The sequence below is a fragment of the Sciurus vulgaris genome (assembly GCF_902686455.1).
Source record: "Sciurus vulgaris genome assembly, chromosome: X".
NCBI lineage: Eukaryota > Metazoa > Chordata > Mammalia > Rodentia > Sciuridae > Sciurus > Sciurus vulgaris.
In genome coordinates this window covers 5,254,738-5,326,826 of record NC_136471.1, presented here as the reverse complement: position 1 = coordinate 5,326,826, position 72,089 = coordinate 5,254,738, and the positions used below count along the sequence as shown (strand labels likewise).

At 43.9% G+C, this 72,089-nt stretch overlaps 1 protein-coding gene across 2 annotated transcripts; it reads right to left on the bottom strand.

Moving 5' to 3' along the window:
- Positions 1-16,712: 16,712 nt before the first annotated feature.
- TMEM185A (transmembrane protein 185A) lies at positions 16,713-54,224 on the bottom strand. 2 transcript variants are annotated; one of them, XM_079124316.1, is made up of 7 exons: positions 54,063-54,222; positions 29,901-30,077; positions 27,734-27,941; positions 23,531-23,614; positions 19,811-19,987; positions 19,121-19,244; positions 16,713-17,894 (listed from the first exon to the last, which is right to left on the bottom strand). In XM_079124316.1, the coding sequence occupies exons 1-7, from the start codon at positions 54,098-54,100 to the stop codon at positions 17,650-17,652; spliced, it is 1,053 nt and encodes a 350-aa protein (XP_078980442.1). In that variant the 5' UTR covers positions 54,101-54,222; the 3' UTR covers positions 16,713-17,649. The 2 variants fall into 2 exon arrangements, with proteins under 2 accessions (XP_078980442.1, XP_078980443.1); XM_079124317.1 differs by lacking the exon at positions 23,531-23,614 and having other exon boundaries at positions 54,063-54,224.
- Between the last annotated feature and the right edge of the window lie 17,865 nt (positions 54,225-72,089).

Genomic DNA, 72,089 nt, shown 5'->3' with positions numbered 1-72,089 from the left:
TCTCATTTTGTCTTCTGCTTTCTTTCTTTCTTTTCTCTCTTTTGCAACTGGGCAAACTCTCTTAATACTGAGCTATACCCACAACCAAAACCTTGACCCCAACACAGCCGGCGCCCTGTCTGAGACACAAACCTGGAGCATGGGCATCAAAACAATGTCCTTAACCTCTATCTATCCCCCCAAAGCAGAACTCGGTGAATGTCAGGATGGGCCAAATACCTGGGGCCTCTTATGGCAGACAGCGGGGGTGGGTGGTGGTTCTCTGGAGCCTCCCGGTACTCCTCACTTTGGATCCAGCCAGAGCCTGCACTGCCATTCTCTGTGTACCCGTATCTGCCCCTTAAGGCCAAGGCTGCAGATACAGGGTCCTGCAAAGCCGCCAGCAGGATGGTGGCCACAGAGGCAGCCTAATGTTTTGGAGACTTTCCTTCTGGGGAATGACCTCAGTTGACCCTCAATGCTCGCCTCGACCTGAACATATCTCAAGCCATGTCCACTCCTTGCTGACCTCAGGCAAAGGCTAACTATCAGTGTTCCCTTTGGCAGGAAGAGTCCTCCTGAGCATTCCTACCGGCTGGGATACAGAACGGATCACAGAGGAGGCCTAGGAGATCCTAGGACCCTCCATCTGGTGTACTCCCTCCTGGGTCAAACCTGCATTCTCACCTGGACCTTCAAGAGACCATGGGCTCTGCAGGCGCACAGGGTGCATCCATGTAGAACTCAGGCAACAGCTGTAATGCCCCGTGTCCCCTGTGGCAGGTTTCACCTGGAATTCTGCCCCCTGAGGGTCAGAGCTGGGTGCAGAGGCAGCTTTCGTGTTTCGGGGAACCTCCTTCTGGGATGGAGCCTCCTGAACCCACCCTCGGCTCTCCCTTTGTCCACATACAGTGCCCTTGACCAATCTGCTCTTTGGACCTCAGACATCAGCTCTAATTCCCAGGATTCCCTTCAGTGGAAGGGATTTGCTCTGGATCTCAGCCCCCCTGGTAACAGTGCTGGCATAAGAAGATTCAGTAGCCCAGGAAGATTCAGTAGCCCTTTATCTACAGAGGGACCTCCACAGGGCTCTCTCAGCTGTCATCGAGAACTCCAATAGACGTGAGGCCCTATGCACCCTTATGGCCTACATAGAGCAGCTCCACCACTGAGTGCGATTCCCAGGGTCCCCTGCAGCAAAAGGGATTTACCCCAGCCTTCTTCCCCCACACTAGGGAGGAGCAGGGCTGGGCACAGAAGGACACTGGCCCTGTAGGGCTCCCTGCACCTGCAGTGGGGCCTTCTCGGTCAATTCTAGCACCCCAGAAGCAAAGCCGACCACATAGGTAGTTTGGGGACCTTCTATTTAGGGTGAGGCCTCATCAGTCCACCACTCCAATGACCTGTACCATGTGGCTCAAGCAAGTGCTGCAATTCCCAGGGTCCCCTGTGGCAGAAGACATTGATTTACATTTCCACCTTCCCCACCCACCCAGGGAGAAGGGCTTGCCATAGAGGCAGGCTGCATGGATTGGGGACCCTCCTCCTTGGATGCAGACTCAGTCCACCCACAGCTCTCACCTGGACACTGACACAGAGCAGGATCTGTCTGCTCTGATGACCTGTATCACGCAGCTCTGGCATCCGTGTAACTCCTAGGGTCCCTTGTGGCGGAATGGGTCCCATGCCCACCCCCAGAAGCTGACATGAACATACAGGGAGCCTAGGCGGTTTGGGGATCTTCTATTTCGGGAGTGTTCTCCACAGGCCACCACTCGGGTTAAGTGTACCACGTGGCTCAAGCAACAGCTGTTACTCTCAAGAGTCCCCTGCAGCAGAAGGCCCTGAAATTCTGTCCCTGCAACCGGGTACTGATGCAGCCTGAATTGTTCGGGGACCATCCTCCTGGGGTGGGGTCTCCACAGAACACCCTCAGTTCTCACCTTGACAAGCAGCACATCCCAGGCCCTGTCCTCCCCAATTAACTGAGTCGCATGGCTCTGACATCGGGTGGAACTCTCAGGTCACCCAGCGGTGGAACGGGTACCCTGGAATTCTACCCCCACCTCAATATGCAGACCTGGCTACTAAAGGAGCCTACATGTTTAGGAAACTTCTATTTAAGCAGGGGTTTTCTCAGTCATTTGCTCCAGTGACCTGTACCACGTGGCCAAAGGGTCTGCTGAAACTACGAAGGTCCCTTGTGGTGGAATGTGCCGCTCTGAAATTCTCCTCCGTATGGAGAAAGGCTGGACACAGAGGCAGGCTGGACGGTCCGGGGCCTCTCCTCCCAGGAAAAACCCTCCTCAGTGCACTCTGAATGCTCACCTGGACACCCACCTTGCCCTGGCCCTGTCTGCTCACTCAGCCAAAGTCTATAACTCCCAGCATCCCCTGTGGCAGCTGGGGGCACCCTGGAATTCTGCCTCCATACACCTTATAGGCTGGCCGCAGAGGTAGTGGGGGTGGGTTAGGACCCTCCCCCAGGATGACCCTCCTCAGTCCACCCTCAGGGCTCACCTTGACACCCACAGTGCCCTGCCCTATCTGCTCACACAGCCAACGGCTCTAACTCCCAGCTTCCCCTGCGGCAACGGGGGCACCCTGGAATTCTGCACCCCTACCCCTTAAAGATTGGCCACAGAGGTATTGTGGGTGGTTTAGGACCCTCCTGTAGGATGGTCACCCCTCAGTCCACCCCAGGTGCTCACCTTGACACCCACAGTGCCCTGTCCCTGTCTGCTCACTCAGCCAACGGCTCTAACTCCCAGCATCCCCGGCAGCATGAAGGGTCCCTGGAATTCTGTCCCCCCACACTGTGAAGGGCTGGGCACAAGATAATGTGGGTGGTTTAGGACCCTCCCCCACCCTGAGTGGGGCCTCCTCAGTCCATCCTCAGTGCTCACCTGGACACCCCCAGTGCCCTGGCCGGAACTCACTCAGCCAATGGCTTTATCTCCTAGCAACCCCTGCCGCGGAAGGGACACCCTGGAATTCTGAAACCCACTCCGCATGAAGGGTTGGCCTCAGTGGTAGTGGGGGTGGTTTATGACCCTGTTCCCCCATGATGGGCCCTCCTCAGCCACCCTCAGTGCTCACCTGGACACCCACAGAGCCCTGGCCCTGTCTGCTCACTAAGCCAGTGACTCTAACTCCCAGCATCCCCTGCGGCGGACAGAATTATGACCCCCCACCCCGTGAACGGCTGGCCACAGAGATAGTGGGGGTGGTTTAGGATCGTCCCCCAGGGTGGCCCTCCTCCGTCCACCCCAGGTCCTCACCTTGACACCCACAGTGCCCTGGTCCTACCTGCTCACTAAGCCAGTGACTCTAACTCCCAGCATCCTCTGCGGCGGACGGGGGCACCCTCCAATTCTGCCCCCACCACATGAAGGGCTAAGATAGTGGGGGTGGTTTAGGACCCTCCCCAGGGGTGGGGCCTCCTCCGTCCACCCCAGGTCCTCACCTTGACACCCACAGGGCCCTGGTCCTACCTGCTCACTCAGCCAACGGCTCTAACTCCCAGCATCCCCTGCGATGGAAACTGCTCACTGGAATTCTGCTCCCCCAACCGCTAAGGGCTGATTATAGAGGAAGTGGGGGAGGTTTAGGACCCTCCCGCACGGGCACCCTCTTTAGTCCACCCTAGGTGCTCACCTTGACACCTACAGGCCCTGTCCCTGTCCGCTGACTCAGCCAACGGCTCTAACTCCCAGCATCCCCTGCGATGGAAACTGCTCACTGGAATTCTGCTCCCCCAACCGCTAAGGGCTGATTATAGAGGAAGTGGGGGAGGTTTAGGACCCTCCCGCACGGGCACCCTCTTTAGTCCACCCTAGGTGCTCACCTTGACACCTACAGGCCCTGTCCCTGTCCGCTGACTCAGCCAACGGCTCTAACTCCCAGCATCCCCTGCGATGGAAACTGCTCACTGGAATTCTGCTCCCCCAACCGCTAAGGGCTGATTATAGAGGAAGTGGGGGAGGTTTAGGACCCTCCCGCACGGGCACCCTCTTTAGTCCACCCTAGGTGCTCACCTTGACACCTACAGGCCCTGTCCCTGTCCGCTGACTCAGCCAACGGCTCTAACTCCCAGCATCCCCTGCAGTGGAATCTGCTCACTGGAATTCTGCTCCCCCAACCGCTAAGGGCTGATTATAGAGGAAGTGGGGGTGGTTTAGGACCCTCCCCCACGGTGACCCTCCTCAGTCCACCCTCAGTGCCCACCTTCACGTCCACAGGCCCTGGCCCTTCTGTTCACTCAGCCAAGTGCCCTAAATCCCAGCATCCCCTGCGGCAGACGGGGCACCCTTGAAATCTGTCTCCCCACCACATGAAGGGCTGGCCACGTAGGTTCCGTGGGTGCTTTAAAACCCTCCCCCAGGGTGGTCACCCCTCAGTCCACCCTTAGTGCTCACCTTGACACCCACAGTGCTCTGGTCCTACCTGCTCACTCAGCCAACGGCTCTAACTCCCAGCATCCCCTGCAGCACATGGGGAACCCTGGAATTCTACCGCCAAGACCCTTAACAGCTGGCTACATAGGTGGTGGGGGTGGTTTAGGACCCTCCCCTAGTATGAGGCCTCCTCCGTCCACCCCAGGTGCTCACCTTGACACCCACAGGCCCTGTCCCTGTCCGCTGACTCAGCCAACGGCTCTAACTCCCAGCATCCCCTGCAGTGGAATCTGCTCCTGGAATTCTGCTCCCCCAACCGCTACGGGCTGACTATAGAGGAAGTGGGGGTGGTTTAGGACCCTCCCCCAGGATGGTCACTCCTCAGTCCACCCCAGGTCCTCACCTTGACACCCACAGTGCCCTGGTCCTACCTGCTCACTCAGCCAATGGCTCTAACTCCTGGCATCCCCTGTGGCAAAAGGGGGCACCCTCCAATTTTGTCCCCCGACCCTGTGACAGAAGGGGGCACCAATGAATTCTGTCCCTGCACCCAGCCCAGTGCTGGCTACAGACGTAGTGGGGGTGGTTTAGGACCCTCCCCTGGGCTGACCCTCCTCTGTCCACCCCAGGTGCTCACCTTGACACCCACAGTGCCCTGTCCCTCTCTGTTCACTCAGTCAACCTCTCTAACTCCCAGCATCCCCTGTGGCGAAAGGTGCACCCTGGAATTCTGCACCCCCACCACCCCGTGCAGGGCTGAACACAGAGGTAGTTAGTGGTGGTGGTTTAGGACACTTCCACTGGTTGGGTCCCCTCCGTCCACCCTCAGCGCTCCCCTTGACTCTGATGACTCCTGGACCTCAGCTGCTCCCTGCTGAACTAACCCTTCAGGTGTAACTCCCAGGGTACTCTGCTGCAGAACGTGTTACCATGCAATTCTTCCCATGCCCAGGGGAGACAGACACGCCACAGGGGCAGCCTGGATGTTTTCTGGACCTTCCTCCTGGAGTGGGCCATCTCAGTCTACCCTCAGCTCTCACCTTGACCACCAACATTCCCGAGGCCTTGTCCACTTCTGTAAATTGAGTGGTGTGGCTCTAGTAACTGATGGAAGTCCCAGGGTTCCCTGCAGCATTAGGAGTGCCATCGAATTCCAGCAGCCCAGAAGCAGACTTGACCACAAAGAGAGCCTAGCTGGATTGGGGACCTTCTATGTAGGGAGGAGCGTCCTCAGTCCACCACATGGCTCAGGAATCAGCTGTAGCTCCCACAGTCCGCTGTGGAGGAAGGCATCGCCCTTGAATTCTGCCTCCTGGATAGCAGGACTGGGCAGACAGGCAGCCTGCAGGGTTTGGGGACTGTCCTTCAAGGTGTGGCCTCCACAGTCCACCCCGTCTCTCACCTTGACTTCTTCTGTCATGCCATGCCCCTCTTCTGCCTCTGTGCCAGAGTCCTCACTTCTGGTCCTCACTTCCATCTGAGCCCCATGATGGAACTCAATTAGGACCACCTGACTGGGGCCTAACTGGGTGAACACCAGGGGTACAACCTGATTCTCTGGGGCCCACCTTCCTCCTCAGGCTCCTTACTGGGTTCCTGGAAGAGCATGGCACCCCTCTGCAGCCCACTGACAATCCCCTGTGGTGACAGTGATGGTTGTGTGTCAGACTGACAGCTCGGCCTGCCCGGGTCTCCCAGGTCTGAGAGTAGGGGTGGAGCCTCTGTTCCCTGTCTGCAATGGCCTGGTCCTAGAGAGCCTCTCCTTCCTAGGGGGTCTCTCCTTCAGCCGCCATGCATGCCAGAAACCTGACTTCCCAGAGATTCACTAGTACCATAATTGTAATTGTAAGCAGCAGCAAGTGATTTGGCCTACGCTAGCATTTTCTGAGTTGCTAGGGACTGAATCCTGGGTCTCACACATGCTAGGTAAGTTCTCTACCACTGAACTACATGACCCAGTTCTGTGTTTATTTTTTTCTTTCTCTTTTTTTATTTTTACAGACTGCATTTTGATTCATTGTAAAAAATGTGGCACAACTTTTCATTTCTATGGTTCTACACAATGTAGATTCACCCCATTTGTGTACTCATACATGTACATAGAGTAATAAAGTCTGTCTCAGTCCACTACCTTTCCTTCTCCCACCCTCTCTTGCCCTATTTCGCTCCACACAATCCATAGTTCCTCCATTCTTAACACCCCACCCGCCGCCACCTCTCCCCGTTTGTATCATCATCCACTTATCAGAGAAAACATTCGTCTTTGGTTTTGGGGGATGGGCTTATTTCACTGAGCATGACATTCTCCAACTCCATCCATTTACCAGCAAATGCCATAATTTAATCTTCTTTGTGTCTCTGTAGTATTCCCTTGCATATATATATACCACAGATTCTTTATCCATTCATCAATTGAAGGACATGTAGGTTGGTTCCACAGTCCAGCTATTGTGAATTGAACCGCTGTGAACATTGATGTGGCTGCATCACTGTAGTATGCTGATTTTAAGTCCTTTGCGTATAAACCGAGCAGTGGGAGAGCTGGGTCAAATGGTGGTTCCATTCCATGTTTCCTGAGGAATCTCCATACTGCTTTCCAGAGTGGCTTCACCAATTTGCAACGCAACCAGCAATGTAAGAGTGTGCCTTTTCTCCCACATTCACGCCAACACTTATTATTGCTTGTGTTCTTAATAATCACCATTGTAATTAGAGTGAGATGAAATCTTAGGGTGGTTTTGATTTGCATTTCTCTAATTACTAGAGATGATGAGCACTTTTTCATATATTTGTTGATTACCTGTATATCTTCTGTGAAGTGTCTGCCCAGTTCCTTAGCCCATTTATTGATTGGGTTCTTTGTATTTTGTGTGTAAAGTTTTTTGAGATTTTATAAATCCTGGAGATCAGTGCTCTATCTGAAATGTGTGTGGAAAAGATTTTCTCTCACTCTGTAGGCTCTCTGTTCACATTATTGATTGTTTCCTCTGCTGAGAAAATGGTTTTTAGTTTGAATCCATCCCATTTATTGATTCTTGCTTTGATTTCTTGCTCTCTGGGAGTCTTGTTAAGGAAGTCTGGTCCTAAGCCAACATGATGAAGATTTGGGCCCAAATTTTTCTTTTTGGTGCAGGGTCTCAGGTCTAATTCCAAGATCCTTGATCCATTTTGAGTTGAGTTTTGTGCTGGGTGAGAGATAGGGGTGTAATTTCATTTTACTGCATATGGATTTCCAGTTTCCCCAGCACCATCTGTTGAAGAGGCTATCTTTCCTCCGTTGTATGTTTTCGGCACCTATGTCTAGTATGAGATAACTGTACTTAAGGGGTTTGTCTCTGTGTCTTCTCTTCTGTACCATTGGTCTACCTGTTTATTTTGGTGCCAATACCGTGGTGTTTTTGTTACTATTACCCTATAGTAGAGTTCAAGTTCTGGCATTGTAATACCTCCTGCATCACGTTCCCGCTCCAGATTGTTTTGTCTATTTTGTGGTAATTCTTTCTTACGGATAGTCTCATAAAATTGCCCCGGCTGGCCTGGAACTTTTAGCTGGGATTATGGGGTTGTATCCCTGGCTCCTGCTACATCTTCATTATTTTGAAGTTATATATCAATTCATAGTTCATGCAGCTAGTTTTCGTTTTTACTCTGTCAGTTAGAATCCAAGAATATATATGGCATCACTTCCAAATACATGAGGATCTTATAAATACTTCATGCATATATGTAGATCATCATTATATTTATGTATTGATACCTAAACATGTATACAGGTACATATGTCTATGCATTATCTATGTATAAGATATACCTTTTACGTGTACACATATATACATATTTATGCATGTATGTGGGCTATATATAACTACTTGTGTCTTTGATTAAAGAATATTCGTTATAGCATGGTGTGTGACTCACATCTGTAATCCCAGCAACTTGGGAGGTTGAGGCTGGAGGATCCCAATTTATAGGCCTGTCTCAGCAACTGAGGCCTCAAGCAAATTAGTGAAACCCTGTCTCAAACTTAAAAATAGTAAAAAGGGCTAGGGGCATGATTCAGTTGTTAAGCACCCTTGGGTTTAATCTGCAGTACCCCGCCCAAAAAAAAAAAAAAAAAAAAACCCAGGAGTTCTCTTTATATAAATGATTGGCTCATTATTCTACTTCTAGTGGATTATTTCTATCCTGTTAATACAATAAATGTTTTGAAATGCCACAAGTTTTCATCACCTTTTTATAGGCTGTGACCAAAAGACCTGACAAGAACAATTAGAGGAGGAATAGTTTGTTTTGGGACTCATGGTTCCAGAGGTCTCACCCTATAGGTGGTTGACTCCATTCCTTGGGGCTCGAGGTGAGGCAGACCATCCCGGTCAAAGTGTGTGGTGGAGGAAAGCAGGTCAGACATGATGATCAGGAAGCACAGAGAGTTCTCCTCACCATGACAAAATATAAGCCCCAAAGACACATCCCCAGTGACTTGCCTCTTAGACAACCCCCTACCTGCCTACAGTTATCACTCAGTTTATTCCTCTCAGGGATTAATTCACTGAGTGAGTTAAGGCTCTCTTCACCCATTCATTTCACCTCTGAACCTTCTTGCATCGTCTCACTCTTGAGCTTTTGTGGGGCAGGTCACATCTAAACCATAGCACCGGTCCTCCTCCACTAAGGAGGTTTCCGGTGGTTATTAGCAGATACTCTCTCAGTTCTCCTGCTGTCCCTGGGCTCTCTGCATCTGTGGTGTGATGTGCTGCCTCAGATTTTGCAGGGAGCTTGCAGCAGTAGCTTTGAAACCCCCATCCTGTCATGTGCCACCTCTGTAGGTCACAGGGCCTCTGCATCCTCCCTGCTGGAAGCCCAACTCCAAACACAAACCCACATTCTTCAGTCTCCTCAGGGCTGTTGCATGTTTATTTCTTAAATGTTCTTTAATATCTATCCAACTATCAATCTGTCTCCCCCCTGCACATACACTTTTCCAGGGTTGAGTTTGGAAGCACGAGGCAGTAAGGGGTCCACACTAGATTGTCATTTGGGCAACTCCAGGTAAGGCACAACACTGTAAAGAATTTAAGGAAAACTGGGACGTTTCCTTTATTCCATAGCCCTCCATGAGTATGGCGGATGGCCCTATTAAATTCAGACTCCTTTTTGTTTATGTTTTGATGAGTGCATTATAGTTCCTCTCAGAGTGGGGTTCCTTCTGACAGATTCCTACACGCTGCAGACCTCACCTTCTCTCCTTCGTTCCCCAGTGCTTCTGCTTCCCTCCCATCCCTCCAGGGTCCCCTTCCTCTGCTAGTCTGGGAGTGTAAGCCAGCAGAGGGGAAGACTGCACAGAGCCTTCCTCCCGCGTGTAGAAGGAGGTGCCTCTGTCACCACCATGCAGGTCAGGAGGAAGGGGGCATCCCTGGTAGTTAGGAAGCTGGTGGGTAGGGTGGGCGAGAAGCTGGGGGACCTGGCAGGTGGCAGGCAGGAGCCTCAGCCACTGACAACAGCAGGCCCTGCCTGGAGTGCTCCGGTCTCTGGGCCCAACTGCAGTTAGGAAATGGAAAGGCCGCAGCCCAAGAAGCGCGCCCCTGCTGAGTCGTCTGAGGAGCCCAGTTTCCTTTCCTGTACGTCCCTTTCCAGCGGATGCCATGAGGTGGACGCACGGGAAGGCGAGGGCGAGTGAGTGTCCATGTTCGCAGTCCCAGTTCCTCCCACCTGTTCACCTGGGAGGGTGGTGGAGGTGGGGAGTGGGGGCAGAGGGCCTGCACGCAGAGGTTCCTGTGAGCCTAGGAACAGTCTCACTCAGGTCCGAGGTGCCCTTCTGACAGCCTCTCTCTGGGATGGTCTGGTCCTGAGCCGCCCTTGCAGGACCTCAGGGGCATCAGGGAAGCCAGGGAGGCTTGAGCAGCTGTGGTGCTCGAGGACAGCAGCTCAGAACTGGAGGCCTGCAGGGTGGACGGCCAGGCTTTGTACGGCCCGTCCTGGTGATCTCTGGCTGGCACTGTGTGGCCTGCCCTTCCCTGGCCTAAATTCCCAGCCTCAATTCTGCGAACCTGGGACCAGTCTGCACCTTATCCTCAGCCCAGAGAACCTGGCTGTGTTGGGGGCAGAGGGGTGTGTCTGGAAACGTTCCAGGCTTGGCCTGCCTCAGCCCAGCCTGCCAGTCAGTTGATAGAGATTTGGTCTTCTGCAGGGCCTTTGCTCAGGAAATGAGGTCTGCAGCAGCCAGACTAGTGTTCCTCCCTGTACAGGGAACTCCCTCACGATCTCAGTTTGGAACCTCAGTTACAGCTACAGGTGAAGCAGGTTGGGTCAAAATGATCCACATTATTTTTTTTTAATGTACGATTGGTTTTGATTTTCAAATATAGAAATAGGAACATAAGAGTTTAAGAGAAGAGGCAATAGACCTAAAGTTAAGAAATGTAGTTCGGAACCAAGAAACTGAGATGACTGTGGTACCTGTGACCTACCTGCATCAGGAGAGCTGTTGAGCCTTTCACAGCTTCCACGGCTGGAGCCTCGTACCATCAAGGGCCTAAGTACTGCTCTGAAACAGTTCCCATGAGTGGCTCTGATTCCATCCTCAGGGTTGTCTGCACTAAGGCTGCCCCCCATTCCATCCTCACCTTTACCTCTGGAGTCTACCTTGAACATGGAGTCTTCATGAACAGTGTCTTGAGGAAGGATGGGGAAAGGAGCAGAGAGGGGAGCGGGCATGGGTTATGTTCTTGGGAGGGCAGGTCTCCCTCCCATGGAAGGCATGCCTGATATTTGGGGCTGGCTCACTGTCTTACGGAGTCTATCCCAGGCCTTGGAAGGGATCTAGCAGCAGCCCTGGCTTCTTTCTACCTCGTAGTTGGCAGGAGCGCATGCCCAGCCAGGACAACCACAAATTCCTCCAGACTGTTTTTAAGGACAAGGGCCAGGATAAGGCATCTTGCAGACTGGCATGTTTCTGTAGAGAGCTGTCCCTGAGCAAGGAGCCCGTGGGTTTTAGGAAAGAGGCTTTCAATTGCCAGCCTCTCCACGACATCAAGATCAGTGGACATGTGACATGTAGGTGGAGATGGGCAAAGGGTACCTTGGTAAAGGGGAGGAGTTCACAGGGAGTGCATCCTAGACAGGTGACAGGCAGCCATGTGCCCATGAGTGCCAGGTGATGAGGGAGCGGCTGGAGGTGGGATCTACCTAGAGACCACCAGGCTTGGGGTTACAAAGTCTGGTCTTATCTGTTCCCATGCTTCCTTTCTCTTAGCCACTCTTCCCACCTCTCACTGGCCTCTCCTGCCTGCTGTGGAGTTCAAAGGAAATGTCAAGGAAACCACTGGGTCCTGGGGTGTTGGCATGCTGGCTCTTCCCACGTGAGTTCACTGCATTTTGATGTCTGAACCCATGTTTGTCTATGCTGAGAATGTGTGTGCTCTTTTCCTATAATCGTTAAGAGAAATCACACTTGGAATAGACTCACTGAGCACCGCATGGGTTTGAAGTTTGAAAGCCCCCGGGTGAATGACAGTTTCCTCCCAAGTGGGTCCCAAGATGTCTGTGCCAAAAGACAGGGTGGGGGAAAGGACAGAAAAGAAAGAAAAGTCACCAGATCCAACAGCTGACATAAAAGCCCAACATCAATCCTGTAGGCCAGACACAATTGGGCACCCTCTAATGGAAACCTGCAGGATCCCTGGAGTCTCTCACCTCCACCTGTAATGATAAGGGTGCGGTTCAGACCAACTCAAAAGGAGACTTGACCTCCTCTCAAATCTTTGATGAAGAACCCATCATACAAAGCAAAACACCACCAAGGGAATGATGTCTGCATAGCTGGGAACCAAGTATCATTGTGAACGTTGGGCCACTGATTTCATGTTTTTATGCTTGCCAAATATTTAAAGTGTGAAAGTCATCAAAATCAAAATGGAGTTGCCTGGGTCCACCTACTTTGGTTCCATAGTTTAGCTATCATGACTTGAGTGGCCATAAACTTAGATGTGGCTGAGTCACTGTAGTATGCTGATGTTAAGCCCTTTGGGTTTAAACCGAGGAGTGGGATAGCTGGGTCAAACGGTGGGTCCATTCCAAGTTTTCTGAGGAATCTCCATACTGCTTTCCAGAGTGGTGGCACCAATTTGCAACCCCACCAGCAATGTATGAGTGTACCTGTTCCCCACATCCTCACCAACACCACCCATTGTTGCTTGTATTCTTGATAATAGCCATTCTGACTGGGGTGAGAAGGAATCTATGAGTAGTTTTGATTTGCAATTATCTGATTGCTAGAGATGTCAAACATCTTTTCATATATTTGTTGATCGAATATATTTCTGTTCAGTTCCTTAGCCCATGTATTGATTGGGTTATTTGGGGGGGGGTTGGTGTTTTTTGAGTTCTTTATATATCCTTGAGATTTGTGCTCTATCTGAGGTGCATGTGGTAAAGATTTTCTCCCATCCTGTAGGCTCTCTCTTCACATTACTGACCATTTCCTGTTTCAGAGGAAGCTTTTTAGTTTGAATCCATCTAATTTAATGATTCTTGATTTTAATTCTTGCTCGTTAGGAGTCTTGTTAAGGAAGTCAGGTCCTAAGTTGACATGATGAAGATTTGGGCCTACTTTTTCTTTTATATGGCACAGGGTCTCCGTTCCAGGGCCTAAATCTTTGATCCACTTTGAGTTGATTTTGTGCAGTATGGGAGACAGACGTTTATTTTCATGGCTTTCCAGTTTTCTCAGCACCATTTCTTGAAGAGGCTATCCTTTCTCCTATGTATGTTTTTGGCACGTTTGTCTAGTATAATAAGACCACTTCAATGAAAACAACAGAACACAAGAGAAAGAAATTGAAGAAAAACTTAGAAGATGGAAAGTTCTCCCATGTTCTTGGTTAGTCAGAATTTATATTGTCAGAATGGCCATATTACCACAAGTGCTATACAGATCTAATGCAATTCCTGTAAGAATCCCAATGACATTCTGCATAGAACTAGAAAAAGCAATCATGAAATTCCTTTGGAACAAGAGGCCCCGAATAGCCAAAGGAAACCTTAGCAAGAAGAGTGAAGCAGGATGCATCACAATACCCAACCTTAAACTATACTACAGAGCTATAGAAACAAAAACGGCATGGTATTGGCACCCAAATAGACATGTAGACCAAAGGTACACAATAGAAGAGAAAAAGACAAACCCACATAAATACTTGCCAAGTATTTAGAGTGTGAAAGTTTTCAAAATCAAAACTGTGTCCTTTCCAACAAGGTGGGGGGGGGGGAATGCAGGATGGGTTCTTTCCATGATGGCCAAAGAGTAACTATTGCAAAAGACTCTCCCAGAACATAGGGCTGGCTCAGGGGTGACCACAACCTCCTACAAAAGGCACTTTTTGTGCAAGGACATCTGCGCAACCACAGGACAACTTTCCCCTTGCTACTGGTCACTGTGGAAAGACATTGTCATCTCTGGTTACCATGCCTAATCCTCTTTGTCAATGAGAACGTCCATTGTCTGATCTCACTCTTGGAATACACAGTTTATTTTGGTCCATGAATTCCTACCGTGGCTCGGCTCTTCCCAAGGACATGCTATCCCCAAATTGCACTTGCTGTTGCTTCTACCCTATCCTCTCTGGTTTTCTCCTCACTGCACACAGGGTATTTTTCATGAGTGGAAACAGGCTGTCCGGGGAACTTAACTGAAACTGTAACCCATTTGTGTCTTGTCTTGGTCCCTGCAGTACTCCAGGGAGCGCTGTGATTCCAAAGTCTTTACTATGACAGCCAAAGACAGCCCAGGGTGTCGCATGACTGCAAACAAAGACATGACAGAGACCAGGGCACATGTGTGCACACAGAAAACTCGTGGGTTTCTGGAGGATTTTTTATTGCTTTTTATTGACCAGCATGGGGCTGGGGAGATAGCTCAGTCGGTAGAGTGCTTGCCTTGCAAACACAAAGCCCTGGGTTCAATCCCTAGCACCGCAAAAAAAAAAAAAAAAAAAAAAAAAAAAGATATTGACCAGCATGTGTTCTGCTTGCTTTCAGCTCTGTTGGTCCACCAAGTGGGGTACATCACACACCTTCTGGTGCCTGGCATGTATTCTTAGACACAGCAGTAGCTGGGACAGCAGTGTAGTGAAGTAGAGGGATAAGGGCACAGGGACCACTGGGGCATCAGGCCCAGTGGCCATGACAGGGACTTAAGGACAAAGCACACTTCTGGGTCTGGTCCGAACCCTGGCCTCTCAGATGATGTTCTTCAAACCTAGTCATACTTGGTGACGGTTTGTCCTTGGTCCAATCTGATCATAATGCCACCCCATAACATCAAATGGGTCTTGGGTTCCATGGGGTGGCATCACATCCTGCCTGGCCAGTGATCTCCTAAATGGCCCAGCCAGACCAACAACCATGTCAACACTCTGGTCCACACAGAGGCACCTCCACAAGAGAGATTGCAGCAGTGCCTGTTAGTGTTCAAGGAATCCTACCAAACCTTAGGGATGAGCCATGGAAGGCCCCCATTTCCTCAAGCTCCTAGGGCCAGCAGAGTCCAGAAATCTACTAAACAAGTTGGGGGCTGCTTTCCATAAGCTCTGTCCGCAGGTTCCTTGAGGGGCTTGATGTTTGTAACGCACAGCCAATTCTAGGGTGGCATCCATTCTTCTGGCAGCAGCCCCGCCATCTTTTGACACCCATAGCCATGGAGACCCTGTTAACACAGCCATGCCACATGTTGGTCAGGAGGAGACAAATGGCAGGCAGGTCACTGCATCAGCAAGTGGATGGCTTGTCAGTGTCACAGTCCACAGAGGAGTAGGTGTCCTGCTGCCCGCCTCTCCTTAGCCTGTACCTGTACCCAACCACACAGACCTTGTGGGTCTTTGCAGTCATAGTGGGCTGGGTCATCTGCCCTTTGTCCTTGACACACAGGCTTCATTACCCCTGACCAAGACACACATCCATATGGACAAGTATTGGTTTGTGTCCAGCATTACATCTCTGCAGTCATTTCTGTGCAGTGTAGTGTCAGGGAGTCCAGAGGAAGATGTCCCACCTGAAGCAACCTCTAAATCACATTGGCCACGCATGCAAGGCTGCCTCCCACAGATTGCCCCCACTCCATTGTGGGCATGGTGATCCATGGTCTTCCAGAGATTTCCATGAACTGATTAGGCTCCTACACCTGAGACCTTCTGACTGCAGGGCCTGAGGCACACGGCACAGTGGGTAAGGCCCTGGGATGTGCAAGCAGACAGCCGGTGTCAGCATGTCTGCCCAGCCATTTCCTGGATGCGTGCCTGGCTGCATTAATCAATCTCTCTGAGCCTCCATTTCCTCCTTGCGAGAAGACTAATGGCACCTGACTCCCAGGGTCGAGGATTCAAGGGGCACCTGGGAGTTGAGTCACAGCCCCTGATGTTAATTCAGAAGGCATTTCTTTCACAGCGAGTCTGAAATCCAATGTGCTCAAGGAAGGATCCACACAGAGGCACCTCCACAGGTGACCTACGTTGCCTGTATGAAATCCTTCAGGCAGCAACAACTGTGGCTTTCCTTGTCCGGAAGGCCACCCAAGTTCAGTTGCCACTGAACTGGAGGAGCAGCTGGGGCAAGACAGAAACACAGTGCTCCTGGGAGGTAAGGAACTGTCTGCTACTGATGTGAACAAAGTGAGGACTCCAGGGCCACTTCAAAGGCAATTCCACTTGTCCACTGACTGCCAGCCCAGGGACCACGTGTAAAATCTCCTGAGATCTAACAATGGCAGCGTGGCATCACCCAGCCAACTGCAGAATCTCAATGACTCCCCCTTTCCCTCTGTACAACCTGGGCTCTGTCCCTTGTGGACAGACTCCTTGTGAAGCACGTCACCACACCCCTGCCAGCTTCGACTGCCCTTGCCACTGGTTGAGCAAAATTCCAGCTCCCCGGCCATCTACAAAACACGATGTACACAGTGCACATGTAAAACGAGGAACCAACCGGTTTATTGAACAACTACAGGGAGCAAAAATAGTGGACGTAGCTACATTTATTTACACACTGAGCAGGAAAGGTACACCATTCCACCCTCCTTTCCCCTGAAACAAAGCAGCCTGTCTGCAGGCCAGTGCCAGCGGCAGAGCTGGGGACATGGTGAACTTCAACTAGGCCTGCTTGAGGTCATTTAGCAGTTGCCCACGTGAAGACCAGCACTGGCCTCCTGAGTGGGCTCGTCAACAGTCCCCTTCACACACCTTCATCAGTGACCTACTTGACTCTGGACAGAAGGTTCCTCTGCTGGCAGGATCGGATGTGTTCCAGGCCGTAGCAGCAGACGGAGAAACTGTGCTCACAGTGACAGCTCCTCAAACAGTGCTTTCCAGGTTCTTCCAGCCCTTTATCCCCAACGTGAGGAAGCACACAGACCATTTCCTGCTTGCCACCGCTGTGCTGGCAGGAGCGGGACTATGCACGTGACAGAATTCCAGGTGTAAGTGGTGATGTCCCGTGAAGGCCTGACACCACTCCGGGGTGGGGAGAACTGTCACCGACTTCTACTTCTGCAGCAGAACACGTCCGTCTTGGGCACAAGCTTGTAAAAAAATACTTTAACAGGGTATGCTGTACAGAACTAGGATTTGACACTGTATATTACAATGCTAAAATATTCGTATAAATACTATACAGGCATGGAGTCACTCCATTGGGAAAGGCTCACTGAGGAAGCCATGGAAACCGCTGTCAGCATGCCCAAAGGGAAACCCCTCCACAGCAGGGACAGGGCTAAGCATGGCTGGGCTGCGTAGAAACACCAGGTACTCTCAGACCCAGTTACAGTCCCCACTGGCTACCTGCAGCAGGACAGCTCAGAGCTGTCCAGGGAGGAGACCCTGTCGTAAACCACTCCCAACAACACTTTCCACGGGAATTTCAGCACTCTGAAAAACTGCCCTGCGGAAAGTTCCTCCCCGCTGCCCGTGGGTCTCTGGAGCCGCCATTCCCAGGTGGTACTGTGGGGATGAGAAGGTGCCCAAGGCACCTGCTCTCAAGGAATTGGGTTCTTCTTTCTCCCCCACAACCCTTGGCATCATATCCACGGACACCCCCAGTCCCCTGCGCCTCTGAATCCCATCGTGGTGAGTGGCTGATTGGCACTGAATGCAAACTAGGCATGAGATGGACGTCCCTGGAGGCCCAGCTCCACTCCGGGTCTTGGGGAAGGAGGGTGAAGGAGAGGCGGAGGGAGGGAGAGAGCGTGCATCCCAGTCCACTCACGCTCTGGCCCTGCCAGTGCCCTTTAGTCTGGCATTTCGATGTTTAACTTGGGAGGGGGGAGGACGTATTTTCCAGGGCTCTGGGTAATAACCACCCTGGCCTTCTTGCGAAACATAGGGGCAATTTTGGGGGGCTCTGGAGCTGGGGTTTCCTCCGCTTCATCGTTGTCTTCATGGTGGAGATCGTATGAAATGTTTCCGTATTCTCTGAGAAATGGGAAGACTTCAAGCAGAAACTGGCAGAAATCTTTGCGAATACCGAACCACCCTGAAAAAGAAGAATTTTCCTTTTCAAATGCGAGGCTCCCTGGATTTCCATGTTGTTTTCTTCACTCAACAGGAAGCTTTACTCTCACTACATGAAGCTTCCCCAGATTCCTCAGAGAAGATGGCTGGCTGGGTTCTGCAGGACCAGGTTGGGAAAGAAATAAGCCCTCCAGCTCCAAGCTTCTTCCAAGTGGGGATCTAGATTCTTGACAAGGATATCCCCAGGGCGCTGTTAGGATGTGATTCTCCAGCCCGGGGTCAGCCTTCCTGATTCACAAGCGGTCGGGTGGGCTGAGGCAGGGTTGGGCTGGAGCGCCACATGAGCTGGCCCTCCAGGGATTCGGCTGGTTCCTGGATCACTGAGTTTCTCAGAAACCTGGGGTGCTGCGGCCATGCTGCCTTCCTCTGAGCTTCCCCACCTAGGGTAAACTCGTGGATGATGGGCAGTGTCATCTAAGCATAGTATTTGTTTCACCCTCTGGAATCTAGACGGAGGCTGGCACCCGTCGGTCCAGGCCAGATTGCAGCCTGAGCTCATGGGACCTCCACAAAGTGACCTTGAGGTTAGCTCCTCCTCTCTGCATCTCAGGAGATTGGGCTCAGTGCTGGCTCTCTAGGGACATGAGCGGCAAGCACGGCTTGGGCTGCACGTGGCAGTGCCCCAGGCTTCTGCAAGGGCAGTCCTCTGGGTTCCATGCACTTGTGCTCACTGCCACGTGAGGAAGGACCCTCTGCAAAGATGATTTTGAATCCATCTGCAAGAGCAGAGTGCTCTGGCCTGGTGCAACTGACAGAATCTGTGATGTCAAGACTGACATTGGGGAGGGGAGGGGCAAAAAGAGATCTGGGATGATTGTCCGGGTTCTGTGGGGAGACACAGACTTTACATCCATCCTCCCAGGCCCTGGTGTGGGGATCTTGAGCCCCATATTGCAGAGGAGGGAACAGGAGCTTGGAGAGCCAGCCTCCCTGTTGGTCCTGCCTCTAATCGAGGCATGCGTGGCCTGGAGGAGAGTTGCGGTCCAAGCCCATACGAAGCAAGGTGACAGCTGGCCCTTGCCTTGAGTGGTCCCTGACCTTTTTCAGCGCTAATGACCCCATGACGACTCCTGAATCAGAGCCCACAAACTCATCCTTTGATGGAGCAGAGCCCCTCCCCATCCTCTCTCTCTCTCAAACACACACACACACACCCCTTGCAGTGCTTCTTAGGCACTGAGTACCTACAGTGGTTTCCGCCCTTCTGTCCGAATGTAGTTGCCATCAGTGTGATCAAAGACAGCCACAGGGGCACAAATATTGGAATGCAAGAGAAAGCATTGTGGCCGTCCAGTTTATGAACCAGCAGGATCTAGAGAAAGAGACATAGTCAGGGTCCTGCCAATGTGTCACGTGGAAGGGGACAAACTCTGAAGCTGTCTCCCTAGGCGGCTCCTCCCTTATTAGGTGTCAGAAGAGGGAAAGTCACATAGCAAGGGCAGAACAGCATGCATCCTGTGGGGAGGAACCAGGTGCCCGCTGGCCTCCCTCTTCAGGACCAAACAGAAGTCCATCCACTTGGAAAACTGCGACCACCAGGGGTTTCACAGGAAACTCCTGTTGTTGGTGGCAAGGAGCCAACTGTGTCCACTGTAGAATTCTCTACAGGGCCCCAAACCAAAGTGACGGCATCCACCTCTCCCTTTGCAAAAGCCAAAGGTGCACTCCTACACACGCATGGTGGCTGGAGAGGTGCACTGCTCTCGGCCCCATGCCTAGGAGAAAGAGGATGTGCCCGTGTCCCTGCCCTTCTCTGCAGGCCTTCTCCACAGGGCGCACCGTGATGTCAAGGGCTGGCAGGCTCTCTTTCCAGGTAGGCAGGATGTTGTCGTGGGGAAGGGTGGGCGCAGGGCTGGAGACATTTCCCCAGATGCTTACCTCGAAAGTAAGGAGAGGCACGACAATGGTCATCCAGCTCAGTGCCATGGTTATGTGCGTCCTGCGCTGTTCTGCAATCACATCCATGGAGCGCAGGAACAAGACAGACCACACGATGTAATAGAGGACCACCAGGCACAGGAAGGACATGAGGATCCACAGGGGGACACACACCACCTGTGGGGAGGAGCAGACAGGAGGTGTCATGAGAGCCTCTGCCCCCTCCTCCCGTGGGTGCCACTGTCATCGCCTTGCTGAGTCTCTCGGTTAAGACAGTGCAAGCCTGACTGAGGACAGTCCTTGCCCAGCACTGCCGTGAGGACAGCACGGGAAAGAAACCTGCAGCACGTTCCCACGGGGCCTGCCGTGGGCAACGCCGGTCACCGGCACCTCTTCCTCGGGGGAAGGTGTTGCTTCTGGGCCCTGGCCTCTGAGTTTCCTAAGGTCCTCACTCAGTCCCCACTCCCTCACTCAGGACTCAAGCGCTCAGTCTGCCAGGCCCTGGGTCACACTCACCCCCACTCCTCCCTCCTCACACATGCACTGGGCCCCACCTGACTGCCCGTGCTGGCATCACAGGTGCCGCAGGGAACAGGGCTGCTTGGGCCCTTTGTGCACACCAAATACCCGCAACCTGCTGGAAGAACTTGTCAACACATTTGGGACCCCGTCCCTGAGCAACCTTCCTGCCTGAGCTTCTAGAGATCCTCTGCCCCTCCAAGTTAGCAACCTTGGCAGATTCACACTGGAGGAGTGTGTCCCACTCCTCCAACCTTGCCACCATGGCAGGCCTGCTCTGTGTCCACAGGTATTGGTCCCAGCACAATGACATGGCCTCACCCACACTCCCGGGAGCCCTGGGGGCATCGCCTGGCCACCCTCCCATCCTGACCCCTCAGACTTCTTTTCCCTGTCCCTTTTCTTTACTTAGCGGTCATACAGGAAGACTGATTGGTTTGGGGTGTAGACTAAATGAGTTCTAATGAACATAGGTAGGTATAGCTGTAGGTAGCACATATAATTGTATTGTCACCCAATAAAACTTCCTCATACTCATTCATTGTTACCTTTTCACCTCATCATAACCCCTATTAGTGATTTGTTTTTTGTCACTGTAATTTTGTTTTTTTTTACAAGAATGTTATACACATGGGATTGTACAGCAAGTATTTAAGACTAGTGTCTTTCAATCAGAATGTCTTTGAAATTCATCAAACCTGTTCATATAGCCATAGGTTGTGTTCTTTCATTATTAATGACATTCCATTGTATGGATGACACTACTCATTGAAGTTGCTTTCTTACTCTTGGGTATCACAATCGTTGCCACTACGAAACTTTACATCTGTATTTTTGGTGGTTTTATGTTTCTATTTTTCTAGTGTAAATACTTAGAAGTGAACTGTTAGGTCATATGGTAAGTACACGTTTTACTATATAAAAATTGCCGAACTATTTTTCAGAGTGTGCAAATGGTTCTGCTTTCCTGCGATAACATAGGAATATGCCAGTTTCTCTGCAGTCTTTCCAGCTCTTTCTATTGCCAGTTTTTTGTTTTGTTTTCTTTTTGTTTGTTTTTTTAGTTTTAACCATACTGATAAATGTGTGGAAGGGCCTTACCATGGTTTTATTTTCCCTTTCCGTGAAAGATAATGAGCATTTTCCTTATGCTTAGTCATCATCTGTATATCTTCTTTGTGAATTTTCTGTTCCATTCACAAGTTTGTCAATTTTTAAATCAGGTATTTGTTTGCTTGTTTTTGAGTTTTTTTTTAGTAATCTTGGTATGTTTTGGATACAAGTCAAACTTGTGATAGTTAAAAAATATTTTCTCCCAATCTATGATTTGTCTTTTATTTCATTTTCATTTTAGGAAGTCTAAATTTCTTTTTCTTTCTTTTCATTTGTGCAATTTCTATGAACCCTTCACAACTGTGGGTCCTAAAACTTTTGTCCTATCTTTTTTTCTAGTAGTTCTATAGCTGTACATTTTAATTTTAGATCTATCATTTTAGTTGATAGGTGATTTTTTTTCTTCTTCCTGATCAGCTTGGAGTTATTGGTTCCAAGTTTTGCTACAAGCTATATGTAGTCTGTCTTTCTCCTTCTAAAGCACAACTGTGATGACTTAATTTATTGGATTTCCTTTCATGGGTGACATAATAGGGATCTTATCATCCTCATTTGTTTTCTCTTCCTCATTATGGGAAATATGTAATCAGACTGCTTCATCCACTAGAATCTATACAGGATTGAGGGTGGAAAATCCCTTTGTTCATTTGTGCAAATATATTCAAATTTCCAAATCTATTTTTTCCTAATTGAACCTGATACTAAGAGCTTTGTCTTGTCTGGAAGCAGGTTTCAATCAAATTACCATTCTCCAGATGTATCACCCTGAAGATGTAGGATGGAGGCTAAGCAGCATTTTTCATTGTTTTATCAAAGACTTTGGAGAAAGCCATAAATCTCATATTTTCTTACATTTTGGAGTCCATGCGTCCTTATTTTCTTCCCTGCACCTATATGAAAACTTTTATTTTTTTAGCTATAGTTTTTATTTAGTATTGTATGCAAAAATGTGTATCAAGCAGCAGGAAAAGTAGAAGCATGTCCCAGAAGCCATGTAATACTTCTGCCTTTGCTCCTAATCTTCTTTCTATGTGCTCACTAGTTGAGATAACACTGCATTCTCTAATTTTAGCTTCTAATTTACCTATGTATCCTTCCCTCCATCCACACATCCACACCTTCATTCACAATCAGTTTTAACCTGACACCCATTAACTGAAACCACAGTTTAGAAGCTTGGGTTATGATCCCACCCCTAGCAATAGTGTAAATTGGTACAGGATTTTTTTTTTTTTTTGGGTGCTGGGGATCGAACCCAGGGCCTTGTGTTACAAGGCAAGCACTCTACTGACTGACCTATCTCCCTAGCCCCAGGATTTTTTTTTTAACAAAGCAAGTTGGCAGCATAGTATTTGTATTTAAGAATCTTAAAATGCTCCAACCTTATAGCCCTGTAATACTGTTTCTGGAGAAATTCCTAAGAAAACAGTAAACGTATCAAGACAAGGATTTTTATGCATCAAAATATATACTTCAGATGATATGGGGATACAAAATTCTGATGTTCATAGCATAGTAAGATAACTATGGTTAAAAAAAGTTGAATATTTTAACCTGTTAGCAGAGAGTATTTTGACAGTTCCCAACATAAAGAAATGATGACTAAGGTAACAGATATGCTAAATACTCTGATCTGATCATTACACATTATAAACACTATTGGAATGTCACACTGTACCCTGAAATATGCACATTATGTGGCAATTAAAACTTTTAAAAACTTAAATACCTATATATGTATATACATATATGTAAATATATTGCCAGTGTAGCATGTGTTAAAATTGCAAACACTGGCAACAACAGAATCATTTATAAATGAGTGTCAGTCTGATAAATGCAATTGCAGAATGCATCAACTGAATTTATACAAAAGAGCAGGATACAAAACTTAGCATGCAGTATAATTTTATTTGTATAAAACAAGGGAATATAAAATACTAACCATAGGATTCCCAGTGATGGTATTATAGGTGATTTTTAGTTTATAATAACCTATACTTGTCTGTCTTCTCCAAGTTTCCTACAATGAACATGAATTACTTTTATAATTAAAAAGTTTATTTAAGGATTTAAAAAGTTACATACAAGCCAGGGCCAGTGGATGATCTTGTCCAGTCTTAAGGCAATGAATATAAACTGGAGAATGTTGACAGAACACAGGATTTCTAACTAAAAATGAAGAGAAGAATCGGTTAAACTACAAATTGCATTCAATACTACAGTTTTTTGGTTAATGCACTAAAAGGCAATGCAAACTGTAATACAGTAAAACTTTATTGCATTACATTGGAAACTCCTGATTTTCCATACCAAAAGAGCACAGCAATTCTATATATCAAGAAGAAATGTGCCCCTTGCTCTTAACTCATCCCTCTTAGTGGCTGCGCTGGCCTTTTTTGTGAGTAAAGGCCTGAGGATTGCTGGCCCAATGATGACCTTGTTTCTAAGTGTACTGAGAAAGAAAGGCAATCAGCAGTGGACTCCCCATGCTTCCTTCCTGCCCCTACCTACAGTCATCTCTATTTGTAACCACACTTGTACTTCCTTTTTCCTCATACCCAGGACTCAGCCTTATATTCCACACCTCTGTTTTCAGCTCTTTGAGGACCCTGTCATATCAATCCATTAATTATAGATTTTTTACTGAATCATTAATCTATGTGCTTTGATTCTTTCCAACAAGAAACAAGTTAACTATTTCCCACTAAAAGAGAAAGCAACCCCAACTCCAAATAATCCCACCCCTCCTATGATTCAGTACCCCTGTTATCTTTAATTCCTTTTATCAATAGAGCCCAGCTTTGTGAGAGAGAAATGGTTATGTGAGTCCCTACCGCCTCACCCACCATCCTAAGTCCCCTCAATGTGATCTGGCTTCTGTCCACATGACCACCCCACCAGAAAACTGCCTTCACCCATCACCAATACCAGGAGACATCCTCCTGGTGTCTCTGCATATATACTATGGCTGACTACTCCTTTCTTCTTGTACCCCTCTTTCAGAACTACAAGGATCTCATTACATAGTCTTGGCAACCTCTAAGTCCTTTGACACTTCTTTCTTAGGCTCTTTCTGATGCTACCCAGAACCTAAAACTCAGTCTTATCATTCACTACATTCTGGGCAATGAAAAGTTTCAGTCACACCCCAGCTTATATTACCGTCTAGCGGTCAGTTCTCAAATCTATCTCCACACTGGCCTTCCTGCTGTGCATCAGACCCAGCAGCAACAGATAACCACTTGGCTTTCCTAGGGGCATTATGAATGAAGCTGGTCTCCAACTGAGCTTGTTACCTCCAGCACTTTGAATCCCATCCCTCTCCATTCCTGTAAGGCACCATAGCATCCTGATTACCCAAAGCGCAAACCTGGGAAGTGCCGTCTGTTTTTCCCCACACGCTCATATTTAGTCACCAGCACCTGTCTATTGTCCTATCCAAACTTCTCTTGAATTCCCCCACCCACTCTTTATCCTGGTCAGCACTACCTCACCCAGGCCTCCAATGTCAACCCCCCAAAGCACTTTCACAGTCCCAGCTGGGATGGCCCTCTTCACAAAGGCCTCTGGGTGGCTCTTCTTTCTGGTGACAGTCCTTGTCTTTGTCTAAAGAATGAAAATCTATGACCTGGTCCAGAGAGTACCCAAATTTCACAGTCCATAGGACATTTGGTGACTCAGTAATTCATAGACTCAGTCAAAAGAAAGAACTAATACTTCCATTGAATTAGGGAATTAGGAATAAATTTAATATTTCCATACTGAGTCATTTGAGAAAAAAATAAATCACCTAAGTCAAAAGAAATGTAATATCTTATTTTATTATTTTAAAAAAGCACACAAAACTCATGCCTCCTGGGATTTTGTGCCTGCCAGGTGGTACAGAATTTCCCAAATCTTAGAGTTAGATATGTCACTTTCATTTTCATTACCCATTATTTTCCTGCAGTTTCCTACAGTTCTAGCTTCTAATCACAGAAACTGCCCAAAACTCAGCTCCTTAAAGAGAGTATTCGAAAGGAATGGGTGTGACCTAATTATACAACTAAACAATACTGAGCTAGTGGTTTGTATGGTATCCCAACAGATGTCAAAAATCAGTGTTTCCCTCAGAGGGTCTATTATCATTGAGTTCACTAAGGTGCCTGGAGCATGCTTTGAGTGATGGGAGTGTGGCCCCTGCTTAGCCCCACCCCTGTGTGAAGGCTCCCTTTCCCCCAGATTCCACACTTCCAATTTTCTGCTCTAGCCGCATTTGAGCTACTCTGGGATCCAAGAGGGAGGACAGAATGAGGTGAAGCTAAATAAGTCTGGAGTTGATGGACAAAGATGAGGTCTGAAATAGGAATTTAGGTGGTAATAGCTTCCTAAGGGTTAGCAGAAGCAGGCATGTCAAGAAGATCATTCCAATTAAGTGTGAATAGTGAGAAGAGAGAAATGCCCATGATCAGAATGTTAAGAAATAGCAACTCATAAGGAGTAGGGGGAGGAAGAAGAACTCAGCAAAGGAATCCAAGTTCCAGGCAGCCAGAGGGTCCAAGGACCAGACGCCAGAGAAGTGCCAGTTAAGAAACTCGGCAGTGTCAGAAGCTCTAGGACCAAAAAGATAAGGACTTCCAGGTGCCCTCTGGATTTAGTCTTGGGCACTCATGCCAGATCCCAGGTAACAGAGGGCTGAGCAGAGATCAGAAGTAAGGAACACCACAGTATGGGCAGAATAGCATATTCTGAGAAGCTCTTCTCTGAACAGAAGGACAAAGCATGAGAGCGGAGCCCACGCCTTAGAGGGGCTCACTCTAGCTGCTTTCTTTTCTCTTTCAGATGAGAGAATGCAGAGCTGGTGCAAATGTGGTAAGATCCAGAGCAAATACTGAAGGGATATGTCTACAAAGAGGGAAGGTGGAGAACTGAGTGGTCTGTCAGAGGGAAGAGGCTGTGAATGGCCCTGGTAAGTGAAGCACATGCAGATTTTTCCAGGCTGCACAGGCACCATGAGGGCCTGCTCAATGCTGCTCAACTTCACTTTAATTACTGCTCCCCGACAAGCCTCATTAGAAACTTGTTTTCTAATTGTACCCCTCCTGAAATTTTAATACCACAGATATTTTGTAGGTAATGTACCACATGCATGCCTGTACTTTATTAATACAAAGAGTAAGATCTTCTCCATCTTTAACCTCAAACCAATCTTCACCCTTTGGGAGCCTGAATGCTATGGCCCTGTTGATGAATGGTCAGGCTCAAACATATGGGCACATTAGCTGATAGATCATGGGATCTGAGGTGGTAAGATTTTTAGCTTTATGCATCAACTTGGCTGGGCTATAGTACCCAGTTATTTTATTTTTGGTACCAGGGACTGAACCCAGGGGTGCTTAACCCCTGAGCCACATCCCCAGGCCTTTTTAATATTTTATTTAGAGACAGGGTTTTGCTAAATTGATTAGGATCTTGCCAAGTTGCTGAGACTGTTTTGAATTTGCAATCCTCCTGCCTCAATCTCCCAAGCTGCTGGGATTATAGGTGTGTACCCAGTTATTGAATCCAACATTAAAGTAGGTGTTGCTGTACAGGTATTGATTTCACATATAGGTGATTGCCCCCAGTAACATAGGTGGGCGTCATCCAAACAGTTAAATGTTTTAAGTGCAACAATGAGGTTTTCCAGAGAGAAAGAAATTCTGCCTCAGGACTGCAGTGTCATCCCCTACCAAGTCTCCAGACTCTGCCTGCTCTACACATTTCAGACTTGCAAACCCCACAACTGTGTGTACCAGTTCCTTAAAATTTATCTCTCTCTTTTTTTTTCTTTTTTTGGTACTAGGGACTGAATCCAGCGTTGCTTTACCATGGAGCTAAATCCCAGTCCTTTTTCTTAATGTTTTGAGACAGGGTTTTGCTAAGTTGCTGAGAGTCTTGCTTAGTTGCTTTGAACATGTAATCCTCCTGCCTTAGCCTCCTGAGTTGCTGGGAATATGGGCCTGCACCACTACATCCAGCTAAAAATCTATTGTTTTATATCTATATCTAACTTATCAGTTCTCTTTCTCTGTAGAAGCCTTGCTGATTCAAGTGGACTGGAAAACAGGAAGTTGGGAGAAGGCTGATGGCCATGGCAGAGGACAGCTACTCTTTGGAATCAAGAAAGGGAAACAATTATTTCCATTGTCCTCTGTTGCCATATATGTCATGATCTAGAGTTAAATATCAATCTCTTCCTAACAAAGGGCAAGATGCTGATACTCAGATGCCTGTTTTGAAAGCATTCTTAAATGTATTAAATCTTACCTCTAGTGACCGATCATGTCGAAAGCCCCAGACACAAGCTGCAACAGACACTGGGGAAACAAAGAACAGTGGCATGAACACCAGAAGCCAGAAATGGCTTCCTCTCTCGATCCTGTCACAGACCAGAACTTCAAACATCAATAGGAGCAAGTGGATGCCCACGGCAATCAACATGGCTTTAAACTCCACACAAGTTTCTCCTTCTGCTCTAAAAAGGGAGAGAAGAAGACAAAGACAAAAGACCTTCAGTTCAGAATCTCCATTATAAGCAAGCAGTTTTGGCAAATACCAACTTATATTGACATTTTGAACTTTACTTATAAATTTGTCAAAAAGAAAATGAAAATAAAGTAGAAAGCTAAGTTGAATCAAGTCGTTAGGATATTCTCCAAAGTAATAGCCAGTCATTTCTTAGACAACATATTTAAACATTTTTGTTCATGACTTTTAAAATTCAACTACGAGAATTATTTCCAAGATTATTCATACTGATTGCTTGTACTGTTAGAAGATGACAAACATCTCTTCAGTCTATGGTTTTCATCTGTCATTGAATTAAAAACCATATAAATCACATTTCATGCAATACTATGAAAATAAATCTAGCTTTATGAACAAGTGTGGTTTATAGTCAACAAGATATGATAATAGTTAGGTGCTACTTTAAAATGCAAATTTAAAGTATAAATGCCTTTTGATTTTCCTTTCTCTTCCATTAGGATATGTTAAAACCCGCACATGAAAAACTGTTCTCAAAATCCGTTCAATTAGTTACTTAAATTCAAGCACAAACTTAATAGATTAACAGTTAGAAAATGGTAAGGCCCACAAATCAGGAAATGTTTTATAATGCATTTAAAAGACCTAAACTGTTTAGTCAAAATACACATGAACATTTCTGATATACATGTCTTGTCAGTGGTAAACACACCTGAGTTTAGAACCCAGAGAAAATGAGGTCAAAGGTCATTCCCTTAGACCCAATAGAATTCCACTGGTTAATATTAACACTGGAATGACCATGTCTATATATTCCATACATTTAACCAAACACACAATTCTTTTCCTTGCTCAAAAAGTCTTAAAACAACAGATAAAAGTTCAAATAACTTCTAAATATCAACTGGTGAAAGCTAAAATATTAATCACCTTTTAATTATTTCAGGAATAAATATTAAATACCTAAAACTATCTCATAAAAAGGAAAAAATGTGCAGTCACATAGGTAATCAATCCTTTTTTAAAAGATATAAGGACTTTAAAATAGCTACACATCAATGGCCCTAACCTGCCAAGGCTCTTTGTGTAGCTATTTTAAAGTTCCTAGATATATAGGAGACCATATGAGACACCATCTAAATCTTCTTGTTATAGTTCATAACCAAGAATTATTGAAGGGGCCCCAATTTCTATACTCCTCGACCAGAAGCAGTAGCCTGTACCTCCTTCTCCCCTCCTGACTTCCCTACTGGGCATTGCTTCACTCCCCAAATAGCCCCTACACTCCAGTGGCCCCTCTTTTTTTTAAGTAGTTCCAGTCTCCATTCAAGAGAAGAAAAATACTCCCACAGAATAAAGCAACACCGAGCTGTACTCTGTTCCAGTGACCCCAAAATCTCTGCCTTCCTTCTCAACATGACTCTTAACTTTCCTCATTCCCCAGCTCCCATCTGAAGGACTCATGATCTTTCAACCAAGCCACCCCAGTGCTAAGAGAGTAGGACAAGGGAAGGCATAGTTCCAAAAGTTAACTCAAGAAATTCAGATCCCTGATGATCAAGGCTAGAACTATGTTTAGTCTTCTATGGCATAAAAGTTCTGTATTTGGGGTGTCTTTTGTATTATTTAGGCATTTGTGGGCTGGCGTGGCACTTGGCCACCTAAAGGAACACTGCTTTTGTAAGAAAATATATACAAAACACTGAATAAAAAAAAAAAAAAAAAAAAAAAAACACTGAAGGGATCTCAGTTTGCCTGTACTACAGTTCTCATAAAACCCAAAATAGCTAGAAAAGGCAATGGTTCTTATTTTATCAAAAGTGAGGAAAACAGACCAAATAAAAAATTTAAAAAATGTTATTTCTTTCACAATAAGAAAAAAAGTGAGAAAAACCAAGATATCACTTCGTCAGGATAGAGACCAATGAGATTTGTAAAGCAGTATTACCGATACTGAGGATTTCGTGCCCAGACTCCAGTTCCAACTGAGGCTCCAACAATTACCATCAACTTCCACAGCCATATTGGTGCAAAGACAGCCCAGTAACTCCACTGAATGATGCCATCCAGGCGAAGGGCCAGCAGCACAGAGAACAGCAGTAGACAGGCATAGATGAGGAATTTACTAGGAGAAAAAGTAAAACGATTAAAGAGGATTCACTTTCACAAATGGGTGATACTGAAATGGGAAAGACTAATAGCAACACTTTCAGTACATAAAATGTCATGAACTCAACAATTGTTTATTGAAAAGTTTCAGGTAGCAAATATATTGTGTTGGGGATAAGAGAAACATAAAGAAGACTAATATAAGTCCCCTGTCTTCTAGGGCTTCCTGGTAGGAGGAAGTCCACACAGAAACACGTAATTAAAACACAGAATGACCTTTGCTGAACTGATGCCACAGGCAGACTGTGAAAACAGTTGAGAAGAGGAAATACAAGTTCTGTCTGAGCCTCTGAGAAACACAGAAGTGTTGACTATGGAGCTGTTTCTGGAAGACGCTTGGAAAGCTGCCATGCAGAAAAGTAAGATGAGGAAGAATTCTAGGCAGAAGGAACTATTTTCACCAAGACATGGAGACTGTAAAAGGTTGACATGTTCAGAATACGGCCAAATTCTAGCACTATTTTTTAGTTTATTTGTAAAAAAGGCAGCCATCTGCCATGTTCATATGGCATACACACTTTTGGCAAATGTAGTATATTTCCCAGGGCTGAACGAACACACACACACGCACACACACACACACACACACACACACACACACACAGAGTCACTCACATCTCACATGAAAAGGAATTGCTATAAAGGAGGTTCTGAAATATTAATTAGAAATTGCATTGTTGAAGATTTCTATTCCTAGCCTAGATGTAATAGCAAGAATAGGATTTACCACCCCATGTTAAAAAAGAAACTGAACAAAATAAATAAAATCCCAGTTTTCAGACACTGGGTGACAGGCAGTAAAGAACAAGGAAGGAGGAAGAAAGGAGGGAGAGTAGGAAACAAACAGAATAAACACTAGTATTCTCCAGTTTATGGACTGGAGGCAAATTCTAGGCTCAAGCTAGAAGGTACTGAAAATCTAACCCTGATAATAGCTACATTAAATATAAATGATCTAAATACCAATTTAAAGACAAAGATTATTATATTGGATAAATAAGCAATAAAACTATATGCTATTTAAAAGAATTCCACTTTGTAAAGTCAGATAGATTGAAAGCAAAAGGACTGGAAAAGTTGTACAGAAAAATACTGACCAAAAACAAGCTAGAGTGATTATGATAGTATCTGTTTTAATCTTCTACTGCTGCCAAAATAAATTACCACAAACTTAGCCTCTTAAAACAATGTGAATTTATTGTCTTACTGACCTGTATGGCAGAAAGCCAAGTGGGTGTGCTCATTTTCTCTGCTTAAGAGTCTCACAACAGAGGCCAAAATGAAGACTTTTGTTGGTGGAGCTCTTAATAGAAGACTCTGAGCAGACTCTGCTTCCAAGCTCATTTCAGGTTGTTTGAAGAATTGAGCTTCTTGTTATTGTAGGACTGATATCCCTGTTCATTTACTGTCAGTTAGGGGTCACCATTACATACTATAGGCCTCTACATCTCAAAGCCAGCAACAGCTTATTGAATCTTTCTATTACTTGGAATTTTTTGAATTCTCCTACAATATCTCTCCTGCTTCCTGGAAAAGAAAGTTCTCTACTTTTAAGAGTTCATGTGATTAGACTGGGTCCACCTAGATAAACTGGGCTAATTTCCCTATTATAACTGTGGTAAGCAAAATCTAAAGATGTTTTAAAAGATTCCTGTTTTCTGGTTATTAACTCAAATACTAACCTAAGTTCTACTGTGAATGAACTCTGCAGATGGAATTAGGGATCTTAATCAGCTAACCTTAAAATAGGGAGATTATCCCAGATTATCCAGCGGGGGCCAGAATAATCACAGGAGTCCTCTGAAGAAGAACAGGAAGGGAGAAGTGTATGTCAGAGATATGTAGCAAAAGTAGAAATCAGAGAGATTCCAGATTAGGATTCAACCTGCCATTGCTAGCTTTGAAGATGGAAGGAAAGGAACCATGGACTAAAGAATTGGCAAGCAGCCTCCAGAAGTTGAGATTCTTGGCTGACAGCAAGCAGGAAAGGGGGAATCTCAGTCCTACAATTCCATGGAACTAAATTTTCATAACAGCCCAAATGACCTTGGAAGTGGATTAATCCCCAGAGCCTCCAGAAAGGAATGCAGCCTTGCTAACACTATGATTTCAACTTTGTGAGGCTCTAAGCAGAAAAGTTTGTGTAGTTTTAAACCACTACATCTGTGGCAATTTGTCACAATACAATAAAAACTGATACTATAAGCTTAAATACATTTGCAAATTCCCTTTTGCCACATGACATAACATGTTCACAGGTTCCAGAGTTTAGGGCATAGATATCTTTGCTGGGAATCATTCTGCCTACCACAATATAAGAAAGTATATTTCTGAACAAGGAATATTATCAGGGACAAATATAGGCAGTTCGTAATGGCAAAGTGGTTACATTTTCAAGAGGATCTAACAATAATATGCATTTATGTATCAAATAACAAAACGTCAAAATACATATTGAAAATACAAGCAAACAAAAGGAAAATAGAAAAATCTTCAGTTATAAATGGAAAATCATACTTTTCTATCAGTACTGATAGAACATACAGATAAAAATTACAAAAGATATACAGGATTATAACAACACTGAACCAACTTGACCTGATATTGATAAGAGTTCCTGCTAAAAGCAAAATACAAATTCCTTTCAAGTCCACGTGAAACATTCAGCAAAGGAGATTAAATTTTCGGACATAAAACATAACTCACCAAATTTAGAAGCACTGAAATTGCATTTAAAGAGTGTTGAAATACAATGAAATTAAACTAGAAATCAATGACAGAAAGGTATCTGGAAAATTCTCAAAATACTTTAAAATTAAACACCACACTTCTAAATAATCCATAGGCAAAATTAAAAAGAAAAATTGGAATGCATTTTGGACTAAATGAAAGGGAAAACCAAATATACCAAATTTGTTGGAGCTGGGGATATAGCTCAGTTGGTAGAGTGCTTGCCTTGCATGCACAAGGCCCTGGGTTCAATCCCCAACACCACACAAAATATATCTCAAATTTGTGAAATACAGCTAAAGTAGTACTTAAGGGAAACTGTATCACAAAATGCTTGTATTAGAAAAGAAGTTCTCTAAATTAGTATGTCATTATAGAAATCAGTATGGCAATTTTTTAAAAAATTAAAAACACAGCTAACCTGTAATCCACAATCCCACTCTTAAGTGTATATACAAGGGAAATTAACTCAGTATGTCACTTGCAATAAACATCTCCTATATTTATTGTAGCACTACTGACATTAGCCAAGATAGAGAATCAACCTAAGTGCCCATCAAAGTATGAATGGATAAAGATAATGTGGTACCTATACACAATGTAATACTAATCTGTCATAAAGAGAATACATTCCTGTTGTTTGCAGCAATACACATGGAACTGGAGATCACCATATTAAATGACATAAGCCAGGCACAGAGAGACAAGTATTATATGATCTCACTCATATGTAGAATGTAAAAAATTGATCTCATAGAAGTTGAGAGTGAAATGGTGGTTACTAGAGATTGGGGAGAGTAAGGGAAAGGGAGGAATTGGGAGAGGTTTTGATCAATGGACACTTAAGTTTACAGTTAGAAAAGAGCAAGAAGGTCTGGTGTGTTATTGCACACTATCGTGAAGATAGATAACCATTGTACCCTCCTTTTTATTGGTGGTGGTACTGAGGATTGATTCCAGGAGTGCTTTACCACTGAGTTATATCCCTAGGTCTTTTTTATATTTTATTTTGAGACAGGATATCAATAAGTTGTGAAAGCTGGCCTCAAACTTATGATCCTACTGTCTTAGCCTCTTGAGTCACTGGGATTATGTGTGTGCCACTGCATCCAGTATGGCACCCCTTTTAATAAATGTATAATCTTTAAGTTGTTATGTATCATTTAAAAATAAATTAAATTTAAATAAAACAAATTAAGTTTTAAAAAAGAAGTTCTTAAGTCAATGATCTAAGATTCTGCCTTCAGGAACTAGGAATAGAAACAACATTTTATAAATAAACCGGAGAGAAATAATAAATATAAGCACATAAATCAATGAAATACACAAGCAGTACATGAGAAAAAGTCAATGAAACTAAAAGCTCTTTCTTTGAAAAAAATAATAAAATTTGGTAAATCTGTAGCCAGAGTGATCAGGAAAAAAATGAGTAGACACAAATTATCAATATCAAAGATGAAAGCAGGTATATCACTAAAAAGTCCTATAAACATTAAAGGGATAAGAATTAAGGGATATTATGAACTACTTTATTTCAGTAAATTTCTAGAAAGAAAGGTAGTGTCAAGGCAGTTAAATAGAGAAAGGTATGTAGTTCAATAAACAGTGCTGGAACAATTGGATAGATGAAAAAAATGCACCTTGATTTTTAACTTGTTTTAGTGATCTGTTTTCACTGCTGTTACCAAAAGACCAAACAAGAACAATTTTAGAGAAGGAAAAGTTTATTTTGAGTCTCACAGTTTCTAAGGTCTCAATCCATAGAAGTCCGGTTCCATTGCTTGGAGCTCAAAAGGAGGCAGAATATTGTCGTGGAAGAGTGTGGCAAAGGAAAGTGGCTTGGGACTTCACATAAGGAAGCAGAGAGAGACTAAGCTGAGCTCACAAAATATATATCTAAAGGCACACCCCCAATGACCTACCTCCTCAGTCACACCCTACCTACCTACAGTTACAACTCAATTCCATCAGGGGATCAATTCACTAATTGGGTTAAGGCTCTCATAACCCAATCATTCCACCTCTAAATCTTCTTGCAATTTCTCACACATGAGCTTTTGGGGGACAGCTCACATTTAAGCCATAACAACCTCAGAGCACATACAAACATTTATGTGCAATGGACCACAGACTTAAATGTAATACCCCAAATTATTAAACACCTAAAACACATAGGAAAATAAATATTTGCAACCTATGGTTAGGCAAATATTTCTCTGATGGGACAAAATTGAATTTCTTCAAAATTAAAAACTCTTACTCTCCAAAAGACAAAATTAAACAAACAACAAGCTAAGTCACAAAATGAGAGAATATACTCTCAAAACATATATCTGACAAAGTGTCTGTATCCACTTTATAAAAAGACTTTTACAAGTAAAAGTTAAGATAACATACTGATTAAAAATGAACAAAAACACACTATCACAGAATATATATGAAAGGCAAATAAGCACTTGAAAATATGACCAGTATTTTCAGTCATTAAAAATGCAAATGGTAACCACAATGAGATAAAATTACACTTATTAAGAAGGGCTAACATTAATATGATTGATGACTGCTGGCGAAGGATATGGAACAGCCCAGGGCCCAGGAATCCCACATCTAGGTATTTATCCAAGAATAAGGGAAGATGAAGACACAAAGGCTTGTATTCAAATATTCACAGCAGGTTTATACTTAACAGCCACTGAAATCAAAACAAATGTCTATGTGAGTGGTTAGCCAATCCTCGTACATCTTTTCAATGGAATAGTAACCAGAAGTAAAAAGAAACAAACTATGGATGCATCATCATGAATGAACCTCAAACTGCATTATGCTGAATAAAATATTTCACAGTGAAAACAACACACTGTGCAACTCTGTTTATTTGACATTCTGGAAAAGGCAAAAATACTAGACATAGTTAACACATCAGTGTCGTTACCAGTGGTTGTGTAGGGGGAAAGGTTGTCTACAAAGGGACATGAAGGAATTTTCTGCAGTCACGAGACTGTTCTATATCCATCTTTAGGTAGCAGTTAGACAAGTGTATCGATCTGTCAAATTCACAGGACTGTACAATAGAGTAAATTTCACCGCATGTAAATATGCCCCAATAAACATGACATATCTAATGATCTGTCTACCCATATACACATACATACATACCTTCAGTAGCTAACACTTATTGAATGTTTAATGGAAATGCCAGGCACTAGTCTGTTCTTCATGCATTACCTCACTTAAGCCTCACAGCAACCCCATGAAATAGGCATTTAGACTATTCTCATTTTAAAGATGGAGGCTCAGTTTTTAAAAACTTGTCTGAGAGCTCACAGAGTTAGGATTCAAACTAAGATCTATTTGACTTCAATATCTTTTTAATTGAGCACTAGAATATACTGATTTTATACTGATAATTAAATATGCTCAGAAGACCATCTGAACAGTTCACAGTTACCTTCACTGGGGAGAATTGCATGCTTTTGCTTGGAACATTTGATTTTTTTGCATGGAGCATATGTTATTTGTGTACTATAAAGAATGACATAAGGAACTTCAATTGAAACAGACAGGAAGGTAGTAAGGAGATGGGACCTACAAAATTTCACTCAGAAGCAAATCTCCAAGACTGCTGGAAGACCACTAGATTTAAAGTGGTTGCTAACTACAATATGTATAGTCTACCTGTGTCATAGTATTCTCATCTGGAAAATTAGGGTAGCAAATTGTGCCTCAATGTATTAAACATAAGATAAAGATTATGAAAGTGTTTTCTGTAAAGAACAGAATTGGTGGGTTCTAAAATGTTTAGTATTAGGACTCCTTTATACTCCTAAATATTACTGGGACCCCAAAGAGCTTTATTGATATGGGTTATATCTACTGCTATTCATCAGATCTTAAAATGGCTACTTTAAAATATTATTTAAAAGTAACAAGAGTGGGCACATTACATATAAAAATGAATAACATATATTTATGGGAAAAAACATTCTCCAAACCAACAAAAACTTACTGAGAGGAGTAGCATTATTTCTAGTTTTGCAAAATTTTAAATTTCTAGTGTCACATAAGATATGTAACTTTACATCCATTCTGTTGCAATATGTTATTGTGGCTCAAGCATATGAAGAAAATCTAGCCTCTTGGAGATACAGTTAGAACAGTATTTTAATGACTCAGATAATGGTGGATATTCTTTAATAGGGCACCACAACTCATGTAGTAGTTTCTTAAAGTTTAAAAACAATGTGAAGTCTGAAATTCTGTCAATGGTCTTTTTTTACTCTACTGCAGGAAAATCTACTCGTCTGTCATATTTTGAATGACTCTTTTATTCCTGTGTGATTGTATATTACATGTAGGTCAACTGGAAAATATTGGTTCACTGATGAAAATCTTTCAAATGGTCACACATTTCACTGCACAATAGCAAAAAAAAAAAAAAAAAGTTCACATTTGTTATTATCATCAACTACTTCATCAAGTGTTTTAAGTCCTGGAAGGGTGTCAAGCTCATGGTGACGAATAAAAGTTTTTGAAAAATCTGATTTTCCCAAGAATGCTCAAATTTTAACATTTGCAAAAATATTGTGAGTTGCTTTCCTTGAAGTGGTAGGTTCACTTCTGGCATTTTTGAGAGAATATCTGCTAAATACCCAAATACACATAATCATAGGCTCTGTTTTTGTCCTTCCAAATAAAAATGGTGTTCCATGAAAAGAGCAGCTTGCAACTCATGCAAAGTGGTTTTCCTTGAGTCAATTGTTGGATGTTAGTCTACAGCAGAAAGTCTTTATGGATTCTCCCCATTTCATCACATGGAATGTTCAACTAGATGTATACTCAGGGGTCAAGTTTAACCAAGATTAACGTTTTTTTTTTCTGCTTTTGACTAGCATTTTAAATTGAAAATGTGTGGCAGCGAAGAATCCCATGACTAATGCAGCTGGTAGCACTACCCCGATTCATACCCAAGTATTTGCTGTTTGCCCACCACTGCTTATATACCACCAGTGCCAGTTTTTGACCAAAGAAAAAAGGCAAACAATATCTTTATTATGAAAATAATTTTAACCTTGCAGACCTGATGAAAAGGGTCTCAGGGTCCTCCAGACATCTGTGGAAAAGTTTAATAACTCTGTATTAAGTACATGTTATTATTATTAATACTCAAAACCAAAGACAGGCTTTTATCAGATACTACAAAGCAAATGAGAGCTAACACTGAAAGGAGTCAAAGTAAGAATGACTGTCCCCTAGACCTTGGAGAAGAAAAAGGCCTGTGGTGGATGGTGGTTTAGGAGATTCACAAGCTAATATAACAGTCATCACAAATATAATAGAGCACAGGTAAACTTGTAAAATCAAAGCCAATTTTTCAACCAAAGCTGTGGCTACAAATAGTATTAGTAGAAACAGTGGCTTTGAAAATATTTAAAACAAATCAGGGAATTGGAATGTTAACAAATGAAAGGATAATGACAGACATAGGATTCATAGGTAAATTAGATAATATGTAGAGGCTTTTTTTTTTTTCTAAAGGACTATAAACAAAAAAATAGATGGAGGGTGTATGCTGTAAGCTAAACTCATTATCTTCTGTAAAAGAGTTCTCTTATCTAATAAGAGTAGTGGAATTGGGGCTGGGTTGTAGCTCAGTGGTAGAGCACTTGCCTAGCATGTGTGAGGCACTGGGTTCAATTCTCAGCACCACATATAGAGAAATAAAAAAAAAATAAATAAAATAAAAGTAAAGGTCCATTGACAACTAAAAAAACTTTCTAAAAAGAGTAATGAAATTAATGAAACTATAAGTACTGAAATGTTTTAAGTATTAGACAAGTGATTATTTTATGGTTTCTGTATAATAAACTAGGAGCTTTATGTCTGTGACATGAAAAAAGAAAAATGGAAAGGAAATAAGTTTATAAGAAGTCAAATAATATTATAAAATACAATTTATGATTCAATTGCTAGAGTTAGAAAATATAAATTGGTTGAATGTCCTTATGTTAACTGCCTGCTGCTGCCATACAAAATTACTACAAACCTAGAGGCTTAAAAGCACAAACTTATTATCTTATAGTTCTGGAGGTCAGCAGTCCAATACAAGTCTCACTTGGCTAACCTAAACATGTCATCAAAGTTGCATTCTTTCTGGAGGCTCGAGGAGAGAATGTTTCCTTGCCTCTTCCAGCTTCTAGAAGCCACTCTGTTAGTTTGCACATGGCCCCTTCCTCCACCTTCAAAGTCAGCAATGGAGAGTTTGGGTCTTCTCACATTGAATCACCCTGGCCTCTTATTCTGTCTCCATCTTCTACATTTAAGGACCCAGTAATTATATGGAGTCCAATCAGAGAAACCAAAATAATCTCCCTATTTTAGGGTCAACTGATTAGCTAATTTAATTTCATCTATTACTTTAATTCCCTTTTGCCATGAAGCAAAATATATGTGGGTGTACATGGGAGAGGTCATTATACTACCTATCAGAGGTATATTTCTTTTAAAAAAAGGTCACTTACTGGACTAAAAAACGAATTCTAAATTTGTTGCACTCAGCAGTCACACTTGGAACCAATGTCAGAGGTCAAGCCAACAACAAGAAAGATATGACGGAGGGGGTTGTGGCTCAGTGGTAGAGCACTTGCCCAGCATGTGGGAGGCACTGGGTTTCATTCTCAGCACCGCATATAAATAAATAAAATAAAGGTCCATTGACAATTTAAAAATACTAAAAAAAAGAAAGATATGAGATGGCAAAGTTTATCATACCTAGGTGAGGATGGGAGAAGCAGGTTATTATCACAGTAATTTGATAAAGTAGATTTCAAAGCAGCCCCCCTCCACGGAAGACTAAAAGTACTTCTAAGAAAATACTAAATAACAAAACCCTAACTGTGTGGCTTCAGAATATGGAATTAATATGATAATTTTCTTTTAATAATTATAAATATTTTCATTGTGGCTTGTACATGCTGCTATTAAATCATAACAGATAAAGTACAGCAAGTTCCTCAATTATGGAAATGAATACTAAGATTAGATAAAAATAGCATGGCTACATTAATAATTAATAGGAAAAGAAAACTCACTTTCTTTACTTGCATACAGATTTTTTTCCAAGGAGATTGAGTGCCTGAAATGTGTGGGATATATAAAGAGGTGCAATAGTCTCTTTCCTCATGATGCTCAAAGAAGAACAGAAGTGGGGGATGATGTATAAATAAGTAACCACATCTTATGGCAAACTGGAGACTTGGGAGATTCATTACCCTGGGACAGCTAGAAAGAGATGTGTGGTCTGGGAAGCAAACTGGTAATGGTGAATTCCAGAAAAAAGGAATAAGATTTTTAAAAGTTGGAGACAAGATTTGATATCTCAGTAGACTGGAACACAAAGTATGTTCTGTACATCATGGTTAGTGGGATGATGGAGAGGCAGAAGAAAGGCCATTGAAGGGAACAAGCAAGAGGCTGGCTGGGGTAAGATGCTAGCCAAATTTGAATACAAGGTAAAAGTCCTTATAATTTATCAATTGGCAATAGGGAATCACTGATGATTTTCTCAGCAACAGTGTGACAGAAGGTATACGATTTTACTCTGTAGAGACTGGAGGTAGAAATTCTACACATTCACAATAAACTGAAAAAAAAAAAAAAGAAAATTAACCAAACCACATGGATCATTTTCAGTACTGACTTGTTAAGCAGTGCAGTAGACTTGACAAGATTATTTGTGTAAACTTAAGTCTCATGTTCCTCTTGAGCAAATCGTGGCAAATACTCTCTATTAGACAGTGCTGAGGCAAGGATTAAACAGCATATTAGAAAGGAATTATTGCAAGGCATGGCACTGTGCAGGTAATACTCAATGAATGTTAGTTTCCTTCCTTAGATGATGACTAAATTAAGGCTGAAACATAATTCTATTCTAGAATATTTAAAATACTACTAAAACATCAAAATGCCTGGGCTGCTGTCAAAACAAAACTCAAGAAAAAAAAAATGTATCCATTCCAAAGTTTAAATAAAAGCAAAAAAGAAAGAAAAAAGATGCAAAAGGGAAAACTAATGAACTGGGTTTCTAGCTAGGAAATTTATGGGAGGAAACCAAAATATGGAAATTGAAAAACCCTAAAAGTAGAAATATAGATATAAAAACAGAACTGATAATACTAGCAATTGATTCTTTGAAAAAATGAAAAATTGAGCAAATAAAACAAAATAATATAATAGGAAAATTTAAAGGACACAGTTCATATATTCTTTTATTTGGGGGGAAAAGAAATTATAGCATCTAAGTCCACCAAAACACTGAAACCAATCCAAAAGAAGACTGCATTAGCAAATAGGAAATACCAAGACTGACTGACAAAGAGAATGATCTTGCAATAACACAGTAACAAGAAAATTTAATTTAAAAATTCATAAAGTCTAAACTTTGCTTTACTCTTCAAGAAATATTCAGACCAGAGTACAGGTATAAAAATAGACTTTGCTTAATTTTCTGCAAACTAGCAAAAGGAGGTGCTACTGGATATTTTAATATTAAGCATTACTTCCTAAATTTTACTTTTCCAATTACACCTGTCAGCCTGTTTTCTGCTGCTATCATTGGATACCATACATTTGGTAACTGATGAAGAATAGAAGTTTATTTGGCTCATGGATCTAGAGGCTGCAAAGTTGAAGAGCATGGAGCCAGGATCAGCTTGGCATCTGGTGAGAGCATTCTCGCTGCAGCTTAACATGGTGGAAGGCATCACAGGATAAGACAGGGCAAGCTGATAGCTTGGGTCTTTCTTCATCTTCTTACAAAACCACTAATGCCATCATGTCCTGATGTCATCTAATCCTAATTACTTATTAAAGGCACCACCTCCAAATACATTAACCTATGAATGTGGCAACAAATTTTTCGACACCTGAACTTTTGAAGGACACATTCAAATTATACCATTGTGCCCTTTGACCTTCACAATCCATGTACTTTTCAGAATGCAAAATGCATTCGATCCATTCCAATAGTCTCAAAAAACTTATTTCAGCATTAACTCAAAAGTCCAGAGTCTCATCTAAATTAGACATGGGTGAGACTCAAGCCATGATTCACCTTCCAGTTGTGAATCTATGCAATCAAAACAAATGACCTACTTCCAAAGAACAATGGTAAGACAAGCATAGGACAGACGTTCCCATTCCAAAAAGGAGAAATTAGGCAAGAAGGCTAATAGGTACCAAGTGCAAAACCCAACAGGGAAGATATTAAATTAAAAACTCCAAAATAATCCTTCACTTTGTGCATCACCTCCTGGACACGCTGCTGTGAATACTGGGCCCCCATGGCCTCAGGTAGCCCCATCCTTTTGGCTTTGCTGGGCTCAGTCTTCTCAGTAGTTCTCATAGTCTGGAGTTCCTGCCTTTAGTTCTCTCAGGATGGAACTGCACACTGGTAGCCTTGCAGTTCTGGGGTGCTGGCACTGATCCTGTTCCCATGGCCCCCTGGGCATGGGCCTATTGGGGACTCTCTGTGGAAGATCTACCCCTACCCCAAATTTCCACTCAGTACTTCTCTAGTGAATGCTTTCAGCAGAGAATCCATCCCAGTGGCAGATTTCTGCATGGGCCCACAGGCAAACTGATTCATCCTTTGAAATCTAGGTGGAAGAAGCCATGCCTCTGGAGCTCTTGCATTCTGCAGGCCTGCAGAATTAACACCACATGTATACCCTATTTATGACTTGTGCCCTTTGGAGCAGCAGCCTGAGCCATATCTGGGGCTGTCTGAACCATGGCTGGAGTGACAGAAGAGTACTGTACCGGAATTTGAAGAGCAAAACCTCAAGGTAGTCCTAGGCAGGGAACCTGTGGAGAGTGCCCCAGGTGCATTCCCCCAAATTATTCTGTCCTCCTATAATGGGAGGAGCAGCCTTGACGATCTATGAAATGCCATTGGGGTTTTTCTCCCACTGCCTCAATGATCCCCTGTATCTGTACTAATCTCTTTAGTAAACAGTTGTTCAGTCACACCCTTGGTTTTCTCTTGTAAATGTTCTTTCATTCTCTACTACATGGTCAGGCTTAGAATTTTCAAAATATATTCTGTTTCACTTTAATTATAAATTCTATCTTTTAGCCATCTCTTTGCTCTCTCCTTTTCCTGTAAGCAGTTAAAAGCAGTCATGCAACAGCCTGAATGCTTTGTTGCTTAGTAATTGCTTCTGCCAGACATCCTAGTTCATCACTCTTAAATTCTGCATTACATAAATCCCAAGACATGGACACAATGCAGTCAAGTTCTCTGCAACCTTATAACAAGGATGGCAATACCTGTTATTCAGTTTTATTTGAGAACTAAGTAGAATGGCTTTTCCTGCCCACACCTTTATCAGCACACTAGTCATGATCACCTAGATAATCTCTGAAAAGTTCCAGAATTTCCCTAGTTTTATCTTCTTCTGAGCCTTCACCAGCATTGCTCTTCACTCTCCATTTATAGCAATAAAGAATTTTTCTAGCATTCACTTCAAAGTCACTTCAGTTTATAGCCATTACCCAGCTCCAAAGCCACTTCCAGGCCAGCCACCGGTTTGTAACATCACCCCCCCACCCTGCTTTGGGTTGTGCTAGAAGTTCTTGAGCCCCATTGGTCCAGTGGGGCAGCCTAATGGTTGGGATCCTTTTCCACCTGCACCACACCCCTGAACTCCTGTTGCATACTGAGGGATCTGGGCCTGAGGCAGCATCCCATGGGCCTTGAGTAGCTGCTGCTGAGAGAAGTATCCCTTGTCCTGAAGCTACCCTGGAGAACTCAGGCATCAATCAACTCATTAGCACACAAAATGACCTTGACCACTTTGGAGATTCCAAGGGTTTTAGGAGTTGAGTGCAAGAAAATGGGGTGAAGACCACACAACAATCCATCCTTGGTATCAATGAAGAATTGGTTCCAGGATCCCCAAAGACATAAAAATCCTTGCATTAATATTCCTTGTAAAAAATGACATAGGAGACAGTGCTGTGGCGTACACCTGTAATTCTAGCAATCTGGGAGGCTGAGGCCAGAGGATTGCAAGTTCAAGACCAAGTTCTTGGCAATTTAGTGAAACTATATATAGAGAGCAGCTGTGTCCTCTCCAAGTTAGTCCACAATGTATAGAACAGCAGGTTTTAGGCTGCTCCTAAACCTTTGTTACTCTGTTTTGTAAAGCAGTAGCTTGTCATAAGCTACTCCATTTTGTGTTTAAGGGCTGAGGTGAAATGACTCTATCTTGTTTGTACATGTAAACAACCGTCATCTGCCTGGCACAACCATAAGGCATAAACTGCTAAATATATTAATTGTGCTAATAAGAATGACCACCCATGGCCAGGTGATGGTGCACACCTGTAATCCTAGCAGCTCAGAGGCTGAGGCAGGAGGATACCAATTTTAAAGGCAGCCTCAGCAACCTAGCAAGGCTCTAAGAAACCCTTAGAACTTAGTGAGATTGTGCTTCAAAAAATTAAAAGGGTTAGGGATGTGGCTCAGTGGTTAAGCAACCCTGGATGCAATCCCTAGTACAAAAAAAAAAAACAAAAAAAGAATGACCCCCCCTGAACTTATCAAATTAATCAGAAGCACATGAATACATGGCCATATCAAACTCATATTGAAAAAAAATTAGGCCCATGAGCACTGAACACAGCAGGATACCAAATGATGAAGCCCCCTCACTCCAGACCCATAAAAGGAGAGGGCACCTCAAAACTGGACGCAGCAGCATCTTGACCCCATCACTTGGTCACTTGTCATGAGCCTTGCCCAGGAAAATCACCACAGTAACAAACCTCTGAATCTGTCCTCAGACTTTAGTGGAGTGTAGTTTCTCTTGCCTGTGTTGATCACGTAAGTCCCCCTCCACACTGACACTGTGAAACTGCCACTGTCTAGACCTTGGCCTAGTATAAGTTCCTGCACTTTCACAGCTCTGCACCCTAAGTAAGTTCTGCTGGTTCCAGGTGGTGATATTTTCTGATCACCTACAGTTAGTTACTCTTTGCATCCATCTGTGCACGCTGCCTTTGCTCTCAGTTCAGCTCCTGAGTCCCTGTGTCTGCCTTACTTAACCTTTTCTTGGCCTCTCTGTAACTGATATGTATAGTCATGTGAAGTGTTGTGTGTGCCTTGAGCGCTTAGATATTAGACATTATTAACATTGGAATTAAAAAAACCTGTGATTGCCTAGCTTATGACTACCAGGTGACCCACAAGTATTCAGCGAACTGCAACTAGTGAAGGTGGTGTAGCCTGTGAATTTACTGTTATTCAATAAATTCTGACTTTGTGGAAAGACAAAAAACAAAGAAACAAAAACAAAGCCACTTCCACGTTTTCAGGTATTTGTTTAATAACAGCCCCATTCCTGGCACCAATTTTCTGTCTTATTCTGTTTCCTATGGTTATAACATAATAACTGGGAAATTTATAAAGAGACTGGGTAATTTATAAAGAAAAGAAACTGATTTCTGTTTGTTTTTTTTCAATATCTCTAACTCTTTATTGAAGTGATCTTTTGCTTCCTGTATTTGCTCTTTTAACTGTCGATTGGTGCGATCATTCAGTGCCTGCATTTGCTCTTGCATCTCGTCATTTGCTTCCCTGAGCATTTTAATTATGTACATTCTGAACTCCCTTTCTGTCATTTCTTCTGCCATGCTGTCGTTGGGTTTCATTGATGTAACATCTAGATTTGTTTGGGGCATTTTCTTTCCTTGTTTTCTCATATTGTTCAGGTATCAGTGGACCGCTGAGATATTGCAGATTTCCTCTATTGTCTTATAATATCCCTGAAGATTTCTATATATATCCCCTCTTAGTCTTCAGTAGCCTGAAGTCTTGGAGGAAGTTGATAATGCAGTGCTCCACAAGGGAGCTGACTCCCTAGGGGTGGTGGCCTTCTGGTGGGGTATATTCCCTGCTAGTGGGCAGAGGTACCTTCACTTGCTGATGAATGGTCATCCAGAAGGGAAGTAGGTTGTGGGCTGATGCAAGACCAGTTTGGGCCTGTGTCTCTGATTTTACGGTCCTTTTGGGAGAACCTCACCCAACAGGGAGGAGTCACCCGGTGGGGAGGTCTCGCTGGTCGGTTTTCCTCCCAGAGGTTCCGTTCAATTCACAACTACCGCCTGGGCTGGGCAGCCTTCTTCTGCAATGTTCCCAGGGACCCGGACCTACCTCCTGGGCCTGGAAGCCTCACCCTTCGCAAACAAATCTCCTTCGGCTGCCTCTCCTCAGAGAAGCTGCCTGCAGTCCTGGAGCCTTCGCTCCGCCCCTCAGTTTGTCTGTGGGGCCCTTCCACCAAGAAGCCGTCTAGGACCCTGCTCTGCACTTTTCGCCTGGCTATGCGGCCCCTCCTCTGAGCAGCCACCTGGAGCCCCTTACAATCGCTCCGAGTCCCAGTGACCCGCCACACGCCTTTTCCTCCGGCAGCCACCTGTGTTCCGTGCGGTCGCTCTAAGACCAAGTGACCCACCACGCACCACTTTCTCCACCAGGCAGTCACCCAGAGATCTGGTGCGTCACGAGTCCCAAGAACTCACTGTGCACCTTCTTGTCCCGACTGCCTCCCGTAGCCCTGGTGCAGTCACTTCGAGCCCAAGCACCCCGCCGCGCTCCTCCTCCTTCTCCAGACAACCCCCCTATGTTCAGGAGCGGATGCTCTGGGACCAAACCACTCACCACGCTGTTCCACCGGATAGCCGCCCAGAGCCCTGGCGCAGCTGCTCCAATTCCAAGCGACGTGCCGAGCCCGTATTTCTCCTTCTCCTCTGGGCAGCCCCCTGTGTTCAGGGGTGGTCACGTTCAGTCCAAACAGCTCACCAAGCACCTTCTCCTTTGGGCAGCCTCCCAGAGCGCGGGTGGGTTGCGCCGAGTCCAAGCGCTGTGGTGAACAGCCACCTCTCCAATGCTCCCAGCTGTCTGCGATCACTGCTCTGGCGGGGGGAGGGGCGCCTCGCCGGCAGTTGTACTTTGCAAAGATCCCTGCTTTCGGGGCTACCGCCCTGTCCGGGGGCTACCGCCCCGTCCGGGATGCCTGCCCAGTGGGAAACACTCACCCGGCTGCTTTGAGTTGGTCCCAAGTCTCTCAATATCTCCTTTTCTTGAGTCCTGAGTCCATGCTGCTCCTCCGGATAGCCGCCCGGAGCCCTGGCGCAGCTGCTCCAATTCCAAGCGACGTGCCGAGCCCGTATTTCTTCTTCTCCTCTGGGCAGCCCCCTCTCCAATGCTCCCAGCTGTCTGCGATCACTGCTCCGGTGGGGGGAGGGGCGCCTCGCCGGCCGTTCTACTTTGCAAAGATCCCTGCTTTTGGGGCTACCGCCCCGTCCAGGACTCCTGCCCCGTCCGGGACGCCTGCCCAGTGGGAGACTCTCGCCCGGCTGCTTTGAGTTGGTCCCAAGGCTCTCTATATCTCCTCTTCTTGAGTCCTGAGTCCTGGAGCAACACGAAACGCAGCCACCCTCTAGTCCGCCATCTTGAATCCCCCCTGATTTCTTATAGTTCCAGAGGCTTCAAAGTCTAAGGGCATGACCCCAACAACTGCTAAGATTCTTCTTGCTGCATCATAATATGAAGAAGGTATAACATAACAAGATACAGCAAATATGCAAGCTTGGGTCTCTCTTCCTCTTCTTTTAAAATATCAATGCCATCGTGGGAGCCCAAACCTTCTGATTTCATCAAATCCTATTACCTCCCAAAGGCTCTACCTCCAAATACTATTACCATATGAATTTAGGGATTATATTTCCAACACATGAATTTTTGAAGTACACATTCAAATCATAGCAATGCCTTTAAAATAGATTATTCCTAGGGTTGGGGATGTAACTCATTGGTAGAGCACCTGCCTAACATGCACACACCCTGGTTTCATTCCTCAGTAGGAAAAAAATATTCCTTTCTCATCTGAATCTGAAATTTTAGAGCATGATCACTAAAGTAGTGCCACATGGGCCACACCACAGAGCAAGTGTCCTCTCTGAAATTTATACAGGGTTTTTTTCTACTCAGGTTTGAATTCCTTTTGTCAACTTTGTGGTGGAGAAAAGAAAGAAGGAGGAAAGAGAGGGAATATACACAGCAAAAGGATGTTTTGAGTATGAAAGCTCTAGTATCTGTTTTATATAATCAAGAGAATGTAACTGGACTCTCTTCAGACCCAAAAGTTTTCTCAGTAGAAGTTGCTGATTTAACATAAGCATGTATACATCCATGCCTACTCTTACATATTCTCTCTCTCTCTCTCTCTCTCTCTCTCTCACACACACACACACACACACACACACACCCTCACTCACCCTGGATGTCACGTGCATGAATACGGCTTGAGAGAATGGCTGCAATTGACTGTAACTGCTAACTGTAGTCTCATAGACTTTAAAGGGACTGAACTTTTTACAATGAGCAGTACTATATCATCCAAGTTTAAAATCTTTTGCTGAAGATTTTATCTGGTTTTATTAAGATGAAAAGAATTTTAAGAGCACCTAACCAGTAGCTATAAGAAAGTACAAAATCCAAATAAAAACAACTCCTAAGGAGGACTAGAAAGAGCACAGGTCATTGGAAAGATCTACATTCAAGTTCCTTAGCTGCCATTCATCAGTAGTGTGGTCTTGGGTGAGTTACTCCCCTGCCCAAGTCTGTCTCCTCATCTGATTGCTCCTAAGATAAAGGTATATAAAAGTCCTGTGCAAATAATACATTTAACTACTGTAGTTCTAGTAGTATAATGAAAGAGAGAAGTTCTGCCACGTTGATGTAACAATTTCATTTTTCCATTAGGTTAGAGCTATGAAGTATGAATCATAGTTAGAAATCACCTATCTGCAAAGTTCAATTCAAGGCTTTCAATTGGGATTCTAGTCACCTTGTACAGGCATGACCGATCACTAAGCAGAACAATCAGAAATCCCCAGTTCAATATTATAAAACTTATCTCCTGGAGTCCTAGAACACTAACACTCCTCCAATCCACTCTCTCTCCTACAAAAATTTTCCAATGATACATGTGAAATCAACATCCACTCATTAATACATGTATTTAGTGTCTCAAAATTTTGGCCCTCAAAGAACTCACAGCTAAGAAAAATATGTGGGTAGTTATCAAGTAAAGGGAATGAACCAGAAATTATACACTATAAATGAGACTTGTCTCCTTTAACCAGCCCCCTTGGGAGGCAAAGCAATATGTCATTGCTCAACCTGTCTTTGGAGCTTTCCCTTTGGAAGCACCCTGAGAGTCTACAGTCTGTTCTTTTGAATATCCTAAGTGGTGCCAAATCCTCACCCAGAATGAATTTGATTTTTGGAAACTGCCGAAAGTCAGCCAGAGCCAAGTTTAGTGAATATGATGTGTGATCAAACTAGGTGGCACTATTTTGGTTCAAAATGATATATGATTATAATGCAATAAGACAGATTTTCTTATATGATTTGTAAAACTGACTCTAAAGGAAACTCCAGACAAGTAGCAAGTAGCATGAGCAATGGAAGATACATATATCTTTTCTGTTCCCCATTAACTTCTTTGAATAATAATACTCATTTGGGTATATAATTTCAAATATAAAGTTTGCTTTGATTAATCACTTGTAACTCATAAACAGAAGGTTCCTTAGTATATTGGAACTAACATATCATGGGGGAAAGGGCTGTCACTAAATTAGATAGAGAGCATAGCATGCAGGGAAGAGCACAGGCTTCAGGAGGAAACTCTTAGAAAAGAATTCCAACCTGGTCCCTTACTGCCTGTGCAACTTTAGGGAAGGCACAAACTCTTTAAGACTCTAAAATGAGTCTGCTATCTAAAACTCAATAAGTCACAGCTATTGTTCATAACCTCAGTAAACTCAAGACAATTTTCTGACTATAGATGGCTTTATATGACAGGAGAATAGTCATTTGGTTGATGAGTAGTAAGTTCACTGAGAGTACTGACATTGCACTCATGCTGATGGATTAGGAACCTGCATTTAAAATACAATTTGTAGAGAATATTTGCAGTGACTGACAGTATGTATGTATTTTTGTAATTCAGGACATGTGTTGTCTGTAATACTCCCACCACAATGACCTCTCTTCTGTCTGAACTTTCTCAGCACTCTCAAGACCCTGTGTCTTTGCATACTTTGTCCTTTCTAAGATACCATTCCTGGCCTCTAGTCTGAAAAAAAACAACAATTATACTTCAAAATCTACCTTAAAAGTCACTTTCACTGTGCAATATTCCCTGCCTGCTCTACACAATGGCTTCACCCTTTGTACACCCATGGCATTTGGCTCCTATCTCTCTAATGCCTCATACTTCATTGACTTTTAAATTTCTTTTTCCATTTGTGTCTTTCGCTAGGCTTGAGCACTGAGAGAGGGACTATGTTCCATTTATTCTTGTACTTAGAGCACCTGGCACATCTGTTGGCACATGTTAGGAACTTGGCAGATGTTCCATGTATTCATACTTTAGGCTTTGCAAGCAGCACATAAAGGTCAGGTAGCTGCCTTTAGTGAACTATGTTACCAACCATTATATTCATTTTTTCTGACTTCAAGTAAGAGATGGGAGGACTTTAGAAGGTGTGGCACACAGAAGTTTCCAAACACTACTGATCTCATCAGTACTCTATACCCCCGCGACAGAACCCCCAGAGAGGCATTTCTCACTCTTTTTTTTTTTTTTTTTTTTTTTTTTTACAGTGTAGCACACATGAGGGATGTACATTTCCACCAGGAGCTTGCTGTGGACAACTTCAAAGCTTTTCAGAGTTCTCATGCTCTTCCATAGTTGTCTGGGTACCAGGAATTAAGGGTCTTTTCTGAGTCACCAACTCTACAAAGGAGGTAGAAAATCTCAAAGCCTCATGGTCTTGGCAGGGTACCCGTTTAATTTCACCTAATCCCAGACCCCCACCCCCTGGGAATGTCCTAGAATCAGGGTTTGCCAATTTTGCAGAGTTCTAATAGTTAATTTGTTCTATGAATAGGCTCCCTATATCTAGGAAGTGTAAGACATTCAAAGGAAGAACTTCTTGGTAGTACAATATGTCTCTTTCATCAAGTCTTAAGCTATGTAACTAAAGAGCAATTATAAAAAAAAGTTCATGATCAACCATTTTGTGCCAGATGGAAATACGTAGAGGGTCAGCTGGCAGCCCTGCACAACTGAGTGTTAACACTTCTGAATAATTCTCTGTCACTGCAGTTTCCAGAGACTCAGCAATACTACACTGGTTTCAGATTCACCAAGATCTACAAGGTAGAACAGAGATCTGGAGCCACAGTCCATGTCTTGGAAACCACCAAACCATGCTAGTAAATATTTCTGTGACACATACATAATATGCAAAGAAAGGCAGCCACATTCTGCTTTACTGTCATGGTCTTTCCTGTCTCTCCAATGGAATAGCTACACTGTGCAGGCAGGAAGAGGGTAAAAGAAAGGACAATCAGGCCACAGGCCCATCATGAAAGCAGTGATTGGAACAGCCACTCTAGATACATCTTATAGGTTCTGGAGAGTTAATTCACTCATTCAGTCCACAAATATTGAGGCAATTATCCCAAGCTATAATAATGGTGGAGTCATGACATTGACCCCACAGAGCTTAGTTTACTTGGAGAGAGCAGTAGCAATCAAAGAGCACACAGACAAATAAATACAAGAGCACAAATAAGTACTATGATGTAGGAGTGTGACACACTGCAGAGACTATACAAACAGGGAGCAGTGGACCTGGTTGGGAAGTCAGGAAGGCTATCCTCAGCAAGAACCATGTGACTGAAGATCTGAAGAACAGCAATTAAGTAAAAGAGGAGGAGAGGGAAATATTTCTGGCAAACTAAAGAGTGTGTGTCAAGGTCCTGTGGTGGGAGGGAGAAATTAAATTGGCTCAGAATGAGAGGCAGGGAGCAAGGCAGCAGCACCAAGATCTGAGGACCCAACAAAAGACATATTCCTGTCTACACCCTCAGTTTCCTCTCTGATTGTCTAGAACAAGACTAAAGAAAGATGTCAGAAATGAGGTGTGCCCAGAGTATATGAAATACCACCAGCTTAAAAACAAACAACTTGCCAATATTAACTGATCAATGTCTTATTGAAATCTCTGTAAGGTAATACTACTATTTTCTGCTAAAAACACTGAATCAGGAAAATAGTGCAGTAAAAAAGACCTTCAAACTTTTCAGACAGAGATGCATTTTAATCCAGGTAGAATTAAGGTACTGATAAAAGTTGATGATTAATATAAATCTGTACAGATAAAGAGTATTTCATGATAATTCCCAAATGTTAGTATTTTGAGAGAAAAACAAAGCTAAAGGAAAAATGGTTATGGGTATTTTCCGTGTAGCACTGTTTTGCTTTGGCAACTCTGTTAGCCTGTTACATCACTTGAGGCAGTTCTTTGTGGTTTCTGGATTATCTGTCACATTGCAAACAAGTCTTGGAACTTTCTATTTGTGAAGCGCTTTGCAATCAATCATTAATTCAGCCTCCCCATCCTGCAGAGAGATTATACACATTCTACAGATTAAACAGACAGATAAATGGGTTGCTCAAGGACACGAAACAATTCAGCTTTTACTTATCTTTCTTATCACCCTTTCCAAACAATGAAGCCACACAAAGCATGTCCAGCTCTAGCACCAACCCTGTTGCCCTGCAGACCAATGACAACTCCTAGAAGCAGCAAGTGAAGGCACTGCAGTTACTTTTGTTATCTACTCTAAATAAGCTCCTCTATGCAGAGTGCCTTCAAGGCCAACGATGATAATGACTACACTGTGATTGTGACATTGGCACTCACAATCAGAATGTGAACTCAAAGAATAAGAGTCTCTAGGAAGCCATGATGGTTTATGACTTAAAATTTTCACCATCCCTAAGGAGACTGAGCCCCCATCACACAGAGACACACTTTCCCAAGACTTCCTTTCATCCCCAACAAGCAGCCAAGATAATGATTTCCACTGGGCTCCCACAGTTCAGTACTGCACAGTATGAAGTCACCTGTTTACATGCCCTCCTTCACTCCCAAGCTGGGACAGCCCAGCATTGGAAGTACATAGAAGACAACCTAGCATACAAATGGTTTGTTGAGTGCATGACTTCCCATAAGCAAATAGAGGAAACAGGTACTTCACAGTATCTGTGAAGTATCTGCAGAGTAGTGAAATTAAGAGATCAGTTAGGCTAACCCCTTAAGTTACAGATGAGCCAAAGAAGTGCAGAGAATCACATGGTTACATATGGCCTGGTCTCCAATTCAGGAATTTTGGTTCAGTTTAGTTCTACAGACATCTCATATGTGCCTACTATGTGCCTGGGGTGGGAAGTGCTGGGGAAGGGAAGAAAGCAGGAGGTAGTCTCGGCTTCAGAGAGCACACAGCCTGGGGGAGGGAAGAGAGAGTTAACGAACAGTTGGACAAGTGAAAGGACGGACACTTGATTCCTTGGCCAGTGTTTCCTCTACACTGTTCACTGGGTGTTCCCCATCTGGGACTAAGAACAGCAAAATCTACTTCCGGCAAATAAACTTTTAGCGAAGACCGATGAGAAAACGCGTATGGAAAATCAGGCTCGCCCCCAAAGGCATTATGTAAGGTATTGCCATACCCGGACACGGACTCCAAGGAGTCAATCATGTTTCAGATGTCGGATCAACAAAGCAGCAAACAAATGAGGGATGGGCATAAATCCCAGGAAAGCCTCAAGGGTTGACAGGAACTGGAGGAAACAGCTGTGGTTGGGGGGTGGGGTGTTGGGTCAAGTGAAATGGTCCTGGCAGAGAATGGAGGGCAGGCGGTGGGATGGGAGAACACGGAACCGAGAAGGTGTAAGTTGGGATACCAATAAGGAAGGGCAAGCGGAGAGAAATGGGGTTCCCTTGAGGAAGACAGGGGGATAGGGCCGGGCGCCTTGGGCCTTGGCCTGGTGGTTCTAGTTGGCACAGGAGGTGAGGGCAGATGGGTGCGTAGGCCCACTGCTTTCCCAGAGAACCGCTGGCACCGGCAGGGGCACTCCGGCAGTCTCCTGGGTCCTCAGGCTGCAGCATCACGGCCGCCGCGCCTCCGGGAAGCCGGAGCCCCAGCTCGAGCCCAAGCCCCTGGCGCGGACTCCCGGAGGCGCCCGAGGCGCCGCTGGCGCCACCGACGCCGCCGCCGCTGCCTCACCTCGGGTTGAAGTCCTGGAAGAGGCCCCTCAGGTTCATGGCGAAGAACTACACCGCCGCGTCCTCCTCTTCCCCCCTCCCCCCGCGCCGCGCAGCCTGCGCTTTACAGCGGGTTCATGGTGCCAGCGCCAGCCGCGTCCCCGCCACCGCCCTGAGAAACCTGAGCCACCGCCCCCCACCCCTCCTTCCGGGCTTCCGTATGACGGCTGCGCATGCGCCCCGAGCCCCGCCCTGAGTTCGCCGCGTCCTGGCGGCCCCTAGTCCTGGGTACCCAAGCAACCAATGGAGTAGACTGCGGTTTCTGGAGGCTGAAGTAGAGGCGGCCTCGAGGGAAGGGGCGGAGAAATGCATGGGAATGCTGACTGGGTGAAGGAGTCCCGCGGTGAGGTCTTCGTAGACACCTGTCCCCTAGGCCCTTGCTGCCTTCTGGAGATTTCCCCCAGTGACGCCTCAGTCGGGGTGGGGGAAGCTAGTGGCAACTAGTAAGACTTTGCATTTTGACGATCCTATCCTAGGCTTCACCTGTCAGATCTGTCAATGAATCCACAGTATGCATATCAACTTCCCTTCCAAGCCCCAGGCTAGCATGTCAAGATATGCTGGCTGTCTCAAATCATGTTACCCAGCACCAAAGGCATCTCCCTTCCCAGATGTCGTCCCCTCCTGGATTCCCTCTCTCCATTGGCAGCAGGCCTATTCAGGGAATGCCCAAACTGGAGATGTGCAATTCATCCTCAATTTCCTAACCTACTTCAGATACTCCTTGACTCCTTCCTAGACTTTGTGGTCATCTCAGACCTCACCTCATCCTCATCCTCCACTCCCAGCCATACTACTTAAAAGTGCCAGTTTCAACTTTCTTGGACAAGTCAACATTTTATCCTTAGTTTTTCTCCTCTGCAAAATGGAAATAATAAAACCTTCTTTCACAGCTTGTTGGGAAAATTAAATGAAAGCATAAATAACACACTGCCTAGTACATGTTAGGTGCTTAAAGAATGTTATTGCAAGTTACTACTCTTTTAAGTGCTGACCTCAGAGATTCTGTTTTGTTTTTGAATCTAAGGCAGGACAACCTCGTAGCAGGTGACCTAGTCTGTGGTCTTCATTTGCAGTCAGTTGAAGAGTTTTTCATGAGCACAGCAATACCTTAAACATTAGTCTATCTATTATGGATAATCATCATACTTTGTTACAATAGCAGAGTTTCATGAATGGCAATTTTATACTGGTTAGCCCCAGGGAAAGCTTAAGAGCATCACAATTGTGAGAGTCATACTTTGCCATGATGTATCAGCTTTCTTCTGAGAACTTGAAAACATTTCACAAGTGGTAATTAGGCTTCCCAACAACCACTGGGGAATGGATATTATTATATGAGCTGGTTTTAGGGATGAGTAACCTGGATCAAGTGTTCAACTGTGGAAGCATGGGCACCCTGTCCCAGAAATTTTGGTTCAGCTCCTGTACCCATCCTCCAAATTGTGTCTACTGTCTAGCCTTGAGGAGGATCCCAGTGAACCCTGAAATAGAAGGGGAACTAAGGCACAGAGGGGTTTGTATAACATGCCCTGGGCCACCTATCTAGTGGAGATGGAAGAGCAAATATATAATTTGAGGTCCTGTCAGACCTGTAGGCCACACTGCTAGAAACAGGTATCTGCCAGGGGCCAGAGTGGCCAGCACCATCTTAACTACCAGAAGGCATCAAGAGGGAGACAGCTCGTCAGTTCAGAAATGTAAATGACAGGCACCATGGCTCTCTCAAGAGCTTGCAGCTCAGAATGCAGACACTTCTTTTGTTGAGGTTCCAAGGAGTTCTAGAGCTGAACCATTGCTCTGCAGACCCAGAATTCAATTCTGTTATTTTCCAAGAGATGATTAGGCCATGGGCATTACCTAGCCTGGGTAACAGAGACTAGTGATCAATGTATTGTTTTTCAAGCAAAATTGCCAAGGGAACTATATGAACCTGTTTGTGAAGACATACGGAAAGAAATGGATTCCCCAAGGCCTCGGATTCCCAGTCTCCAAGAGGTGGATTACCTTACCTCAAATACAACAAAAGTCCAACACTATACACTGCCAGTTCTTACATGGAAACAAAAGCCAGAAATTCCCAGTGTCCTCTCTCTAGCAAGTGCAAAAACCCTTCTGCTAATCTGCTGCCTACCTCAGTTCCTTAATTTGGTGTCCCACTCTGGATGGGGGCTCAAAGCTTTACTGGATTGTGTGGATATACCCAAAAATGACCTCAAAATTGAGTACAGACTCTGGGCTGTACGCTGATGATACCCACAACATTTTCTTTTCAAACCGACATTTGACTTTTCTTTGATTTTTCTTTCCCTTGACTTGCCACCATATTCCAGGGCCATCTTCAGAGAGGCTCCACACATTCTGTACCCAAGGACAAGAAATGACTGTGGAATGCATTTAAAAAACATATCCCCCAATAAGCAAAAATGTATTTCCATGTGACTTTAGAGTGGACACATAAATTCTAGATGCATCAGTGCATATCTAGACCATGGTTTTAAAGATTATCTTGGATTTATGTCACCCTTCTGATAAGATAGTGGCTTGTTCAGTCCAATATTCACATTCAGCAATTTGATCATCTGTAGATTTTTCTTTTTCTTTTGTGGCACTAGGGATGGAAACCAGGGTCTAGTGTTTGCTAGGCAAGCACTCTACTACTGATCTATAATCCCCAGTCCTTGGAAGACTGACTTCTGAAGAGAAGAGCCCTGAAGGAGAAAATACTGGTGACTTCCAACTCTCAGGATTAGGGGTACTGGTTAGAGGAGGAAAGTGACTGTGGTCCAGCTCGCCACATTTACTGCCCAGGTTTCTCCCCTGAGAAACCTGAAGGGAAGGAAGTCTCTGTTACTATAGTAGCAGAAATCCAGTAATACACTTCTGTGGTAACATAGAGAATAGGATATATACCTAGTAAACTCGATAATCTAACTAATAATAACCAAAACCTGGTAAGTGTAAGATTCATTATTAAAACCTCAAAAGGGAGGAGGTTTCAAGATGGCGGCCTAGAGGGTGGCTGTATTTCCTGTTGCTCCAGGACTCAGGATTCAAAAGAGGAGATATTGAGACACTTGGGACCAACTCAAAGCAGCCGGGTGACTCTCTCCCGTTGGGGAGGTGTCCCGGATGGGACAGTAGTCCCGGAACGCAGGGAACTTTGTGAAGTAGAGCTGCCGGCGAGACGCCCCTCCCCCCGCTGGAGCAGTGAACTCGGACAACTGGGAGCGCCGTAGAGGAGGCCGCTCAGCACAGCGCTGGGACTCGGAGCAACCACTGGGGCTCTGGCGGCTGCCCAGGGGAGGAGTGGCGAGGAGAGCTGTGTGGACACAGAACACCGGGACCTGCCCTGAGGAGGAGGAGGAGGAGCGTGGCCGCTTGGATTCAGAGTGACTGCACCAGAGCTGCAGGCAGTTGCCAGAGGAGGAGCTGCACAGCGAGCTGTTTGGACTTAGAGCGACCATTCCTGAACCCCGGGGGCTGCCCTGAGGATGAAGAGGAGGAGGAGCGCGGCCGCTTGGATTCGGAGTGACTGCACCAGAGCTATAGGCGGTTGCCAGAGGAGAAGCTGCACGGCGAGCTGTTTGGACTCAGATCAACTGCTTCTGAACCCCGGGGCCAGCCCGGAGGAGGAGGAGGAGGAGCACGGCGGGTCGTTTGGACTCGCAGTGACTGCATTAGCGCTCCAGGCACCTGCTCAGAGGAGAAGGCGAGTGGTGAGTTGTTTGGACTTAAAGTGACAGCTCCTGAACACAGGGGGGCTGCCTGGAAGGGAAGTGTGGTGAGTCGCTTGGTCTTGAGTGGCCACACCAGAGCTCCGGGCGGTTGCCCAGAGGACGCATGCAGCGGGTCACGTGGATTCAGAGCCACTCAGAGCGACCGCTCCTGAACACCCGGGGGGTTATCTGGACAAGGAGGAGGAACGGGGAGGGTCACTTCGACACGGAGTGATTGATTGCCCAGGGCTACAGGTGGTTGGTGGGAGGAGGAGGCACACAGTGAGTTTCTTGGACTCCTAGTGACCGCACCGGAATACTGGGTGGCTGTCTGGAGGAAGAGGCGTGTGGCGGGTCTCTGGGGCTCAGAGCGATTGTACAGGGCCCCAGGTGGCTGCTCGGAGGAGGGGCCGCATAGCCAGGCGATTAGGTGCAGAGCAGGGTCCCAGGATCTAGGAGGCTTCTTGGTGGAAGAGCCTCACAGAGACACGCTTAGGGCAGAGCGAAGGTTCCAGGCCTGCGGGCAGATTCTCTGAGGAGGGGCAGCCTAAGGAGATTCATCTGTGAAGGGTGAGGCTCCCAGGCCCAGGAGGTAGGGCCGGGCCCCTGGGAACTTTGCAAAGGAAGGCAGCCCAGCCCAGGCGGTAGCTGTAAATTGAGGGGAACCTCTAGGAGGGAACTGACCAGCGAGACCTCCCCACCGGGTGAGTCTTCCCTGCCGGGTGAGGTTTCCCCACAAGGACAGTAAAACCAGAGACACAGGCCCAAACAGGCCTTGCCTCAGCCCACAGCCTAGGTCCCCTTTGGATGACCATTGGTCAACAAGTGGAGACACCTCTGCCCACTAGCAGGGATTATACCCCACCTGAAGGCCACCACTCCTAGAGAGGCAGCTTCCTTGTGGAGCACCGCATTATCAACTTCCTCCAAGACTTCAGCCTACTTAAGGCTAAGGGGGGATATATATAGAAATCTTCAGGGACATTGTAAGTCAATAGAGGAAATCTGCAATATCTCAGCGGTCCACTGATACCTGAACAATATGAGAACACAAGGAAAGAAAATGCTGCAAACAAATCTAGATGTTACATCAATAAAACCCAATGACAGCATGGCAGAAGAAATGACAGAAAAGGAGTTCAGAATGTACATAATTAAAATGATCAGAGAAGCAAACGATGAGATGAAAGAGCAAATGCAGGCATTGAATGATCGTACCAATCGACAGTTAAAAGAGCAAATACAGGAAGCAAAAGATCATTTCAATAAAGAGTTAGAGATATTGAAAAAAAACCAAACAGAAATCCTTGATATGAAGGAAACAATAAACCAAATTAAGAACTCCATAGAAAGCATATCCAGTAGGATAGAACACCTGGAAGACAGAACCTCAGACATTGAAGACAAAATATTTAACCTTGAAAACAAAGTTGAACAAACAGAGAAGATGGTAAGAAATCATGAACAGAATCTACAAGAACTATGGGATATCATGAAAAGGCCAAATTTAAGAATTATTGGGATTGAGGAAGGCCTAGAGAAACAAGCCAAAGGAATGAACAATTTATTCAATGAAATAATATCAGAAAATTTCCCAAATCTGAAGAATGAAATGGAAAATCAAGTTCAAGAGGCTTATAGGACTCCAAATACACAAAATTACAACAGACCCACACCAAGGCACATTATAATGAAAATACCTAACATACAAAATAAAGACAGAATTTTAAAGGCTGTGAGAGAAAAGAACCAAATTACATTCAGGGGGAAACCAATACGGATATCAGCAGATTTTTCAATCCAGACCCTAAAAGCTAGAAGGGCCTGGAACAACATTTTTCAAGCCCTGAAAGAAAATGGATGCCAACCAAGAATCTTATACCCAGCAAAACTTACCTTCAAATTTGACGATGAAACAAAATCCTTCCATGATAAACAAAAGCTAAAAGAATTTACAAAAAGAAAGCCAGCATTACAGAACATTCTCAGCCAAATATTCCATGAGGAAGAGATGAAAAACAAAGAAGCAAATCAGCAAAGGGAGGAATTATCCTAAAGGAATTGTCAAATAAAGGAGGAAACAAGTTGTGTCAAACAAATAAATAAACAAAATTTTAAAAATGAACCAAATGACCGGAAAACCAAATCATATCTCTATAATAACCCTGAATGTTAATGGCCTGAATTCATCAATCAAAAGACATAGACTGGCAGATTGGATTAAAAAGAAAGATACAAAAATATGCTGCCTGCAAGAGACTCACCTCATAGAAAAAGATACCCATAGACTAAAGGTGAAAGGATGGGGAAAAACATACCATGCACATGGACTCAGCAAAAAAGCTAGAGTATCCATCCTCATTTCAGACAATGTGGACTTCAAGCCAAAGTTAGTCAAAAGGGATAAAGAAGGTCATTTCATACTGGTTAAGGGAAGCATAAATCAGCAAGATATAACAATCATAAACATCTATGCCCCAAACAGTGGCTCATCCATGTATGTCAAACAAATCCTTCTCAATTTCAGAAACCAAATAGACCATAACACAATAATACTAGGTGATTTTAACACGCCTCTCTCACTACTGGACAGAACTTCCAGACAAAAATTGAACAAAGAAACCATAGATCTCAATAACACAATCAATAATTTAGACTTAACGGATATTTATAGAATATACCATCCAACCAAGGGCGAATACACTTTCTTCTCAGCAGCACATGGATCCTTCTCTAAAATAGACCATATATTAGGCCACAAAGCTAATGTTAGCAAATACAAGAAGATAGAGACACTAGCATGTATTCTATCAGATCATAATGGATTGAAGTTAGAAATAAATGAAAGAGTAAAACACAGAAACTATTCCAACATCTGGAGATTAAACAATATGCTATTATATGATGAATGGATAATAGAAGATATTAGGAAGGAAATTAAAAAATTCTTAGATGTAAATGAGAACAAAGAAACATCATATCAAAATCTCTGGGACACTATGAAAGCAGTACTTACAGGGAAATTTATTTCATGGAGCGAATTTAATAAAAGAAGTAAAACTCAACAAATAAACGACCTAACACTACAGCTCAAAGCCCTAGAAAAAGAAGAACAGAACAGCACCAAAAGTAGTAGAAGACAGGAAATAGTTAAACTCAGAGCTGAAATCATTGAAATTGAAACAAAAGAAACAATACAAAAAATTGACAAAATAAATAGTTGGTTCTTCGAAAAAATAAACAAAATTGATAAACCTTTAGCCACACTAACAAAGAGAAGACGAGAGAAAACCCAAATCACTAAAATTCGGAATAAACAAGGAAATATCACAACAGACAGGATTGAAATACAAAACGTAATTAGAAGCTATTTTGAAAATCTATACTCCATCAAAACAGAAAACCTCGAAGACATCAACAGATTTCTAGAGACATATGAATTGCCTAAACTGAATGAGGAGGACATACACAATTTAAATAGACCAATTTCAAGTGCTGAAATAGAAGAAGTCATCAAAAGCCTACCAACAAAGAAAAGTCCGGGACCAGATGGGTTCTCAGCCGAGTTCTACAAAACCTTTAAAGAAGAGCTCATTCCAATACTTCTCAAAGTATTCCATAAAATAGAAGAGGAGGGAACCCTCCCAAACTCATTCTATGAAGCCAATATCACACTGATACCTAAACCAGACAGAGACTCATCAAGGAAAGAAAATTTCAGACCAATATCCTTAATGAACATCGATGCAAAAATTCTCAACAAAATTTTAGCAAATCGCATACAAAAACATATTAAAAAGATAGTGCACCATGATCAAGTGGGTTTCATCCCAGGCATGCAAGGTTGGTTCAACATCAGGAAATCAATAAATGTCATTCACCATATCAATAGACTTAAAGTTAAGAATCACATGATTATTTCAATAGATGCAGAAAAAGCATTTGATAAAATACAGCACCCCTTCATGCTCAAAACACTAGAAAAAATAGGGATAGTGGGAACATTCCTTAACATTGTAAAGGCCATCTATGCTAACCCCATGGCTAATATCATTCTAAATGGTGAAAAACTGAAAGCATTCCCCCTAAAAACTGGAACAAGGCAGGGATGCCCTCTTTCACCACTTCTATTCAACATCCTTCTTGAGACTCTGGTCAGAGCAATTAGACAAACCAAAGAAATTAAAGGGATACGAATTGGAAAAGAAGAACTCAAACTATCCCTGTTCGCTGATGACATGATTATATATTTAGAGGAACCTGGAAATTCCACCAGAAAACTCTTAGAACTCATAAGTGAATTCAGTAAAGTAGCAGGTTACAAGATCAATGTCCATAAATCCAACGCATTTTTATACATAAGTGATGAATCTTCAGAAAGAGAAATTAGGAAAACTACCCCATTCACAATAGCATCGAAAAAAATAAAATACTTGGGAATCAATCTCACAAAAGAGGTGAAAGACCTCTACAATGAGAACTACAGAACACTAAAGAAACAAATTAAAGAACACCTTAGAAGATGGAAAGATCTTCCATGTTCTTGGATAGGAAGAATTAATATTGTCAAAATGGCCATACTACCTAAAGTGCTATACAAATTCAATGCAATTCCAATTAAAATCCCAATGACGTACCTTACAGAAATAGAGCAAGCAATTATGAAATTCATCAGGAAGAATAAGAAACCCAGAATAGCTAAAGCAATCCTTAGCAGGAAGAGTGAAACAGGGGGCATTGCAATACCAGATCTTCAACTCTACTACAAAGCAATAGTAACAAAAACGGCATGGTATTGGTACCAAAATAGAAAGGTAGATCAATGGTACAGAATAGAGGATACGGACACAAACCCAAATAAATACAATTTTCTCATACTAGACAAAGGTGCCAAAAATATGCAATGGAGAAAAGATAGCCTCTTCACCAAATGGTGCTGAGAGAATTGGAAATCCACATGCAACAGAATGAAACTGAACCCATATCTCTCACCATGCACGAAACTAAACTCAAAATGGATTAAGGACCTCGGAATCAGACCAGAGACCCTGCAGATTATAGAAGAAAAAATAGGTCCAAATCTTCACCTTGTTGGTCTAGGATCAGACTTCCTTAACAGGACTCCCATAGCACAAGAAATAAAAGCTAGAATCAACCACTGGGATAGATTCAAACTAAAAAGCTTTCTCTCAGCAAAGGAAACTATCAGCAATGCGAAGAAAGAGCCTACAGAGTGGGAGAATATCTTTGCCAATCATACTTCAGATAGAGCACTAATCTCCAGAATCTATAAAGAACTCAAAAAACTCTACTCCAAGAATTCAAATAATCCAGTCGACAAATGGGCTAAGGAAATGAATAGACACTTCACAGAAGAAGATCTACAAGCAATCAACAAACATATGGGAAAATGTTCAACATCTCTAGTAATAAGAGAAATGCAAATCAAAACGACCCTAAGATTCCATCTCACCCCAATTAGAATGGCGATTATCAAGAATATGAGCAACAACAGGTGTTGGCGAGGATGTGGGGAGAAAGGTACAGTCATACATTGCTGGTGGGGCTGCAAATTAGTGCAGCCACTCTGGAAAGCAGTGTGGAGATTCCTTAGAAAACTTGGAATGGACCCTCCATTTGACCCAGCTATCCCACTCCTTGGCCTATACCCAAAGGACTTAAAATCAGCATACTACAGAGATACAGCCACATCAATGTTCATAGCTGCTCAATTCACAATAGGCAGACTGTGGAACCAACCCAGATGCCCTTCAATTGATGAGTGGATAAAGAAACTGTGGTATATATATACAATGGAATATTACTCAGCCATAAAGAATGATAAAATTATGGCATTTGCAGGCAAATGGATGAAATTGGAGAATATCATGCTAAGTGAGATAAGCCAATCTCAAAAAGCCAAAGGACGAATGATATCGCTAATAAGTGGAGGATGACACATAATGGGGGGGAGGGAAGGGTTAGTGTTAGGGTTAGAGTTAGGGTTAGGGAGGGGGGCAAGTATGGAGGAAGGAAGTACTGTATAGAGGGAAAAGAGGGGTGGGAGGGGTGGGGGGAAGGGAAAAATAACAGAATGAATCAAACAACATTACTCTATGTAAATTTATGATTACACAAATGGTATGCCTTTACGCCATGTACAAACAGAGAAACAACATGTATCCCATTTGTTTACAATTAAAAAAAAAAAAAAAAAAAAAAAAAAAAAAAAAAACCTCAAAAGGATGGTGAGCCAGTAGTTTCACCAGGGGAGAAACCTGGGCAGTAAAGTGCAGAGACTGAAATTAGAAAACTTGCACTCAACACCAGTTTTGCCACTGCTCCAGTGGGGAAAAAGAGAGCTAGCAATCCTGGGCAGGGTCACTGGGCCTACTAAAGAGCTCCTGGGGGTCAGATAGACAAATTCTTCAGTCAGGAAACATGGAGGTGCAGGTTCCTGAGGCTGACCCTCTCCCACTCTTGAAATTCCCTACTCTAACTTGTCTAGAGTCCACATCCTGAACGCTACCAATTAGAGAATTGCTGGAGACCCCATGACTTTCTCCACTTGCTATATGAAACTTACCTTTTCTCAAAAGAACCCTTTGTAACTGGTAAGTATAGCCCAATTTGAACAAACGTGTGGGCTTTCTGGTGCTGAGCTCTTCCTGGGAGGTATTTGGGTCTGGAGTCTGGCCAAAAGTTTGGTCAAATGTATGTCTGGATTAGGGGATTTAGGGATCTGGAGTTAGAGTTTGGAGGCCAGTGGAGAAGATAGAAGAGGCAATACCTATGGTTCTGTTTGGATCTGCAACTGTATCTTAGTCTTCCAGAGCTACTTCCTCAAGGAAGCTTCTCTTGGAACTTGCAAACTGCATTGCTGAGAGAGAAGGAAAGAATGACAGTGCTAAGGCCCCAGTGGTGCTCCTGTCACTCAGCAGGTCCTGCGAGAAGGTGGATCATTACCCCTTATGGTGATAACTTCCCACTGAAGGAAGAAGAGACCATTTTCTGTTGGAAGGCAGAATAGAGAGACTGTGCCTGGGCCTGCAGAGCCCCTCAGTGTCCCTATCCTTCCCGTCTGAAGCTCTCCTCCTGACAGAGGTTCCAGGAAGGCTTTCCACGCAGAAGAGGAGGCTCCTGGGTTTCACTTATCTAGTGATTTGTGCTTGCAAAGCCCATGTCAAATGCAGGTGACCAGGCACATGGGAGATAATGTGCCTGTCAGAGGTCACCAACCAGCTGCCCTTGCAACTCTCTTGTTCTTATCCTCACTTTGCTCTCATTTCCGAGTCTCCACTCTGCAGATCTTTCCCCCTTTGTGTGTCTGCATTGGCTTTCTGACATTCCTCTGGAATCCCCTGCCCTAACTCAGATACCTTCTTACCTTACCTTCCCCTAAAACATGCTTTCTGTTGGGGCAGCCTATAACCTTTAATCCTTTGGTTTCTTTCATCAAACACGTGTTTTCAGAAGCATCTGCTTTGTACCAGGCACTGTGGGAGGCACTGGGAACACACAGAAATGAATAATAAGAACACAGCATTGCATGTGATAAGCTTCCTGGACTTGGAAACCACTGAGCTGAATCTAAAAGGACAAATAAGATTCCATACTGGGAAGAGAGGAAAGGAATTTCTGGGTGAAGTCAACAACACTTTTAAAGGCACAGAAATCAATTAATGAAGGCAAGTGGACCTTTTAGGAGACAAATGGCTGCCACTATCCTCAGATTCTCCATTTCTTCTGGATCAGAGGATGAGATCATTTGTCCAGACTGAGCAGCACTTGCCCAATGTCAACCACACTGCCAGGGTCATTTGATTGCACCCCAGACTCTAGTCACAGGTCTGAACAGCTCCCAAATGGCCTAAGGAAATTTTCTCTGGAGTCTCTGAAACACCCTGCTTTCAGGGAGGTCCTCTAGTCTAGGCATTAAGAGCTCATTACAAAATTATTTTCTCTGGCCTTACCCTTTTAATAAGACAGTTCTCAACCAAGCCTTGCTAGACAAACACAAGCCCACAGGCTTTAGCAAGCAGGTAGATTGTTTGGTTACAGTTTCCATTCTATCCCTAACGGGATCCTGTAATCTCCTATACTATTTTTTTTCAACCCCTCAAGCAGCCCTCTGTGCCACACCCTGGCCCTTATGCAGTCATGCATGTCCTGCCAAAGATTTCTGGCTCTTGAAGACCCATCTCAGGTAGTCTCAGCTCTGCCACCTCAGTTCATCCCTGGAACTTAGCATACAACAGATGCTCCTGGGGTGTTATGAAATGAATTTGTATCCCCTGTCTGCTGGAATAATTACACTTTCTTTCTAAGTTCCTGGTGGCTTGCAGACATTATCTGTTGGCACCTATACACCCATTTTCCTACCAGATAATTTTCTGGTCATTGACACACTGAGGCTTTTTTGGTCTTACTATAGAACAACTTATACCATGTTTACACAGTTGTAAGATGTGATGTGATTCATACATTTCATAACAAAACTTAAAGTGAAAAAGGCAACTGGGTCAATTAATGTACATGTGAATTGTCAGATATATACTGATTTTGAAATACTAAACTCTATGAGAGGAGGTGCATCTTTGATGTGCAGTGATAATAGTTTCCTTTGTGTTGGCCACCTACTTTGGGTGAACTTGGATAATATTTTCTATGGGCTGAATTGTGACCTCCAAAAAAGATATGTTGAAGCCCTAATCCCAGTTACCTATGGAGATGACTGTATTGGGTAATAGAGAATTTGTAGATGTAATCAATTTAAGATGAGTTAATTAGAGAGGGCCCTTAATCCAATATGATGATGTCCTTATGGGAAAAGAAAAATTTGTACATAACCACATAGGAAAAACAGTCACATAAATATGAAGGCAGAGATGTGAGTGCTGCTCCCAAAATCCAAGGAATACCTGGGGTTACAAAAAACTGAATAAAGGCAAAGAAGGATTCTCTTCTAGAGTCTCCAAAGAGATCAAAGCCCTTATAACACCTCAATTTTGGATTTCAAATCCCCAGAACTATGAGAGAATAAATTTATATTGTTTTAAGTCAACCAGTTTGTGGTACTTTATTACAGCAGACTCAGGTAACTAATGCAATGTCAAATCAAGACTCTGATGCTTTACTGTTATCCACATTTTACAGATGAGGAAACTGGAAAATCACTAGAGATCAAGCATGGGAAATGTGCAGCCAGGTAAATTAAATTTCTGGATTATTTCCCAAACTAGTGGTAGATTCCAGCTGATTTTAAGCACATAATTGTGTCCTGGGGACCTAACTCATATTTTGGCTATTATCTGGGATGAAATGTTAAAAAAGGAAATTGGAAATATAGACAAAAGAGAGGATTTTCAGTTGACAATTAGGCAACTGTAGGTTTTTCAAACCTTGAAAATTACATGAGCAAGAAAGGTTTATAAGTAACCATATAGAGGACTGTCCTGCAATTCCAAGCTTTCACAACAATTATTTGGAATGTCCCTCTAGCACTCCAGAGAAACATGAACATGGGAGACTGGGAGAAGGGCACTCCCTTGGCATCAAGGGTATTCACAAAGGGGTACTGTCGATCACAGAGGTTTTGGGTATGGTTTGGATGCAGAAAGGTGGAACTCAAACATGCTGGTGAAAGTGCGTAGTGGAGGAAAGCTTTCAGTTTCTGACAGCTGGGAAGCAGAGCAAGTGTGAGGAGCCATACACAAAATTAAATCCCCAAGGGCATGCTCCCAGTGCCACATTTCCTGTAGCCATGCCCTACTTGCCTGTGGTTACCAGTAGCCCATTCAAAATTATTAACCCAGGGCTGGGATTGTGGCTCAGTGGTAGAGCACTTGCCTGGAATATGTGAGGCACTGGGTTCCATCCTCAGCACCACATATAAATAAATAAAGATATTGTATCCATCTATAAGTAGTATACAAGAAATATTAACCCATCAAATGGATTAATCCACTGGTGAGTTTACAGCCCTCATAATCTAATCATCTCACCTCTGAGCATTTCTACATTGGATAGCATGATTCCAACACATCAGCTTTTGCAGGGACCCTTCATATTCAAACCATAACAAATTGATTAAGTTCAAATTCAAAAGCAAAATACCCAGAATAGGCAACATAATATTAAAGAAGAACAAAGTCAGAAAACTGATATTACATGACTTCAAGAATTACTGTAAAATTATATGCATCAAGACTATGTAGTACTGGCAAAGAACAGACAATAGAACAATTGAACCAAATAGAGAACTCAATGAACTGTAATATAGTCAAATGCTCTTTGACAAAGGGGCAAACAAAAAGGCTGTTCAATAGAGCAAAGATAGTCTTTTCAACAAATGGAACAACTGGACATCCATGTGTAAAAAATACTCTAACCTTACACAAAATTAACAGGTTTTAATGACTTTTACAAAAAATTTCACAAAATTAATTACCTTTTACCAAAGTTAACTCAGGATGGATTACAGATCAAAGTGTAAAATACAAAGCTGTAAGACTAGTAGGAGATGACATAGGAGAAAATCTATGTGACCTTGGGTTTGGTGATGACTTTTTAGATAAACACAAACAGCATAATCTACAAAGAAAAAAAATGACAAGTTGGAATTCATTCAAATAAAGAAAATACTCATGGCTGTTAACGGAATGAAAAGACAAGCAACAGACTGGGAGAAAATCTTAGCAAAACACATATATTATAAAGGACTGGCACCCTAAATATATAAAAGTAAAAACCTCTTAAAAACTCAACAATAACATTAACAGCTAAATTTTTAAAATTCACAAAAGATCTGCATGCACACCCCACCAAAGAAGATATACAGATGGCAAGTAAGAGTATGAAAAATTAATCAACACGATATGTTGGCCTTATATTGTCACAAGCTTTTGTGAAATGGAAAAGAGGGTCCTGGAGAAAAACTGGTGCCTAGCACTGAGGGAGTGTGGATAGGGAAGCTTTTGCATTGGAAGCTCCTGATGGGTTATGGTTCAGAAACAACGAAGTGAGGTGTGGCCCCATTAACAGAATCCAAGGGGACAAGAGGTGCATGTATATTGGGTGGGAGTACTTTAAGGATTTGAGTGTGAATAAGACAGGCCCACACTCACTGCTTTCCTGACTCACACTTTCACTCACAGTTCATTCAGAAAGAAGATGTTCATGGGTTACAAAGAAATATGCAATATGACAAGACAAAATACTTTGCACAAAAATAACACAAGGGAAGCCCAGGATAATTAAAAAGTGAGAAGGGTGGAGGGTGGAACCTGCAGTAGCTGTAATATTCCAAATATGAGATGGAAGTTCAACCTCGAGGAAGGACTGTTTTGACCTCGGGGGCTCTCTTGGAGCTCAGAGCCAAATCATGAATGTCCTGGGGAGGCCACAGCTGTCACCTGGACATGGGTATTGGAGTTCTGGCCCATTGGAATCTGCATTAATGTCCAGAGTAGAGGCCCTGCACTATAATATACCTGTCAGCCTCATCCACTATCTCTCCCAACCAATTGGGTGGTGTAACCATCTCCTGTATGCCAATTCACTGGGAACATTAACCATCAATGATATGGTGGGGAGAGAAGACCAGACCATAGTTTCACAGGGCATATTTTGCATTAATTCAGACATCAATGTCTACAGGGCTTTTTTGAATGTACCCTCAATGTAGGTGCCATTCGACTTTGACTTTGCCCCTAATGCTGTCTTGAAGATTTCACTTGGCTGTACACCATGCTTCCTGCTACCAGCTCCTGCAATCCTGAGTCCCAGTTCCATCTCTAGGACAAAGAACAAGGGACACCTGGGACCCCTTCCTTGCTCAGGAGGAGCCTTAATGACACCTGCCAATATTTCTGCCACAGGAAAAGGCTGGAAAAAAAAAAAAAAAAACAAGCAGGGGTCAACCCCTTTCCAAGGAGGCTGGAGCTCAGAGAGGCCTGTAAACATGGCCAGATGGACAGGGGCACTTGTCAGTGGAACAGTATCATGGCTGAGAATCCTCACAGCAGTCCCTTGGGAGGCAGATTCAGGGCATCCAGAGAACCTCAGCATCTTCCCATGGTGGGCACGAGGAGGCTCCCATGTGCTCTGCCCTCCTCAGGTGTTAGCATTAGCCCAGTCCCTGGGTAGTGTTTGTCCATACAAGAGTCTGATGCAACAGACACTGGACACTGGAAGTGTCCCTAGGAAAGGTGATTGACAAGCATTCTCTACACATGTCATCTCCCTCCACAAACTGCCAGGTAGTGCCCTGTTTCCTCCTGGCCTTTCTCAGGATCACTTGACTCATGATGTGGTCCAGGACTCCAGCTCACATGCAGTCCCATTCTGCTCCCGTGTCCCTCCCCTGGCCAGTACACAGAAGTTCACATGGATCCAGTGGGGGCTCCTCCTTCTGCCTCTCCTGGGGCTGCTGATCCTCATCACCACTGTCTCAGAACCCCAAAGCCCTCTCCTGCCCAGCTCCTTTCCAAATCCTAAATTGGGTCTGGGTGTGTTCTGGGGACTGGGGAGTGTCCTAGTGACAGCTGCTTCATCGTATACACACGGCCTTTAGTCTGCACAAACTTCCTGTCTGGGGACACCATGGTCCTAGCTGGCCCTGTGGTGGCTGACAGGAGGACATCCCTGCCTTACCTTTCTGGATCAACCTCATAATCACTCAGGTAGGGCGATCAGTTCATCAAAGCTTGGTCATTATGTGGAGGATCAGCTGAATAATAACTCATAATCATAGTGAGTTGTTACTCATGCTCATTCACAGAATGATCATTATTTACCAACCATTAGGAGACTCATGAAAGGTTGCATCATCCCCTGCTAGTTCTACCTAAATCACAACTCATGTAGAAGGGGATTCTTATCAGTGACTTTCAAATAAAGAAAGTTACTATAAGCATTAGCTCTGTGTCTTTAGCAGTAGTTCAAAGGGAGACAGGAAAGGTGAATTCCCCAAGAAGGCAACTGAGGCCTGGATGGGACAGTGTGGTCAAATGTGAGGACAGTAGCAGTGGTGATAGGGACTTAATGACCATTCCCAGGAAGAGGAAACCCCCAATCCCAATAGATTATTGGGTGCTGTCTGCAACCTCCAACTGGAACACATATCTATATACAGTGTGGTGCTTAAGAGTCCAAAGGGTATAGGTGGAATTCCTGTAATTTTTAGAGTCAGTTTCCTGTGAGGTGCTTAAAGCAGTAGCTCCTGAATCTACTTCTGTAATAATGGCCTTACATAGCTTTGTGGGACCTCATGTTCCTGTTTCCATGGGTATCTTGTCTTTCTGACACAGTCACTGATTTCTGCATGGGCCCAGGGTACCAACATGCACTTCCTTCTTCCCCTTACCAAATCTGTCTCTAAGAAAAATACCAGTCCAGAGAACCAGGACTCCTAAGACAGTGTCATTATCAGGAGTCCTCCAGGTCCTTAGTTTGACAATGAATGAAACTTGCCTGGGCAGAGTTTCCATCAATCATCAAACTCAGACCATCTTCTGCTTCTATGGGAGCCTAGCCCCTTGGGTGAAGTATGGCCTTGTTCACAAATATCTTTCTGCCTATTTCCAGAAGCCATCTCTAGTGGTATCCTATTTTCCCACCAATGTGCTACTAACATTTAAATTGAGTTTGTTTTCATTATTTGGGTTTAAATAGTGATTTTTAAAAACACATAATTTTTAAAATACTTTTAGAACTGGTGATATAGCTCACCAGGGTTGAACACTTGTCTAGTGAGGTCCTGTTTTCAATCTCCACCTCAGCAAAATAAATAAATAAATAAACAAACAAACACTAAAACTACTTTTTGGTTTACATATAAGTTCCCATATTCTCTTTCGCCAGGAAGCTTCTCCTAATGCTAACAATATTATGTAACCTTAGGACATGTACCAATACTAGGGAATTAATACCATTAAATAAAACTGCAAACATTATTCAGGTTTCACTAGTTTTTCCAACAATGTCACTTTTCCATTTAGTATTCCCCATTACATTTAATCATGTCACCTGAAGGTCTCCCAATCTGTGACAGTTTCCCACCTTCTCCTTGTCTACTGTAACTGTATTACTTTTCTATTGCAGATTTAATAAATTACCAAGGATTCAGTGACCTCAAGCAATTTATTCTGGAAGACAGAAATCTGAAATGAGTCTCCATGTCCTAAAATCTAGATGTAAGCAAGGCAGTGATAGTTTTCAAAAATCTCTAAGAGAAACCTGTTCCCACAACTTTTCCAGCCCCTAGAGGC

Coding starts and splice junctions, on each gene's coding strand:
- TMEM185A (XM_079124316.1), bottom strand. CDS start 54,100: ATGAACCTGAGGGGCCTCTTCCAGGACTTCAACCCGAG. Junction 30,078..54,062: donor TTCCAGGACTTCAACCCGAG/GTGAGGCAGCGG, acceptor TTTTTCTCCTAG/TAAATTCCTCATCTATGCCT. Junction 19,245..19,810: donor TGCCTCTCCTTACTTTCGAG/GTAAGCATCTGG, acceptor CTCTTTCTCTAG/ATCCTGCTGGTTCATAAACT.